A 60,948-nucleotide genomic window follows, 5' to 3' on the forward strand; every position below is an offset into this window, starting at 1 on the left:
TATCAAATAGATGGGCGGTACTTCTCTCACTCGTGCGCTCCGCGCACTCGTGACAGAAGGACCGCCCATCTATTTGATAATGTGAATATTACTCGGATGCTAGAAGTTAACCATTACTTACTGACTAAAAAACGGTCATAGGTATGTGTATATCAGTTACATAACACTCCCTGTCTGCTTCAACACCCCTGAAATCGATCGGCGCACGCTTTACCCATGAAACAGTAAAAGTAACTTCACGAAAACTGATTATCCCGGTCTTGGGAGGAGCTGGCATTATCACATATGCGATAACAAGTCCCTGTTGATTGTTGATGATACATGCAACCAGATACAATTCCTGAACAACAAAAGGAAAGCATTGTTAATATGTGACAATAAGAGCTCCTCCCACCTTGTTATCACATTATCACATGGGCAGTACTAACATCAGAATTACACAATAGAAACAAGACAGGGATAATCAGTTTTCGTGAAGTTACTTTTGCTATTTTCGCCGATCGAATGCGTTGAAGCAGACAGGAAGTGTTATGTAACAGATATACACATACTTGTGACCCTCCCCATCTCTCTCTCTCTCTTAAATTTCATAAAGAGTTTGCCAATGCAAGGCTTTAATCCCTTTCCTACTTTAACATTTGTGTTACACATGTTTTCTTAAAATATTTGTACAAATACTTGTACAAAATTAAATTCCTGAAAAATAATTTATGAAACCACAAATATGTGATTGATACTGACATTTTTGTGAAGTTTACTTTTACTATTTTACGGAAAAAGCGTATTGATATACACATGAAAGGTACAGATAACGAATAGTGATCAATCTCATAACTCCTACAAGCAATACAAAATAGATAGTTGGGCAAACACGGACCCCTGGACACACCAGAGGTAGGATCAGGTGCCGAGGAGGAGTAAGCATCCCCTGTCAACCGGTCACACCCGCCGTGAGCCCTTTATCCTGATCAGGTAGACGGAGTTATCCGGAGTCAAAATCAGTGTGCCAAGAACGGCTTAACAATCGGTATGAAACACACCACGTCAGACAGCATTTGACCCAATGATAGGTTGTATTGACGAACTAGATCGTTATAACGACCATAGAATTTACGAAATGCTGACTTTAATCGAGACTGTTCAAACCACTGTACCATCAACTTGTTTGTCAGTAGCTTACCTCGATTTAAAAACTGACTATACGTATCTTCCGACGATAGTATACTAGTATGTCAATATACCCTTAGATTGAATGTATGGTTCAATAAAGGTAAAATGAGAAGCTTTCGTAATATGTGACAAGTCGGTCATCTTCTAGCATCCTCGTAAAATTCATATTATCAAAGAGATGGGCGGTTCTTCTCTCACTCGTGCGCTCTGCGCACTCGCGACAGATGGACCGCCCATCTCTTTGATGATAGGAATATTACTCGGAGGCTAGAAGATAACCATTACTTGTCCCGGGATATTGACCGGAGATCTTCAAGAATGCGTCATACGGTGTTTCCGTGTATTTCAGACTGGATAAGTTTAGCACCTGGGTCTGTGTTTAAAAGCCACGCGGACCAACATAACTTCAATACACCTGTACAATGGACAAAGTGAAGGAACATATCATTGATAGCATTGAATTCCTTTGCTCTGGAGAAGCTCTTTGGGTATGTTACGAATTGAATTGAATTTTAGACTATGATATTAATGGATGCTTAAAAATGAAATCTGTTGATATTTCACACCCACCCAAATGTTGTATTACTCCCGATTTATAGTTTAAATATCAAATTAACTACTATGGTATATTTAGATAGATTAAAGAATTATATAAATTTGATCAATTTACACCGGGGGTATTTCATTTTTTAATGTTTTGTTTCTCTCTCTTTTTTTTTAACATTTACGTACATCTAACGAGCATTGGAAAACAATTATGGCTATTGAATAATCAATATGCTTTCTTAACAATTTTACATGTTCATTGACACCGTAATTTTTTAAGGACTCCAACCTTACATGGAACACAGCCACTCCAGATCTGACGTCATGCTTCCAGAAAACTATTTTACCCTGGGTCCCGTGCCTCTTCCTGTTGATTTTATCTCCCTTAAGACTGTTTTTGCTGCCGAAGGAACTCTCAAAACAACCCCATTCTGGGCTCAGCTCCGCTAAAAATGTAAGTAATGATTATGAATCTGATCTTTGTTAATTCACGGAATACGTTTGATAGAGAACAGGATATAAAGAAAAGAACATGTAATTGGAATTTCTTTGAGGTATGTTGTACAAAATCAATTAAAAATCAAGAAGTAACACCTGAATTCCATGACAGTGAAAACTGCACTTGACTCTTTGCTTTTCAGATTCTGTGTTATGTACTTATGTTCCTCTCGTTTCTGGAATGCTTGGAAACGGTGTATGTGAATTCTCTGAGCGATGCCTGGGGAACACCCGCCTTCTTCTCCTCACTACTGACTGGAATCACCATGGTAACGTCACAGTGATAAGCTGCTCGGTTCCTGTACATTTGTTACCACGAGTTTATACATATCTATAAAGTTACAGTATTCAAATTGTCTTCTTCATTTGTTTTAGATTATTGCAAACTATATCATGATAACTGAACGTCAACGAAAGATCCGCTCCTCTGGATTTTTACTAGGATACTGGTTTCTGATGTCAGTCAGCCTAATATTGATGCTTCAGTCCCATATCAGACGGCTTTTTAAGCAGGTATGAAAGCACATCATATACAGCACGATGATGAACTTGATAATTTTTCTCATTTGTAACAAATCTGAGTCGTACTGAAAGAAATCCCTAAATGAGAAGACTATTTCAGGAAATAACCAATGTGGATAACAGACTGTGTCTCCTGTCGCTTCAATCTCTCCTGTCTATTGGTCAACTGGTCCTGACAGGGCTATTTGTAGACAAATTTTCTGATGATAACGAAAAGTACCAGGTAATTTCTAAAAGAATTCGAATAACATATTGTCTTTTTAACAGTCGTAAAAATTTTCAGTTGAATAATCCGCAAACATTTTCTTATTTGCAGCAGAAACGATGTGCTGAAAAAAGTACAATTCTTTCAATACTGACGTTTTCGTGGGTCACTGGGTAATTACAGATTTGTATTAAATAGTGACAGCGGAAGGTTTTGTTTGAATATTAAAATGATCTATAAATTTTGTAATAAGCTCTCCCGTTTGTTGTGCAGTTTAATACGGGAAGCCTACAGGAGAACGCTGAAGGCCGAAGATATGGTAGAACTCCCAACAGAGATGAAATCAGAAACTGCTGTTCCGATATTTGAAAAGGCATGGCATGACGAAGTACAGAACCTAAAAAGGTTTGAATAAGAATATCTATTATCTGTATTGAATATTTGACATGATATTCTAGAATCCTGATCCCACCTCTGATATATCCAAGGTTCAGTGTTTGCCTAACTTTTAATTTTGTATTCTTTAAAGGAGCTATGAGTTTGATCACTGTTCGTTATCTCCCCCTTTTCATATTATATATCATCAGCACTGAATATTTTATATAATATATATGTAATATAGAATTGAATCCTTTACTTAATTATCATTGTTTAACTTTACAGCAAACATGAACGCAATAAAAACAAATCAGAGGAAAAAACCGGAGAAGCCAGTTTGGTCAAAGTGCTGTTTAAAGTCCATTCATACGAGATAATCTTTAATTTTCTGCAGCGAATTTTCCGTCACGTTCTGCAGTTTAGCGGACCTCTGCTATTCAAGTGAGTGCAACGTTTCATAAAAAGAAGCTTTTTTTTCGAAAAGGAATTGGCATACATTTAAAACCAATACAGCAGGATAGAGACGATAAATATGCTACTTGCAATATTTGTTTTTTTTTTTGTTTTTTTAGATATATAATTGATTTCGCGGAGGATAGAAATGATTTTCTCTGGCACGGAATCTTGTTCGCTTTTATCAAATTCTCAGTTGATGTCGTACAACTGTTGATGGCTAACTACGACGACAACATTTGTCATATGCTTGGAATCAAAATCAGAACGTCGGTATGTGGCGCCCTCTACAGAAAGGTACGTCACTAACTCTGCATATACATGTAGCAGGAATACTTCATGTCAAAACTCCTTCTTTATCAGTATAAAGATTTGGAAAATATCTGGCTGATGTTTCCTTTTGTAGATGACTAAACTTTCATACGAATCCAAAGAAAACAGCACCGTGGGAGAAATGGTGAATTTGATGGCTGATGACGCTATGAAGATCACTGATGCTCTGTTTGGATTACACTTCCTATGGATTGGGCCGTTTCAGTCATGCGTGGCACTATACTTCCTGTACCAGGAGTTGAAATCAGCTGCTCTTGTTGGATTTAGTCTGTTATTAATTTTCATTCCGATGAATGTGTTCATAGCAAAGAAGCATCACAAAATCAATGTAAGTCGTTATAGATACATTAAACATAATGCAAAATTCGATAGATCTTTAACTAAACCAAATCTTTTTACTATTGCAGAAAGAGGGGAAGGGTATTGAGGATGAAAGGATGAACGTCTTGAATGAAGTCTTCAACGGAATTAAGGTAATTCTCTCTCTCTCTCTCTCTCTCTCTCTCTCTCTCTCTCTCTCTCTCTTAAAATATGATGTACCTTTGTTAATGCTTAATGTCTGTGTTTCGTCATTTACAGGTATTGAAATTGTACGCTTGGGAACTATCATTTGAAGACAAAATTGGATCCATTCGATCCCAAGAACTGCGTGGGAAAATGAAGAGGAAATATTTCGATATATTTTCTTTCTGCCTCTGGGGGATATCGGAATTCCTGGTAAATGTATAATCAGTTTATGTGAAAATATTCTGATAAGCTGAGATTTATTATGTATCTGTACTACATGTAACAAAATGTATTGTTAATAGATACGTTTTCAAGTAGGGGATCTTATATACTCAGAGTTGGGTTTTGACGACAAATGCATACTAGCATCTTAGACGACAATAGTTCTTGATGTACTTTCTTTTGCAGATAACTTTCGTAATGTTTGCTATGTACCTGTGGTCTGATGAGAATAACTCCATGACAACAAAGACAATATTCTACACAATATCATTGCTTGGGATTCTTCAAGGGCCAATTCTACATATGCCAAACGCCATCACATCTCTTGTTGAGGTTTTAGTCTTTTAATTTATGCTCTCTTTCGCTTTGCTTAGCTGAACATAAAATATTTCCTGTTCTATCATCAAAATAAAATAAAACACAAAGATTTATTTAGGTGGCGACAATGTTAAATGCTAATTTCATTCACATATGTACAAAATAGCACGCAATTATTTCAATCCATTGGCAGGCAACCCGGAATGGAAGCTTCAATTTGCAATGCATGTCGTCTGAAGGGAAGCCAGAATTTCAGAACACTTACTTGAAAAATGTATCTGAAAAGAAAACTCATTTACAAAAATGAATACGGTTTCGAAAGAAACTTACTGGTCGTAGTTAAATTGTCGAATGATATTCAAGATTCGAACACGAATTTAAATACTGCGAATAATAAAGTAGTACCCGATAAAATTACAATGTAACAATACGTTCAATGAAGAATAGCAAACTGCTGACAGTACAAAATCATTCAGGTAGAACAATGAAAAAGCTGAATCAACGAATTCAAAACATAATGCAATTTTTATTTTATTTGAAAAACGAAAAGAAATATATCTACATTATCTTACATTGACATTTATGATACTTGATATAATGTATAACAAATATTTGGCACCTGTGTAGATATACTTATTAGACTATTTTGTACAATTTTATAGACATCCGTAGCTCTGAAGAGAATTCAAAAGTTTTTAAATAACGATGAAATTGATGAGATGGCTATTCAACATAATGAAAAGGCAGAGAAGGCGATTGTGATGAATAATGCATCCTTTGCTTGGAATAAATACAAAAATCCTATTTTGAAGAAGTAAGTTAATTAATTAAGGTACTAGTGTTTTGTTATAGAAATAATGAGCCAGTATTTCTAAAACGTATGAAATCACTTGGTATAAAAATGATTCTGTATGATGCAGTATCGACATGGACATTCCTGACGGAGGATTGGTGGCTGTGGTTGGAGCAGTGGGTGCCGGAAAATCGTCACTGTTGGCGGCCGCTGTTGGAGAAATGGAGAAGATCTCTGGGGATGTTTGTGTAAAGGCTTCTATGGCCTATGTAACTCAGCAAGCATGGATTCAAAATAATTCCCTGAAGGAAAATGTTTTGTTTGGAAAGGAAATGTGTGAACAGAATTACAGTAAAGTGTTAGACACATGCGCTCTACGACCTGATCTTGATATTCTTCCTGGAGGAGATGAAACTGAAATCGGCGAAAAGGTATAACTAAATGTTGTTCACTGTACATCATATCATAGGCGGTAGGAGATAGTTGCAGTAAAACATTGTTATATAGAAACTCCATGGACAGCGATAAAAAGTTAGTTTTCTTTGATGAGAGAATAAATAATACTTCACAATAAGTGTGCTTTCGTTACAAGCGTTTTCGTTTTGTGCGTCTTTTACAGTGTCTATGATCAGTATTGCTTGTAGGAGTTATGAGATTGATCACTGTTCCTTATCTTCACCTTGCATCAGTGTAACCGCTGTCTCGATGTAAATATTGATAAAATTCGTTATAGGTAAATGTTAATATTTATGAAAACGCGTGTTTTACAGGGAATCAACCTTAGTGGAGGTCAAAAACAAAGAGTTAGTTTGGCACGTGCAGTTTACCAGAATGCAGACATCTATCTACTAGATGACCCACTCAGCGCTGTGGATGCACATGTCGGAAGATATATATTTGAAAATGTGATTGGCAAAAGTGGACTCCTTCGAAACAAGGTAATACTACACTCTGTACCTGAAATAATTTCTTCAGTGATATGATGAATCACCAGGGTTGAACTCACGACTGCGGAACCAAATCTCCTAGCAGCATGTAACCAGCTCGCTAGACCGCTCGACCATCTAGGCAAGTATATATATATATATATATATATATATATATATATATATATATATATCTTATGGGAGATCAAACACCTTTTATGGACTGCAATGGGTACCAAAGTAGCTCCTAGTTATGCCACTTCCTTTATGGGATATTTAGAGGAAAGGATTTATCATACACTACCGGAAATATTTCATGCAGACTTTGGAAAATACATACGTGATAACTGGAAACGTTACTTAAATGATTGCTTCATTTTCTGGACGAACACCAATGAGGATTTACAAAGATTTCATTCAATTTTAAATAATTTACATGAATCAATCCAATTCACAGTGGAAACGAGCACTAAGAATCTACCATTTCTGGATTTATTGATCATAAAAGTGGGCAATGACATTATACCCGATTTATACAGCGAAGAAACGGACACTCATCAAAATCTAAAATTTAGATCGTGTCACCCGTCACACACTAAACTTAAAATCCACCTATGACGTCATTCTTTTGTTCGAACACTCCATTATTTTTCAGGAATGGAGTTTTCGGAAAGTAGGTCAACCTTTATACAAGTAGATATAAATACATGCAACAAAAGAATGAAAAACGTAAGACATGATTAAAATGCACAAAGTTTAGTTTTTATTAATGGATTTTAAGTGGGTCAATGTACTCGTATCACTCCATTCCTTAAAAGCAGTGGACCTCGGCCCCTTCGGGGCCTCGGTCCATTACTTTTAAGGAATGGAGCGATACTCGTACATTAACCCTTACGTAATATTCCATACAACGTATATGCACCATCATTCCAAATTCAACGTTACGTAAAACCGATTGGATGAATTAAAGATACATTTGATTCAACAGCATTACCCAGAAAACCTTATTCATGCTTCAATAGAACAAGCAGAAAAAATACCTATTTCAGAACTTCTGAAAACCTGCCAAAAGGATACCAATAAAAACAACAATGTGTCTTTCGTCGACACATTCATCTCAAATTATTAACAGCCGACGTCAGGCACCATGTCTAAAAAAGCTCCTAACTAGAGCCAATTTCTCGCTGAATAAGGTCAAATGCGTTAACAAATGTGGTGAACCACGCTGCGGGACGTGCGAATACACAGAAGAGGGTAATTCCGTAACTTTAAAATCCATAAAGATTTGAAAGACAATGCCATCATGAACTGCAAATCTGAGAAGCTTATTTACTGCGCCACTTTCCCAACTTGCCCAGAGAACTACGTAGGACAAATAAACAAATTTAATGCGCGAGTGAGGGTGCATCAACAACAAATTAAAGATCGCCCCATGTAGTGAACATTTTGCGGAATGCGGGGGTGGTTAATTTAAAGTATTTCCGTTCCTTCAAATGTAGACTGAAAATGAAACAACTCGCAAAGCCAAAGAGAATTATTTTATTAAACTTTTCAATCCAAGCCTTAATAGAAAATAATTATTTGAACAAATGAATTACTGTAACAATTTAACATAATATTTATAGAAAATATGTAGGAATTATAGACAATTACCAAACGCTACCGGTTATCGTTATTATGATGTCATAAAGGACTCGTTTATTTGATGTCATAACAAAAACGTTGCTATATTTGAACTGCCTGATGAACCATATAGGCATGGAGAAAGCGCTAGAAGTAAATTATTGTTTTTTATGGAATGTGTCATTCTGATTTTCAATACTTATTTACAAATGTACTGAATCAACTTCTAATATATATATATTATTCAATAAAAAAGGAGGAATATATACAGTTCCAAAATATATTTAAATCATATATTTAAACATATTTTGGAACTGTATATTTTCCTGCTTTTTTATTGAATTATTTTGACTGTGTGATATCAACTCTTTCAATTTGGATTATATATATATATATATATATATATATATATATATATATATATATATATATTCTTTTTTAATGTCACAATCGACCTTGTTTACATTGTTTATAATAATAATAATAATAAAGCCTTTATTTATCCAGGATTACATATTTAGCGATAACGCTAGTTTTCAATATGGTCCTGCATATAACATACATACAGACAGATATTAGTAAAATAAACACAGATTAAAAGAAGTAGAATACATATAAACTTAAGAAATAATTATGAATGTAAGATAAATAGGAACAAAATGAAGCTTAAAAAGTATGGTGATAATCTCTAAGATATTTTCTCTTAAAACACGCAACACTTGTTGAGTTTCTTATATTTTGACTCAAGGCATTCCACACTGTGCTCCCTGAAATGCTGAAAGATCTTCTATAATATTCTGTTTTTGCCCTGGGTATATACAATATATTTGAATAAGAATTTCTAGTTTGCCTCTGACTGACTTCTGATACATATTTAAAAACATTTAAATAATCTGGCATTGAACTATGTAAAACTTTATACACTAAAATGACTTTTCTATAGACAAAGTAATCTGATAGAGGCAACTAGTTAAGTTCTGTAAACATGACATTAGATGGTGTTTCAAAATTTCTGATGTTAAGAATTACCCTTGCAGCTCGTTTTTGCAATATAAAAAGCTTATTCACATTTTCAGCATTTCTTGGATTGCTCCATATAGTACAACAATATGTAAAATGTGGAAAAATCATAGTATAAAAAATCTTCAGCAGCGCATCGTTTGACATAAAATATCTTATTCTTCTTAAAATGCCAATTCTCTTGGAAATCTTGTTCATAAGTGATTCTATATGACTTTTCTAGGACAAAGTTTCATCAATAATAATACCAAGTAATTTTGACTCCTGAACACATTCTATGACATGGTTATTTATCACTAAATTTAATTTTCGATACTTTGATAATTTTTGTGCCGATCCAATAAGCATACATTGAGTTTTAGACAGGTTTAAGCTTAATTTATTTTCCTTATTCCACATTATACTGCGCTGAAGATCTTCACACATCTTTGACTCAATATTTTCCACTGACTTATCTGTTACATCTTGTGAAGTATCATTTGCATACATATTTACATGAGAATGTTTCAGTGCTTGTGGATAGTCATTAATATACAGGATAAAAAACAATGGCCCTAAAATAGAGCCTTGCGGAACTCCAATGGTTACATTTTTTTCATCCGATAAATTGCCTTTCCAAATAACTCTCTGTGTACGATTTGTTAGATATGATTTAAACCATTCAAAAGTATCACTGCATATGGCAAATGACTTGAGTTTGTGTAATAAAACCTTGTGATTGACAGTGTCAAATGCTTTCCGTAAGTCTATAAAAAGTACACCAGTAAGTTTACCTTCATCAATATATTTAAGCCATCTATCTACTAGAGAAATAAGAGTACTTTCACATGAGTGTTTTGGCCTAAAACCAGACTGACAATCTGTAATTAGAGAATTTACTGACAAATACTCATAAAATGAATTAAAAACATGCCTTTCTAAAATTTTGCTAACACAGGGTAAAATGGATACAGGCCGATAATTATTGACTAGACATTCATCCCCTGATTTAAAAAGTGGTACAACTCGTGCCTTTTCCCAGTCATTTGCACAAGTACATGAAGATATAGAATAGTTGAAAATATATGCAAGAATATCACATACACTGTTTCATGAACGTTTTAGAAGTTTGACAGAGATACCATCCAAACCTGTTGCCTTTGATGCAGACATACATTTTATCTCATTTTCAATAATTTCTGCAGTTATACCTGGTATTGTATAAGAATTTTTAGGTATTTGTTCTTCAACTGTAGGTAAAGTGTCATCAAAATGTTTTCCTAGCTCATGACCAATGTTACAAAAGTAATTATTAAAACATTCGACGATATCCTTTATATCTTTAAAAATTACGTTATTATTATAATAACATCATTATTAATGGAACTGGTTTACATTGTTTAACGTCATAATGGAACTTGTTTACATTGTTTAAAAATCTACTTACGAGCCCGTAGGGCGAAAGCGCTATAGATAAAATTTGAGTATTGGATTTTATTTTTTGACTTATATATGAGTTTTTGTAAGTACATGAATATTTTTACTGAATGAATTTTGACATTGTCATTTTGGTTGTTTTTTAATAGACTCGTGTCCTTGTAACACACGCCATAAGCTTTCTTCCAAATATGGACAAGATCATCAGCATGGTTGATGGAGAAATATCGGAAGTTGGGACTTACACCGAATTAATGGAAAATAATGGCGGCTTTGCAAAATTTATACGAAACAATTTGCTAGAGGAGTCAAGCTCAGACGAGGAATCAACCGAGGAAAGACACAAATCTCCAGTCAGACAACTTTCAGCAATCAGTAACTCAAAGGTAGAAGGAAATGCAAAAGCTGAAAATAAATGTAAAGACTCCAAATTTATTGAAGAAGAGGCAGTGGAGACTGGTCATGTAAGCAAAAAAGGAATTGGCTTTAAAGAGTTTCACATTTTGTTTTGTTCTTTCATCTTGAAATGAGTGCGGTATTAATCAGGTATATATCCCATTTATAGGTCAAATGGTCTGTGTACACCACTTATTTGAAGGCCGCTGGACCAATTCTTTTGCTTTCGTGTTTCTTCTGTTTTGCCGAACTGACCATCTCTCATTACAATCAATATCGGCTCAGCGAATGGAACAATGACAACACAGATAACTGTACATCATCAAATGTATCAACAAGTCTACAACACTCGAGAGAAAGACACAGACTAACTGTATATGGCTCAGTAGGTCTAATAAGAAGTAAGTCGAGTCCTTTCTAAGAAAGTCATCATCGAAAAGACTAATGAATATTTTTTCTTTAAATCTGACCGTTCGGTGCTTTCAGTGGTTTTTTCATTATTTTCGTTTACAGCTCTCTTCGACCTAACCATACAATTCTTAACAGCTTATATTGCCATTACATCAGCACGGAAACTTCATCAAAATGCTTTGTCTAGTGTGATGAGAGCGCCATTAAACTTCTTTGATACGACTCCAATTGGCAGGATTATCAATCGTTTTTCAAAAGACATGGGAATGTTAGATGGGCAACTTCCCTGGATAACACAGTCATTCATGCAATGTTTTCCTCATCTGATATTTACAGTCGGCATTATTACTCTGGGAACCCCGAACATTCTATTCTTTGTGATACCATTGTGCATCGTTTACTTTTTCGTACAGGTAATGCATATATACATGTACTCTTGATTCTAGAAATGAAAAATTGAAGAATTAAAAACAGATCTAACACATTGTGATTTATCGTGAAAAGTATAGTACATGTAGTTATATTTACTATTTTTAATGTAACAAACATACGTGGTTTGAGTCAATTCAATATTTACTTGCGAAAGTGTGATAATGAAAAAAGTGTACAGGTGAGATTTTGGTGTGTGATTGAATTTGAATGATGAATTCCACTGTATTTTATATCAAATGTTTAGATATGTATTCTATTAATCATGTATAAGAATCCCCATAAATTATATACATAACACGCACGCACGCACGCACGCACGCACGCACGCACGCACGCACGCACGCACACACACACACACACACACACACACACACACACACACACACACACACACACACACACACACACACACACACACTTTTTTGTTCACAATTTGCATTATAAACCCAGATAAAAAGTAGTAAAACTATGAAGTAGTACCAGAAAAAAAACCTTAACCTGTTTTGTTTCAGAGAATTTTCACCGCCACAGCGACTCAGACAAAGAGGATATTCAGCGCTCTTAGATCACCTCAATACTCACACTTCAGTGAGTCCATACACGGTGTCACCACAATTCGTGCCTTCAACAAAACTTCAGAGTTCGCCATGGAATCTGATCGTAGACGGGAAGCCTATATTAAAGCCGAAGTTACAAACACTATGTGTTACAGGTATAGCAGACTCGATTTCGATACGTTTTATAAAGTTAACAATGAGAATCCTGTAATCCACAAGTTAACAATGAGAATCCTGTAATCTACAAGTTAACAATGAGAATCCTGTAATCCACAAGTTAACAATTAGAATCCTGGAATCCACAAGTTAACAATGAGAATCCTGTAATCCACAAATTCATAATGAGAATCCTGTAATCCACAAGTTAACAATGAGAATCCTGTAATCCACAAGTTAACAATGAGAATCCTGTAATCCACAAGCTAACAATGAGAATCCTGTAATCCATAAGTTCACAATGAGAATCCTGTAATCCACAAATTAACAATGAGAATCCTGTAATCCACAAGTTAACAATGAGAATCCTGTAATCCACAAGTTAACAATGAGAATCCTGTAATCCACAAGCTAACAATGAGAATCCTGTAATCCACAAGTTAACAATGAGAATCCTGTAATCCACAAGTTAACAATGAGAATCCTGTAATCCACAAGTTAACAATGAGAATCCTGTAATCCACAAGCTGACAATGAGAATCCTTTAATCAAAAATCTAACAATGAGAATCCTGTAATCCACAAGTTAACAATAAGATTCCTGTAGTCCACAAGCTAACAATGAGAATCCTCTAATCCACAAGCTAACAATGGGAATCCTATAATCCACAAGTTAATAATGATAATCCTGTAATCCACAAATTAACAATGAGAATCCTGTAATCTACAAGCTAATAATGAGAATCCTATAATCTAAGAGATAACAACGAAAATCCTAACAGTGAGAATCCTGTAATCCTCAACCTAACAATGAGATTTCTAACAATGATATTCCTCTAATCCACAAGTTAACAATGAGAATCCTGTAATCCACAAACTAACAATGAGAACCCTGTAATCCAAAAGTTAACAATCAGATTCCTGTAATCCACAAATTAACAATGAGAATCTTGTAATCCACAAGCTAACAATGAGAATCCTATAATTCACAAGCTAACAATGAGAATCCTGTAATCCACAAGCTAACAATGAGAATCCTGTAATCCACAAGTTAACAATGAGAATCCTGTAATCTACAAGCTAATAATGAGAATCCTATAATCCAAGGGCTAGCAATGAAAATCCTAACAGTCAAAATCCTGTAATCCTCAACCTAACACTGAGATTCCTAACAATGATATTCCTTTAATCCACAAGTTAACAATGAGAATCCTGTAATCCACAAGTTAACAATGAGATTCTTGTAATCCACAAATTAACAATGATAATCCTGTAATCCGCAAACTAACAATGAGAATCCTGTAATAAACAAGTTAACAATGAGAGTCCTGTCATCCACAAGTTAACAATGAGAATCCTGTAATCCACAAGTTAACAATGAGAATCCTGTAATCTATAAGCTAACAATGAGAATCCTGTAATCCACAAGCTAACAATGAAAATCCTGTAATCCACAAGTTAACAATGAGAATCCTGTAATCCACAAGTTAACAATGAGAATCCTGTAACCCACAAGTTAACAATGAGAATCTTGTAATCCACAAGTTAACAATGAGAATCCTGTAATCCACAAGTTAACAATCAGAGTCCTGTAATCCATAAGTTAACAATGAGAATCCTGTAATCTACAAGTTAACAATGAGGATCCTGTAATCCACAAGTTAACAATGAGAATCCTGTAATCCACAAGTTAACAATGAGAATCCTGTAATCCACAAGTTAACAATGACAATTCTGTAATCCGCACGTTAACAATGAGAATCCTGTAATCCACAAGTTAACATTGAGAGTCCTGTCATCCACAAGTTAACAATGAGATTCTTGTAATCCACAAATTAACAATGAGGATCCTGTAATCCACAAACTAACAATAAGAATCCTGTAATCCACAAGTTAAAAATGAGAGTCCTGTCATCCACAAGTTAACAATGAGAATCCTGTAATCCACAAGTTAACAATGAGAATCCTTTAATCCATAAGCTAACAATGAGAATCCTGTAATCCACAAGCTAACAATGAAAATCCTGTAATCCACAAGGTAACAATGAGAATCCCGTAATCTACAAGCTAATAATGAGAATTCTATAACCCACAAGTTAACAATGAAAACCCTAACAGTCAGAATCCTGTAATCCTCAACCTAACAATGAGATTCCTAACAATGATATTCCTGTTATCCACAAGTTAACAATGAGAATCCTGTAATCCACAAGTTAACAATGAGAATTCTGTAATCCACAAGTTAAGAATGAGAATCCTATAACCCACAAGCTAACAATGAAAATCCTAACAATGAGCATCCTGTAATCCTCAAGGTAACAATGAAAATCCTGTAATCCCCACGTTAACAATGAATACCCTAACAATGAGAATCCTGTACTCCACAAGCATTCAATGAGAATTCTGTAATCCACAAATTAACAATGAAAATCCTAACAATGAAAATCATTTGATTTATAAGCTAACAATGAGAATCCTGTAATCCCCAAGCTAACAATGATAATTCTGTCATCCACAATCTAACAATGAGAATCCTGTAATCCACAAGTTAACAATGAGAATCCTGTAATCCAGAAGTTAACATTGAGAATTCTGTAATCCATATTTGATAAATAAATATCTAATTTGCGTTCAATGTATAAACATTGTATTATTGATATATTTTCAGATGGTTGGGGATTCGTTTAGAGTTTCTAGGAAATATTTTGGTGTTTATTGCATGCATTCTGGCTTCTTGTCGCAGAGATGTACTGTCGAGCGGGATTATTGCTCTTGTTATGACTTACTCTGGTCGTGTGAGTAACATGAGTATATTTTAAAGATTAAATCAATGACTTTGCTTAGTTTTAAAATAGTCAAAATAAAATGAAATACTTATCAATTATAATATGCATTGATTAAAGATATTTGTTTCCATACATTAAGATGTGTTTTGTATTATTGCTATACATATTGAATTTGTTTTCAGATAACAGGGATACTTAATTGGATTGTTCACGTATTCACTGAAATGGATACAAGCATTGTATCTGTGGAGCGGATCCAAGAATATATTAATATAAAACCAGAGGCAGCGTGGAGGATCAAAGAAACTAAACCTGCTCCAGAATGGCCTCATGAAGGTCACATAAAATTTTCCAATTTTAGTCTGAGATATCGTGAAGGCCTGGACTTGGTTTTGAAAGGAATTGACTGTGAGATTTTCTCTGGAGAAAAGGTACATGTATATGCAAATAAGACCATTTTCTATTTTTTGTAAATTTTGATTCGCATCCTTGTGAAGGTTTTCATCTCCATTTATACATTTTTACTCAGATCGGAATAGTTGGCCGTACTGGTGCTGGAAAATCATCATTAACTCTTGGTTTATTCCGAATTCTTGAAAAAGCTGAAGGCAGTATAACTATTGATGACATTGACATATCTACCATTGGTTTACACGACCTTCGTTCAAAACTCACAGTCATTCCTCAGGTAAATACTTGAACAATACAAAACTCAGTCATTCCTCAGGTAAATACTTGAACAATACAAAAATCACATTTATACCTCAACAATGTCAAATATCACAATATTCTATTTCAAACACTTTATATCCGTATTCATTTGAACCATAGCAAGCATTTCATTCACCAGTATCCTGATTGATTATTTGGGGTATATTCTAGGATCCCATTCTCTTCTCCGGCACAATACGAATGAATCTGGATCCTTTCAATTCACATACTGATAAAGAATTGTGGGAAGTTTTGGAACTTGCTCATCTAAAGAAATATGTAGATTCCTTAGAATATGGTCTTCAACATGAATGCACAGAAGGTGGTGAAAATTTAAGGTAAGGGGAGGGGGTAGTTTTAGACAAGTTACTGTCCTTAGTTATACTATTCAAATGAATGGGGTTCCTACAGTGCCTTGTTTTCCAAAGATAAATCTTAATCTACATGCACGTATATTTTCAGTGTTGGACAGAGGCAGTTGGTGTGTCTTGCGCGCGCTCTGTTAAGAAAGACTAAGGTGTTGGTGTTGGATGAAGCTACAGCGGCCATTGACCTAGAAACGGACAAATTGATACAGAACACAATCCGACGCGAGTTCGCGGACTGTACCATCTTAACCATAGCACACAGACTCAACACCATCATGGACTACTCCAGGTATCTTATAAATAACATAATGATTCATGATATTCCATAATGAACTGGAAATTAAAACATGATGCAATAGAAGTGGAAACCATATTCATACGATTCTAAATTTTACGGTAGGACACTCAGAACGGGATGCTTTCAAAATTAGGAAAATACTCCCAAAGGAAGACATTATAGTCTAATCCGGATATATCAAAATTCAGAAGACTGAGCAGAATCTTTCATTATTTCCAAAGTTCAATATAACCGACGGTGAACTACAAAAGTATATAAATAACAACACGGATGATTTATTTTAAATTCAAGATAACACATGGTTAAATATAAGCGACTTTAATATAAGTGAAGTAACCTACAAATGTATTGTGATTTAATATTTCTTTGACGTAACTGTTGGGCATTATAAGATGTACTCTTATATATAATGTGCTTTAATTCAATCGAACGCACACATTCGTATTTATTGTAGATTATAATTAGTGAGGTTAATGGATATATTGATATAAGAAAGTGATCTGTTTTCTCCCCTTAGGATTTTGGTACTGGATAAAGGCGAGATAAAAGAATTTGCTACTCCTGATGAGCTACTTAAAGATGAAGAAAGTATATTTTACAAGATGGCCAAAGACGCTAACTTAGTGTAGCCAAACTAAGGACATGGACATCCCTATCGTGGATCTAATAGACATAAACATTTTGACAACTTCTTGGTGCCAGAATACCCTTTTTGTTCATTGTATATCTATATTCCAATGGTTCTTTACTGCTTTATTTCAGTGTTCATTTGTATTGACTCGATCTCGAGAAAGAAAATGTAACTTAATTTGCATATTCATTAGCAGATTAGTTATAATTCTATAGTCGTTATAACAATCTAGTTTGCCAATACTACCTATCATTGGGTCAAATGTTATCTGACGTGTTTCATACCGATTGTTAGACCGTTCTTGGCATACACTGATTTTGATTACGGATAATTCCGTTTACCTGATCAAAAGATAGGGTTCACGGCTGGTGTGACCGGTCGAGTGCAGGGGATTCGTACTCCTCCTATGCACCTGATCCCACCTGTTGTGTACAGGGGTCCGTGTTTGCCTAACTATCTATTTTGTATTGCTTATAGTAGTTTTGAGATTGATCACTGTTCGTTATCTTCACCTTTCATAGAAATAGTCTTATTTTAGTTTCATCCACGTAAAACTACGTGAAGAAAATTCTTGTAAAAGGCACTTCAGCAAATACTTACTGTGAAGAGTCCAACTCGTAGATGCGAGGTTATCGAGTGGCAATCAAAAGGCATTGGACAGTGTTGTTGGTTTTCTTCAACAAAAACAATTCCATTTGTGTAATTTTTGAACACCCGTTTGTGGCGGTATGTGTAGCATTATAAATCACAGCACTAATATTTGGAATTTTCGTGAATCCAACTCCCTGCATCATTATACCCCGGAGTAAATACAACTTGATAAAACCTTAGTTACATGTACATGTACATTATAGTGGGATTATATTACAGATTCTAACTAATATTGTACCCAACATGAATTTCTAGATGCTTGAAAACTAGCTTCTAATTCCTTGATAGAGGAAAACTTGAATCACGTAATATACACGTAAAAATCAACATTATCCAATGAAATGTTAGACCTACGTGTAATTAGTAACATTTGAAAACAGAATTATGACGTCAGACGTACAGAGAAAGTTTTGTACTCTCTTTATACACTTTCTCCAGTGTCATTTAGAGGTCAAACGCATTAATGGGAAGAATGGATATGGGTTACCGTACCTATACTGGATTACTAAACTTACAAATGCATGTATATATATGTTGCTACCAATGTGTTCTACAAAGCCCCTACCTTTGCTTCTCATGAAAATATTAGCAGCTGTGATGGAGAAATTTCCAATGTATTGTGCCACAACGTATGACAGAAGTGTGTAAATCAAGCGATCTAGTTTTTCAATACAACCTGCCATTAGGTCAAACTGACGCGTTTCATGTCAATCGTTATATTCAGGCCGTTCTTTACACAATGGTTTTGACTACAGACTGTTCCGTTTATCTGATCAAGATATTGGGCTTACGGCGTGTGTGACCGGTCGACAGAGGGTGCTTACTCCTCCTTGACATGACTCCATGTCTTATATATCTAGGGGTCCTTGTTTACCCTGCTTTTGATTTTGTATTCCTTAGAGGAATTGCAATATTGATTACTGTTCGCTATCTTCACTTTTTTATATACGGGAGTGGTTTTCGGGTCACATCAGATCAGTATTTTTAAAAGAGTTACCTGTGGGGACAAACCGAATGGTTATACTATATAGCATGACCGGCCCTACATAAAATCAAGTTCATGCTGAAACTCCCACAAATATTCAAAATTACAGTAAGTTATATCTTAAAAGTACCATGAATCTCCACCACGATCAACGAAAGCATGACCAATCTAAGTTTATTATGTGCCTAAAATTTACACGCGTTTAGAAAACCAAAAGCAGGGACCGACTATTTGTTTTAGACAGACTCTCTCCCTCTGTGTGAATATCACACGAGAAGTAATTCCTGTTCAGAAAAATAACACTGTATTTAACTATACTTTATATTTTCAATTGTACCTCAATCCATATCGATTCTGGTGTAAAGAAATATTGTATCGTCTCGCTCGAGAATTTTTCACTCATATGGAGACGTCACCAAGACCGGTGAAGGGCTTCAAAATTTAGGCCTATGTTCGGCGCTTACGGCCATTGAGCAGTGAGGATTCTTTAGCGTGCCACACCTACTGTGACACGGGATATCCGTTTTTAAGGTCATCTCCGAGGACCCTTGACATTCACACCTCATGCCGAGCGGTTAGTGACATCATAAGTAAAGCACAATACATCAACAATATTCATGAACGAAGTTAAATGCAAAAAATTTGCCATCAAACGGAATAACTTGAACAGTTTTGAAAATACAATGCATTGTGAATATAAGTGAGTGCAATTCTTTGCGTTTAAACGCAATGTATTTTACGATTTCACACTTTGTTAACAGACGCAGAACTTTGCGATTAAAGAATAAACAGAAAACACAGGAAATCAAACGTTATAAATATATGTATTGCGATTAAACACAATGCTGTTTTGCAATTATATACATTATTGACGTTTGATAATTATACTTCGCTTTATCAACGCAAGTGAAGTATATTCTCCGATATAAAATTCAATATGGCAAATAGATGATTTGAAAAACGTCACAATAATGAATTAAAGATTATACACACGACGTCACAACGGTTAATAAACGCAATATCGGATAACGCTGTGAGGATTTCGTTTTGTTCTACGGAGGCGGTATTTGGTATAGAGTGCAGATCCTAGAGAGAACAAATGAGCCTCCCTCAGGAGAACTGCATATAGTCAGTTTTTAAATCGAGGCAAGTGACTGACAAACAAGTTGATGGTATAGGGGTTTCAACAGTCTTGATTGAAGTCAGCATTTCGCAAAGTATATGGTCGTTATAACGATCTAGTACGTCAATACAACCTACCATTTGGCTAAATGCTGCCTGACGTTTTCGTACCGATTGTTAGGCCCTTCTTGAAACTTGGCAGACTAATTTTGACTACGGATAACTCCGTTTACCTGATCAGGATATAGGGCTCACGGTGGGTGTGACCGGTTGACAGGGGATGCTTACTCCTCCTCGGCACCTGATCCCGCCTCTGGTATGTCCAGGGGTCCATGTTTGCCCAACTGTCTATTTTGTACCTTTCATATAGGACAAAGACGGTCGTATAGTTAACAATCCTTGCAAGAAAAACTCATATTCTACACATGTTTTGTCAGAGTGGTGTTTAGAAATTAATAAATAAAACAAAAATAATTGTTGTCATCAAACGCGGATATTTAATATCCGAAAGTTAACAGTAAATAGTGCAGATATCGAATGAGTTCTTTCAGAGAGGCAAAATTAATGTAAATCGCAAGGGTTAGAAATGTTGTAAAGTATTTATTTCCTGAGTTACGTGGATAGAGGATATCTATATTGCGTGTTTTGAGATTTGGTTTATCCAACGAGTTGATATGGTGTATTTATTCGCGAGTAAATGCATCATATCAACGAGTTGGATAATCTAAAATATCAAAATACGCAATTATAGATGTTCTATTTATCTCATACGTCTTCTTTTCACTTAATTTTGAGATGATCCCCAGTATTGTAGAAACAACTGATTGAATTTGTTTTGAATCCGTGGCTCAGACGTCGTGCTTATCAGTCTTCCTTACGAGGGAAAAATAGTGCGCTTATTATCCATTCATATACAGTACAAAAGGACATTTCTATAAAAGAAACCATGGATGAAAATTGTTTTAGAAGGGATTATAGTTTATAATAAAAAATGGTTTTGCCATTCCAACAAAGTAACAACTATTGACCGAGAATTTATTTTTTGACGTAGGCCTGTCCTTCTGATGAAAGTTTGATGTCGTCTTTTTGAAATAAACATGTGTAAGAACGATCAATGAAAGTGATATTTTAATGCAACGTTATTAGAATGTTCAACAGTTTACAATGAAAAGTAGAAGTGTTTGTGCATTTGGATTTTATTCACGTGCACGTGGTTTCTTTGGATCTGAGGACGAGAGGAAAGCATGAGGCACTTTAGCCCTAATAAGTAAAGCTGTTGAGATTTATTAGGCCTACATTCAATATGGCTCCAGAGAAAAGAGACTGTGCTTCTGAATACTTGGTACCGCAGCATGTAGAGGTACTTTCGATTATGCTTGTCCAGTAGGCGGTTGATTCCTTGTCGATAATAGTGTGGACACATTTTTGTTTTCTGATCGTAATTTTTGAGTAGTTACTGATCGAGTTGGCATTTTTAAGGCCGGTAACTTCCATTATATGTCAGTGGGGAAACATCAATTAAAGTTTGCTATAAAAGAAATTCTAAATGAATACAGAATAACAAGTTGTATTTATTTCATGCGTCGATATGCATAAACACAGAAAATATGTCATCCAAGCGGGGACAGTGTCAAAAGTAGTTCGGACCGGAAGTGCTTTATCAAACGGGCGTGTGATAAATCTAATGTTTTATCTCACTTTCAATATTATTGTTATTGTAAGAATAAACTTGTTTTTTGTACAGAATTTTAGTGCACACCTGGATTAATTTATGGATATATTTGCATATGAGTAAAGCAGTAAAATAAAATGCATTTACTGTTATGGAGCATAATATTGTCAACATAACAGGCTACAACAGTAGGATAAATATTTTAAAAAGAATTTGAGGAAATAGGAAAATATATGCAGGCAACAAATATTTAAAACAAAATATCTCACCTCTGGTCGGCGCGGGTTCAAATCTCGCTCGCGCCGGTAAGTGAGAAAGTTTCCCATTATACTTTCAGTAGGTCGGTGATCTCTTCCCAGGAACATTGTATCTGGGTTCTCTCTTCCACCAATAAAGACTGGGCGCCACCAGATAACTGAAAAATTATCGGGTGTGGCGGAAAACAGCAAAACAAACAAAACAAAATAGAGCACATTTGACAGACATACAGGTAGCTTACACGGAATACATGTACAGTGTATGTATATTTTAAAAATCCAATTATTGATGATGAATTGGTGATAATCATTCGTGTACTGAGTATTATCTCTCTCTCTCCATCCCTCCCTCCCTCTCTCTCTCTCCATATTCTTGCGAAATGAAGGCTTCAATCGCTAACACTACATGAACTAGTATTTTCACACAGATAGAGGACATCCGGGAACGAGTCTTCCGACATTTGGAGTGTATATTCAAATATCAATAGACAATCCTGTACACTGTACCTACACTAAGTACCAATGGAGGACACTTCCACCCACCCACCCACCCCGCAAACTCTACGGTTTACACAGATTCACATGTTTTGATGAAAAGAGAATAAACTGATGGATGAAAAAAACAACGATATCATTCTAAGTGAATATAATTGTAACTTTTAAACTGAACATGCAAGTTTTATAAATGTGAGGTGTTCACTACATTTGTTAATATTTTGATAACAAGATATATATCATGGCAATTAATCTCTCTCTCTCTCTCTCTCTCTCTCTCTCTCTCTCTCTCTCTCTCTCTCTGTACATGTACAATAAACGTTTACTTGAAATACACGACATTATAAAATCACCTTAACTTACCTTAAGCTCTGTAATGTTCAAGTTACACTTTAAAAGTACAGACACCGTCAGGCGTGTTAAACAGAATTTATTCCAGACATTTAGACATGGCGGTAAACTACAGAGGTGCAGGAGCGATAACTCTAGTTCCATTATTAGATAAGTTGTACGACAAACATATCAGTACATTACATCCCCCTCACTAAAATTAAAGACAGATTTTGTTATCTAACACACAGATATTAGATGTAAGATTTTATGAAAGTCTATCAACAGTTTGTGGCAAAAGTCTGAAGTTTGTTTTAAACACTTGAAATAAACAGAGAATAATAACAATAACTAATCTCTCAGAACTTGTGTTCTGGCAGCTGCACGGGGATTATTATACCCCAAAGCACAGTGCAAACTGCTGACTAGACATGCAACTAATATCAAAAGTCACTAACAGAATTATTATGTACAACCACTTCACAAGTTAAGTTTCACTGGAGGTTTTACGATTCGTCCAGATCTGGTTTGGAGTGCATTACTGTGATTGGCGGGTATGTCTCTGACGAGAGGTGTAGCAGCATTTTCTATGGCAGACTCATTGAAACAGCTGTCTTCAATAGGGTCGTCTTCTTCATCCTGTGGGTTTTCACCTGATTTGTGAAGATGAACACGATTTCTGCGGTAAACTTTACCAAATACGATCTCGGTTTATCTGTTTTCTGTACCACTATACCTGAAGATAAGGATTTCGAGCCAGGTGTTTCTATTCTGACTGTTGTACCATTTTCTAGGGGTGACAACTCCTTGACATTTCTTCTGTCATAGTAAAATTTCTGCTTAGCTTTCTGTGCGTTAAGGTGTTGCTTTACTTTTCTGAGATCATGCGTTATCGGCTTCAGAAGATCTTGTGATGCTGGCAACGTGTTTCTAGGTCTGCGTCCCATTAGGATTTGAGCTGGTGACAGTTGGATATTTTCCAGCGGTGTTGTCCTATAGTCTAAGAGTGCGAGCTGCTTGTCTTCACACTTCATCCATAAATGTTTTACGGTTTGTACTGCTCTCTCAGCCTCACCATTTGCGCTTTGAAAATGGGGACTACTTCTTTCATGTTCAATTCCGTGTTCTGCGCAGAAGTTTTTGAAGGTAGCTGAACTGAACTGTGGTCCATTGTCCGACCGAAGTATCCCTGGAAGTCCATGGCATGCAAAGACTGTTTTCATGGCCTCTATTATCGCTGCTGTTGTCTCTGATCTGAGTTGTACAGCATCAATGTACTTAGAATAATAGTCCACAAGAATAAGGTATTTCTTGCCCTCAAATTCAAATAAATCAGTTCCAACACGACTGTATGGAAGGTCTGGGGTTGGTGTTGGCATGAGAGGTTCTCTGTTTTGCTGTTTCTGATACTCTGCACATGACGAGCAATTATTTACAGCTTGTTCTATGTCAGCATTCATGGCTGGCCAGTACATGATTTCCCTGGCACGGCTCTTTGATTTGACTATTCCCAGATGAGACTTGTGTAAGAGGTTAAGCATGTCTTTATGCATACTGGGTGGGATGACTATTCGACTGCCTTTGTACACAATGCTGTCAAGGACGGATAGCTGATCCCTTGAGTCAAAGTACTGTCTGACTTCGTATGGACATTCATTCTTTGTGTCTGGCCATTCTGTTTGTATGGTAGTTTCAAGTTCACTTCTTGTTGATCTCTGGATTTCTGAGTATTTTTCAGGTGTTATGGATAACATACAGATCATATCTGCTTTCTCACTCTCATCTTCACTACTTTCCTATAGGCAAGCCCTTGATAAAGTGTCTGAAATATACATTGTGGTTCCCTTCCTGTATTTGACTGTGATGTCGTACCATTGTAGTTTTATCATCATCTTTTGTATCCTCATAGGAGCTGACAGTAAGGGTTTTTAAACAAGGTCTCTAGGGGCTTATGATCACTGTGCACTGTGACCTCCTTGCCGAAAATGTAGTTGTGAAATTTCTGGCAACTATATACAATAGCTTGCATTTCCTTCTCAATTTGTGCATATCTTTTTTCTGTTTCGGTAAGCGCTCTGGAACCATAAGCTACTGTGCGACCTTCCTGTATCAAAACAGCTCCTAATCCATCTTTACTCGAATCACATTCGATCTCAACTGGCTTGTTGACATCAAATAGAGCTAATACTGGCGGCTTGGTACACACTTCTTTCAGTCTCTAAAAGCTTTTATCCTGTTCGTGGTTCCATTGAAATTCAACGTCAGATTTGAGAAGGATCCTAAGAGAAGCATCCAAATCACTCAGGTTTGGAATAAACTTCGACAAGTACTGGATAAGTCCAAGGAATCTGCAAACACCTTCCTTGTCATGTGGTGCTGGCATGTTAAGTTTAGCCTTGACTTTGTCAGGGTCTGGTTTGAGTCCCTGGTCCGACACTATATGGCCCATATATGGCACACTGAATTTGCGGATTTTACATTTTTCAAAGTTCAGTTTTAAATTGTAGCTGGTTGCTCGTTCCACTACTTTTCTGAGTATGGCATCATGTTCCTCTAGTGTCTCTCCTGCTATGAGAATGTCATCTATGATGGCAGATGCACCTTTGATTCCGGATATCATGTTGTCCATGATCTTTTGATAGATTTCTGGTGCTGATTTTATGCCGAAGGGGAGGCGAAGCCACCGATATCTTCCTATAGGCGTGTTGAATGTTGTTAAATACGAGGACTTCTCATCAAGCTGAATCTGCAAAAATCATGATTTGGCATCTAATACCGAAAATATCTTGGCTTTAGGTATGTCTGATACGACATCTTCAATAGTCTTCATTGGGTGATGCTCACGTTTTATGGCACGGTTCAAATCTCTTGGATCTATACAAATGCGTATGTTTTCTCCCTTCACACTGACTACCATCGAGCTGACCCACTCTGTTGGCCTGTCCACCTTGGTAATGTAACCATTACTTTCCATCTCTCTTAGCTTCTCAACTGCCCTGGGCTTAATTGCTGCTGAGAGTTTCCTTACTGGATGAATAACTGCTGGTACAGATTCATCAATGCTGAGATGGTATTCTCCAGGTAATGTTCCTGTAGTTTTTACTAGTTCTGGATAGTCTCTAGAAAGTTCACTTTGTGCACTTTCTGTAGTTTCAGTCACAGCTGATACTTGAGTCTGTGAATCTGAGTCGACTTTGTATATCAATCCTAGAGCAACTGCGGTATCACCACTGATGATATTCTCTTGGTCTAAGTCAACCACTTCAAAGTGAAAATTGATTCTGCGATCACAGTGGACAACGGGTAGAGATACTGATCCTATTGGTTTGATCTTGTGGTTGGTGAATGACTTCAGGGTCTTGTTCGAATTCTCTAGTTTGCATCTTCCCAAGTTTCTAATTTGAGCTGATGTGAGTATGTTAGTCCGGGCTCCAGTGTCTATCCTGCAGTGGACTTGCTGATCCTTGATACCAAGGTGAACATCCCATTTGTCATCCTGAGCAGATCTGACAGAAGTACACATGCTAATGGTAAGTAGTTCTTCTCCCTAGGAATCTGGGTCTCCTTGTACTGTGCTGACTTTAACATGTTTCAACCTCCGACGACACACTTTCTTCCAGTGATTTCGTTGTTTGCAATAACTGCAAGTGGTTCCTTCTGCTGGGCACTTTCCATATTCATGTTCCAGACCACAACTTGAACAGTTCCGATTGTCATTTTGTTTAGAGCTTTTTGGTTTGTCAGTTTTTGCACTTTTGTTGCGCGACACATTGTTCTTTGTAGGTTGCTTCTTGTGTGAACGAGTGTCTATTTTTAGCACTTCTTCTCCTCTCATGAATTTGACTTGTGCCTGTGACAGTTCAAACTGCTGTCCAATTTCTATGGCTCTCTTAAGTGTGATGTCCTGGCCTTGTTCTAACAGCCTCTCTTGCACTTTCTTATGTCTGACGCCACTAATGATTAAGTCAATCAAAACATCATCGTTATCCGCGTAATCACAGTCCATAGCTAAGATCTTAAGATCCTTGACAAAGTTATCAAAAGTTTCTGCTTCCTTTTGTGTTCTTTGATGGAGTCTGAATCTTGCCATTCGCTTGTTTTTCTTGGGACGAACGTAGCTTTCTAATTTCTCCAGAATTTTCTCTGGATTGTCCTCATCATCATTTTCAAACACAAAGGTTTTGTAAACTTCCCTACCTTCTTGTCCAATCCACATACCAATCCATCCTGCCTTATGCTTGGCATCGGATTTAGCGAGTGGCCCTTTAAAGATGAAGCCCACGTGTTGCCTGAACCGGCAAAATTCCTGGTACAAGTCTCCGGCTTGCCAGTCGAATCTAGGCTGATCGAACGGAAGAGCTGTCATTCTGAGTTCCTTAATTCTGACACCATGTAATGTTCAAGTTACACTTTAAACGTACAGACACCGTCAGGCGTGTTAAACAGAATTTATTCCAGACATTTAGACATGGCGGTAAACTACAGAGGTGCAGGAGCGATAACTCTAGTTCCATTATTAGATAAGTTGTACGACAAACATATCAGTACATTACAAGCTCCTTTCTTGAACGGTCGCGGTAGCTCAGTGATAGAACGCTCGCTTCGTAACTTAGAGGCCATATGTTCGAGCCCTGTTGATGCCATGGCCTCGTCAAACATAAGAGTGTAAACTTTTAATAGTTCTATCTATTACTCCTTCACCAAATACTCGGCATTTAGAAGTGTGGGTCACGGGTCTTCAAGATATAACCTTAAAAACGGGGGTCCCGTGTCACGGCATGGTAACGAAACTTAGCACTAGGCCTATGGTACTTCACGTTTTCCCTGCGCTTCTAACGGTATCGCTTTGTTAATAAACAAGTTATTCTCCGTCAGATAAGAACTCAACTAAATTTACCTTCATGAAAAGAAGAGTTCTGTTTGTGGGTTCCTAAGCTATTTATTACACGAGTAAATCAGTTGGTTTTTTTACCGGAAGACAATGGAGTTTCATCGTAATTACCGACATTATGACGATGGTTCGTTCCCCCTAACTCGCATATGTTCAACCGCGCACAAAATGTTAACAATAGTGCGACATTTAACTCTGGACACTACAAAATACCGGAGTTTCACCAACCCTTTTATTAAGGATACAAATAAACCCTTTACCAAAAAAAAAAAAAAAAGATGGGATTTTATATTCACAAGACATACACCAACATTTACACTTGTAACTATTGTAGTTTTTTTTAAATATTTCATCTGAAATTAAAAAAAATCCCATGGGAGTTTGGTGGGATTTTCACTCTTACCAAAGATCCCATGAAAAAAAAAATTCTCCCATAGGATTTTAAATACCATATTTAAACTTAATATGGGATACAATGTCCCATTGGAGGAAATGTGCCATAATGAACATGAAATGGCAGTAAATATCCTATTTGAGTATGAATGGGAATAATATCCCAAACAGAACACATGATGGAAACTTTTATCCCATGAATATAGTAATAAAACAAAAGTGTGTTGTTTGTCATGATTCTTAAAGGTCAAGTGTAATAAAAATAGATTTGAAAATAAAGTTTATAATTTATTAAAACCCGTTTTGAAAAGTTTATTGATGTGTTTATTATTTTTTTTTAAATCCAGGTAAATGCGCAAAATACCTATTCCAAAATCGTTGTTTATAGAAACGAATGAAGGAATTATCGCCCTTTGTTATGACGTCATCTGAGACAATTGTAGTTGTTTACGCCTGTATATCATCGTTTTAATTTCTGTGAGAAATTGCCAGATTTAGCAACACCGTGGATAGTGACGGTGAAATACCGTAGATACACTTGAGTTTAGGGATTCAACCTTTTATATTTGTACCTGCACCCGTTTCGAAACCATCCGATAGTCTATGTTCGACAAATGTCTCATAGGAATCTCAGTTAGAAATTATTTACCGAGCCCGTCCATAGAAAAGTGGGAATAATATTGGAAAAAATGTTCTATCAAAAGATAACCTTTGTATTTTACACAATCTAGGCTAATCAAAATCAGACTTCATAGATACTCGCCGTATTCTCTATTGTAGCGATTGTGAGCGTATTTAACTAGATTGACTCTCACGTTTGTATTTTTTTAATGGAATTTACTGGTATGAGATTGATCAGATTCAGATTATAATGTGTTTAGCTAGATATATATTTAATTGAAAAATGCCTTTTTGAAAAAAGAACAACAAAAGACAAAAGAAAAAAAAAACTTATTGTGCACAACTTTATTTGTACCCCCCCCCCCCCACCCTTTTAAAAAAAGAAAAACATCTACATGTAGATACAATATCATAAAATGTAAATTAGGCCTATTAGTACATGTAATTTCTTCACAACACACGTCAAATGCGAAATTGAAATATTACGGCACAAAGTTAACGAATTGTAGCATTTTGAGGTGTGAAATTTTGCCTTAATGATTCATGATATATTAATGGCAAATAAAATTACATATTACTCGCCCTTGATGACAGGTGGCGCAAGCCTCGTTGACGTTCAACACTCTTCTTTCCTCCTTAGCGAAAGAGCGTCGTTACCGATTATATTACTTTGCCAAGATAGAATTTCACCAGCATAATGACAGATTACGGTTCCTGGAACCTTACCGCCTTGAGAAGCGAACTCAAGAAAAGAAATGCGCGAGTATTGGGGCGAAAAAGAGAACTCGTTGAAAGGTCTGAACGGTTTTTTATTCTAGTTCGAATTTTCTCATCATAAATATTGAAATCATGTCTCGAGAGAATAAAGACTATATTGTAAAACCATTCGATGTATTTCATTAAAAACGTAAGCTTGTTGCATCAGAATGAAATTTCCTTACGTTAATCTGGTTTCACCATTTACTTTAGATATTTAAAACATCATCGATGTGATGCAATACTATCAATCAACAATGTCAGTATACACAATCGCTCACGAGTGCCATTTCTGGTACAATGTCCTGGTCTATTTTTATTAGGATATTATCAACATTTCAAATTACAATATTTTCAATCATATAACATACAATCATCACTATTTTCTGAAGTTCAAGGATTGATAAACGTTTTATATTTTCTTTTTATGGTGACCTGGCCAAGCCCCCCCCCCCTTTATTTTTTAAAACTATAACGATTTTTTCTGGGTTGATTTTTCTGAAACGCAAAAATATGATTTTGGCTGAATCCTCCTCAGGACTGAAAATGATAGCTCTATGTGCCTGCATGCAGTTACATGTACATTGCCCGCCCTGTCAAATGACAGGTCTAAAACTATTACCTTGTCTGTTAAATAAAATTTAATGATATGAGACTTTTTTGGCCCTGACTGTAATATTAAATACAGACTTTACTACCCCATTTTATAGGCCATTAATGCTACATATATGACATTATGTACAATATGAACCTTGAAATATTCTCTTTCAGACTTGATGCATACGACAGAAACTATAACTTTGGTGGTAGTGAAAGAGTTGAAAGGGAGTACTGCATGGAAGTCCCGAGTTATGAGAAATATAAAGACATTAATAAAGATACTGTGATTACAAGAATTAAAGAAGAAGCTGTATGTGCATACTTGGGGAAAATGAACAGAGAAATTGATGCAAATGTTAGATACCTTTATGAAAGCAAATTTTTAAAGTATGCAAGATTGGTATGTGAAGATGGGCTATTCTTTGTGAAAGCTGAATGCAAGGCACATATGAAGAAAACAATATCGTATGCTGTCGATGCAAGTTTTGATGTTGATGGATGTGTTGTTGAATGTCAATGTGAGTGTGCAGCAGGAATGGGTCCAGTTGCAGCATGTAAGCATGCATGTGTTATTTTGTATGCTCTACAGAAATTCTGTGAGAATGGTGACTTGACTACTGAGGAAACTTGCACCCAAAATTTGCAAACATTTCACCAAACAAAACCCTACAAGGGGAGTCCGATTAAAGCTAAAGACCTCCCTCTTGCAAATAATGCTGATGTCATTTATGACCCACGTCCACTTCAATTTAGGAACATGTCTGGATATCACGACACCTTTAGGAACATTTGGTTGAATCACCCATCAGTAAATACATTACCAATTTCACATTTATTTTCAATCGAAAACACAACTGCAATGGATTCTGACCATGATTATTTTCAGGAGAAACTTTCTGAAATGTGGCTGAAAAATTCCAATATTACAAACATTACTAGTATGAAATTTAAAAATTTAAAAATCAAACTCGTGGCCAAAGCATCAATCCTCTATGACAGTCAGAAAGGTGCAAGAGAATTCACTCCTCAAATTTTGGAAAAATCTGCAAATGTACAGAAAAAACTAATATGCATAATCTTGCCAATCGTTTAACTAAATATACTCCACAAATCAATGTTGCACCCATAATCCATGGTAGATGTTACGAGTCAGTAGCCATAAAAAGCTTTGAAGAAAAATGCAAAGTAAAAACTCAAAAATGTGGCACATTTGTATCCAAATCCCACCCATTTCTTGCAGCATCTCCAGATGCTGTAATTGATGAACCCTCCATTTTAGAGGTAAAATGCCCATTCACTGCAAAATATGAACATATTTCTAATGAAACTGTTCCCTTTTTGAAGAATGTAAATGCTTCCTTAGAACTTGATATGTCACATGATTACTTCTATCAAATACAAGGGCAGTTATTCTGTACAAACAGAACTGAATGTACTTTAGTAGTGTACACATTTAAAGACCTCAAAGTTATACCAGTGCCAAGAGATGAGGAATTTATTGAAAACATGATTCACAAATTAGAATCATTTTTTGAAAAATATTTCAGAAGTGCAGTGTTGAACAAATTTTATCATCACATCTAAGTGTCATATTTGGACACTGAGTCATGGTATTAATTGTAGCAAGACATTGTTTATAATATATCACCAAACCCATTTAGTGATCGTCAATTTCTTATGTTGTGGTTTCATATATTTTTTTATAAAAAAAAAAAATTCATATCATTTGATGTTTTAATATTTTAGTATTGTTAGAGACTTGGAATACAAAAAATAAAGTTATTGGAGCCTGGAGAGTACAAATCATATGAAAATACATAAGTATGTTTATACTTCACAGACCACAACAATCTTAACTCTTAAGCATGTTTGGGTACAATACATTTTCTGAAGTTGCACATAGTGAAGCATACAAAGATAATTTCACTTGCTAACTTTGTCTCAGTGCTGTTCAAGGGGCCCTTCAAAATTTTAAATGTTTTTGCTAATCCAATTATCCGTTCAATATGCACCCTTTTACTAGATATTTTGCGATCATGCAACACAGTGTTTCCCGACATACGGTTTTTCTTCTTAAAAATGTTGGAATATTAATTTTAACATCCCTGAAAGCAAACATGTCTTGCACGTTAAAGCCCTTGTCAGACATCACTGAATCGCCTGGCTCGCACTGATTCAACAAGGAACTGCGTTCCACAAGTTGACGATCATTTGCAGAACCTCCAAAAGCTGATGAGATGAAAGATACAAGACCACCAGGTGTTGAGCCAACGAGTACCTTCACAGTATTCCGATTCTTGTATGTTGAGAAAGTAGACTGCTGGGCTATTGGTGGCTTTGGTTTCTTGACAGCAATCTATGTACCATCAATGATTAACCGTGTTGTTGGGAACTTCGAATAAAAATCTCTTGGAGCAAAGAAATTCACCAACTCTCTGTCGGGCCAAAAGTTAACCTCTTGCCACTGCCTGTACATGAAGTTGACCCATGTCAGCCATATATTTTCAACAGTTGTTGTGGACACTGAAAAAAGCCTACTAAGTTCAAAATTAGTTTTATATTGTCTTAGTTTGATCAAGGTCAGAAACAACTGGTTCTCAATTGTCAGATTCTGCACCTGGTTGTATATGTAGTTCAAATGAAATGCAGCCTCACCTAAACTATACATCACGTGTAAAAAAATCTGTGTATGTTGCTAGTCCAGTATAGAACATAAAACCTTCACTATCGTTAATGAAATTTTCCACTGACATTATTGGCAATGACATGGTTTGGCATGAACTTTCTGAATAAACTGGTGCAGCATCAGAGGATTCATAACTACATGACGGCATTGGTTCATTACTTTCGCAACTACTTGTTTCTACAAAATTACTAATGTTGGAAAAAATGGCTACTTGAGACTCGTCATCGGAAATCGGACTAGTACAGGCTTGCTCCACTTTTCTCTTGCGTGCAATGCGTCGTTGGTTTCTGTCATCTTCGTATATCCTTGAGCTGCTCCAAGGGAATATTGAAGGAACGGCATGAGGCTTCCTTTGCCTTCTGAGAGGATCAGCACCTAAACAATATCAATATGACAAATAATGATAATGCACAAACATGCTTAACTTATACATAAACAATAAATATGATTAATGATGTACCATATTCAAACATGCTTGCTATAAATGGCCTAATGAAATCTATTTATCAAGAAGGTTTTCTAATATTGATCAAAATAATTCTTGTTAAGAATTTTATAGATACAAATTTAAAACATCTTATCCTGTCATTCCTATGAGACACGCCATCCTCACACTAGTACAGCCTTCGTGGACAGTCCTTGTATCCACGATATGGTACATGTATGTGTCTTCGGTGTTTTTGTCTGCAGTCTCCTGAGTTTCAGTTGCTGATTATGACATATCAAAATAGACATGACAATGCCAATTTCATTGTGTAAAGAAACAAAAACTGGCAGTTTCATTTCATACTTTGAATGATGTCAAATACACATTCAATATGGGTGGCTTTTTCTGAAGTTGAGAATACAACAGAATGTAACATAAAATATTTCAAACAACAAAACAAAACAATAAATAATTTGAAACACTGTCATCATTATGACCCATGCACTATACCTTTGTAACATATTTGTTTACATGATAGAAAAGTATAATTTGAAGAAAAAACCCCAAAAATCCATTATTTCTGGCTCTGACATAGACATCAGATCGTATTTACATAAGTAATATCGGGCTACATGACGACAATATTACCAGACACATAGCAACGGTGGGATTTCTTGACAATGTACTAAGGCTGGCTGCCCCCCCCCCCCTTCCCCTTTCTTTTAGTGAATAGTAGTGGAAATGTAGACTTGAACTGATAAAATTGAATCCATGTGCTGAAGGACCAACCCTGTACCTTTCCCTTAATAAGGAAAACCCCTTTTTACTTTTAATATTACATGTAGGAAAAACGATGCTATGTGTCTAAATCTGTAAATCACTCATTAATTGCAAGTATTACAACAAATTATAATACCATCAACTAAAATCAACATTAAGTAATTTATGAATCATATCAGATTAAAACCCTGTCAAGTGAATCAACCCACCGTATCTAGTTTCCGTTTCAAAGTCATCATCCTTGAAATGTTGATGACATACTACACTCCGTGGATGTGGTGACCAAAACTTGGGCTTATCTGTAGCGCTATTTCGCCTAATAGCGACAATCCACTGTCGTTTGATGGTCTCATCCGTTGGAAATCTGAGGCGCCCGCGATTTGAGCACCCCGGCACGCAGCAACAAGACGGCATTTTGCATCAAAAACTCGATGTGACACTTCGATTACTCGTACACTGCACTGTACACTATTGACACCGGAAGTAAGATTGAACGTTAACGAGTAGTGCGCCACCTGTGTTATATATAGGGGGAATAACCGACAATTATTGACCATTAATGTACAGTCTGTAGCACTTAAAACCATATTAGGAAAAGGAAAAACTTGTACTTGTTTTCATAATGAACTTGAAGAAAAAACTTTGGAAATTGGACTGGCCTAATAAATAAAGTTTTATCAAAATGGGTTTTTTAAATTGAATTCATTTCCATTTTTACTATATTTAATTTTTTTCAAAATATATATAGTGACGAAATGAAATGATGAGTCCCTTATAAATATAGTATGAGTACGACAATATTCGAAAGATATTTCATTTAATAAAAGAAATAAAATCAATTTGAACTAGGTAATGGGTGACATTAATTTTTATGTGCAATCGCAAACCCATTGAATACAATGTCATATTAAAGCATTCAGTGGTGGATGTAGAGAGGGGTGGATTGCATCCCCCCTTAATTTGGGTTGAACTTTTTATATAATTAAAATACATCCCTCCACTTCTTTTGTAGGATGTCCAGTTAATCATCACTTTGCATTTTGTTTATAGTCAAACAGGATGATGCGTCGGGGTTGATGGAAACCTGATCCTCGTTAATTAAAGTGTCACTCACTGATCCTCGTGGTTTGTCACAAATCTCAGTGTCTCTTTTCAGTTTCAGTGTCCATATTCTTCGAAATTTAGGGTCTTTTGGGAAAAGAAACATACTTAATCCCTGTCCCGATTTGACATTGCAGTTCAAAGCAGCGCATTGTACCATAAATACAGGACTTTTCTATGTAAACACTATAAAACCCTATCAATGCAATCGAAAGTTGTCTCAGATGACGTCATAAGCTACGAGCGATAACTCACGTCACGACACATTTATCGATCGCTCAGGTAAAAGTTTGATAGCGCCGTGTACTTCACGCCAAGTGATTTTTATCAAAATTGCCATGGAAATTAATCCATAAGTGTACGACAGACATTTTTCTGTGTAAAAGTCGTTTTAGGACAATCACCGTAATTGACCTTTAAAAATGCACTTACAAGCTAAGGAATGACATTAATTTTATATCTAGTAATTACGCTACTAAATGTAGACCTATGTGTTAATGGATCAATGTTTTTAAATTGAGAATGTAAATGACATTAGAGCTCTGCATTACTAAACTCTTTCACATTCGATTTTAATTATATACATTTAACCCTATCACAAAAATATCAGTAAAAAATTGGACGGGGCTAAATTATGCAGCTATAACACTATCTCATTCACATGCAGCTGCTCACTTTCACTATTTACAACCCTTCAAAGGTCGTCAGATGTGAATATTCACAGGAACCGGTTTTTTGTCTGTAATAATAATAGTTGGCTCCATGGTACCATCCCCCAATGAAAAAAAAAACCCACAAGGAATGACACAATCTTGTACTCAAAACTTGAAATTGATTTTACTATGAAAAAGTGTTTTTGTCAAATTGATTTATAAAATGGTTTTATATCAAAATAGTAAAGCCTTACTGCTGTGATTATAAGCAATAATGTGGCGTCGGGACGGATGCGCGATATCAAAGTTCTGAACTCACAAATCCAGAAAAAAATCCCAGTTTTACACATCCCTACTCTCCCGGGCATTCCAATAATAACCAATATCAAAGGGAATTAACTCTCATACATTATGTAATAGAGGGCGAAGCCCTCTCACGGCCCAAAGGGCCGTGAGAGCGGAGCTCTCCCTATAGGTAACACGTATATACATGTTTAAAAGGAAAATATAGGAAAATAATGAAAAATTAAACCATACCTATGGAACTTGAAAAGTTTGGTACTAATGGCGTCGATTCGAATATTAGCGCGTGGACATGTATTCCTCCATTTTGAATCTCGTCTACCCTAGTTCACGTCGTTCTGAGATGTTACATAAAATCCGTAAAAGCATGTAAATCTTATTTTCTTAATTATATATAATCACTCCACGATTAACGCCATGTTTTTTGTTGTGGTTCAAACGCTATGTTTGTAAATTTGCTAAATAACGACGCTGAATATGACGTCACTATGTACTGTTTACATCGATTGCGTTATATTTCCTGCGTTCAATATATAGGCGGATCAAATGTCCAAAATTAGGATGCTTTGATACAGCTCCGTCCGCGTGCTAACTTCGGGTTGTTTTTTGTCCTGTTTTGGATATAGATACTAATGCCAAAACTGTTTTGCTTCGCCCTCAAACACGGTCACGCCGTAAAACATATTATTAAATAATATGTATACGGTGTCACCGTTGGACCGAGCGAAGTATGTACGTAACTCCGTGTCCCGAGTGGTAATCATAATTCCGTTAAGTACGGTAGATTATGATTCATTTAAAAAAATATATTTTGAATGAAATTTCCTTGCCCTAAACACCCAGTAACATCTCAATATTAAAGGAGTTTATATGGGGACAACAGTTTTACATGATCCGCCTATTCATTGAACGCGGGAAATAAAACGCAAGGCGACGTAAACTGTGCATTGTGACGTCACATTTATCCTCGACTTTTTTCTCTTTTTCAAAGCAAACAATTATAAACAACAATAATACATTCCGTATGCAATGAAAAAAGCCGTTAAAACTAAACAAAATTAACCAATAAATTCAAAATGGTAAAAATGTAACCGTAATTTGATCGTGTACTCTTATTCAAAGAAACTCATGAACTCGTTCATCTATTTAGTCGTATTACGGTTTTATATGTATTTATCTGCTAAAACCTGTTACAATGATAATTATACTATTCACTTTGAACAAAATGAGTGTTTAAATTACGAATTGCACGGTAGAGTCTTCTATTATTGGCATTCAAAATAAAACACGAATAACTGTTGAAGCAAGTAATGAAAAAATAAAGGGCGGCGTCCATATGGATCACGAAAATTTCAGTGAACGTATATAGAGATTATCTCTTTTTCTTTTGCTGATTTTGACTTTTTTCTTTTACATACGTGTTACCTTTAGAGCCTTGCTTTCGCTCGGTATAATTAATTACAATGGAAATACAAATGTACTATATTCCGTGAAATGAATAAAACAAAAATAATCATTCTCAACAAAAGCGGAAATTGATGACTAAATGTTGGAGACATCGAATGTGTTCAACAGGTGGGAAACATCATGGAGCGCGAAATTAACACAAATTGGAATAATTGAAGATATCTTTGATTATTTGAAGAAATCCACGCAAGACTTCATTGTGTAGTGTAAGTGCTCCATTATTTACAGGGAATAAAGAGATTCAGACAACTGCTTACTAATGTTCTACCGAGTTCAATTTCATTTTTTATGTACAAATTGCTTTATAAAGCTTTTGAATTTTAACAAAATGTCTTAATAATTTCAAAATAAAACCCTTTTATAGATGGGATACGAACCTAAGACCATTCGCACGGAAGTCAGAAGCTTGATCCGCTGAGGCTGAGGAAAACCCTTGGAAAACTTAAAGATATCATAAAAATCTATACTAGTATAGTGGTATCTATTTGTATTTTTTATAATCTATGAAAAAAGTCTTTATCTAAGTGAATTATAGTTAAATTTAAACTGGGGTGAATTTTAACTCTTCATTCGTTAAAAGCAGTTGACCTCGGACATTTGGAGGCTTCAGTTCCATTACTTTTAAGGAATGGAGGGGTTACCCAGGCACTGGTACCTATACGTATAAGACTGAATGACGACCGACCGATGGCACCGTGCTGCACGCGTCAACTTACCTTTAAATACTACGGAGTGTTTAAATGGCAACGAGCAAAACACACACACTGTCAAGGCTGAATGTAGATCAAACTAAATACCCGTGAACACAGGCACAAGTGACCTTTAATTCGGAATTTCCCTCTGACTCAAGAATATACATTATCGATCTTTGAAAAGTGTATGTATATTTTGATTATGAAATTTTCATACATGTAATGCAGATAGATGATTAATTCGAAATTTCCCTTTGACTAAAGTATGGATAATGTCCAAATGTTTAAAGAACATACATGTAACTACATGTTCAGAAATTATGAATAATTTGTTCATTAATTTCTAAAACTTGGAGCTTATTGAAATAATTTATATTATCATTCTATGATAGTTCTATATTTATAAAATAAATCATTCATTGAGCCAATGACTGAGAGTAAAAGAGAGAAAGAGGGGTTGGTGTAGACTGTGTGTCATCTAGCCATAGGGATACAACCATTATACAAACACTATGACCACAGAAACACTGCAGACGGTCCTCAGACCCTTCCTGTATACATCAAAAGTATACACAGCACCTTGATCTCTTGGCCAGGTAAATAACAATGATCATAGATGAGCTCCGCCCAATTCCAGTGATCCGTGAAGAAACCGTACGGTATTTTATTTGGGTCTTTAATGCAGATAGATGATTAATTCGAAATTTCCCTTTGACTCAAGTATGGATAATGTCCAAATGTTTAAAGGACATAACTACATGTACAGGAATTATAATAGACGTTATTTGATCGATCACTCAACGGTACAGCGATTGTCACCTTTTAATTAAGGGTGGATTCTTTTACATCATTCAGACAGATGCAATTAGAAGATATACATCATACATGTGCACGTATTTTCTTAAGTTATAAAACATGAGGGCCACAAAGCCTCATTTTACATTTGTAACATTTTACACTAAAATGGGACCCGGGGAACTTGAAGTAGGGGGACCATAATCTTCGGTGGAATAAACAGCAGAGTAAAATATCCATTTATTCCCTGAATTAAAATTTATTAACGATATTTTTTGAAACTATGGGAACAAGACTTCATTGGCCAAAATAACAAGTAAAATAAATTTGCTTGATGTTTTGAACTTGCTAATGCTGGTGAGGTCATTGTCCTACTTCTGACCGTTTTTAAAGAAAAGAATTAGAAAATCATTTCTTATTTCTTAGATGTTGAGATCTCCCTACTTTATTTTATTACCCATTATGTAGGTAGCCACGCTATAGTTAAATATATATTATACATATATCTGCGTGTGTGTCCATTGTCATTTTTGAAAATGGAGTGCCATATACAACCTTTATCCTTCCTTCTCTTTCAGTGTGCCGTATTATCGAATTCAATTTATCACAGTTTATTCCGTGCAAGACTAAGTACTATAAAAAATCTCAGACAGATCTTCATGCACAATGTTAATGCTACAAATAGGACGTTCATACAGTGTTTATGCTGCAAACAGTGATGTTCATACACAGTTTAATGGTGTAAATAGAGAAGTTCATACACAGTGTTAATGTTGTAAATAGTGATGTTCATACACAGTGTTAATGGTGTAAATAGAGAAGTTCATACACAGTGTTAATGTTGTAAATAGAGAAGTTCATACACAGTGTTAATGTTGTAAATAGAGAAGTTCATACACAGTGTTAATGTTGTAAATAGAGAAGTTCATACACAGTGTTAATGTTGTAAATAGAGATGTTCATACTGATTGTTAATGTTGTAAATAGAGATGTTCATACACAGTGTTAATGTTGTAAATAGAGATGTTCATACACAGTGTTAATGTTGTAAATAGAGATGTTCATACAGAGTGTTAATGTTGTAAATAGAGATGTTCATACACAGTGTTAATGTTGTAAATAGAGATGTTCATACACAGTGTTAATGGTGTAAATAGAGAAGTTCATACACAGTGTTAATGTTGTAAATAGAGATGTTCATACTGATTGTTAATGTTGTAAATAGAGATGTTCATACACAGTGTTAATGTTGTAAATAGAGATGTTCATACACAGTGTTAATGTTGTAAATAGAGATGTTCATACAGAGTGTTAATGTTGTAAATAGAGATGTTCATACACAGTGTTAATGTTGTAAATAGAGATGTTCATACACAGTGTTAATGGTGTAAATAGAGAAGTTCATACACAGTGTTAATGTTGTAAATAGAGATGTTCATACACAGTGGGCCTCCGTGTTCAATAACTTGTCTATATTCAAAATGTAATTTCGATAATCAATACACGTTATCTTTGTCAAAAATCAATAGTTTTCAAAAATATTAAGTTATTGGTCATTTCAGAAAACCCACTTTACAGAATGAGTAGTTAGGGAATTTCGACAACGAGTTGGTCCCATGTACGTAATGGAGATTGGGCCGGGATATTAACCGAAGTTCATCAAGAATGTGTCATACGGTGTTTCCGTGTATTACAGACTGGCTAATTTTAGCACCTGGGTCTGTTTAAAAGCCACGCTGATCAACAGAACCTCAATACACCTGTACAATGGACAAAGTGAAGGAACATATCATTGATAGGATTGAATTCTATTGCTCTGGAGAAGCTCTTTGGGTATGATTGCTTTAAGATAATCTATTTCTTATTCATTAATTTCGCGAAATTTCACAAGAAGATAGACTTGATATTAAACTGATATTTCACACACAACCAACATTTTTTGTTTTACTCCCGATTTATGGTTTAATTTCAATTATTCACAATGACATATTGAGAAAAATTAAAGAATTATATAAAGTTGATCAACCCACTCGAGGTTATTTCTTTATTTACGTTCACATATTACTAATTAGTGATGAAAAATCATGGCTATTTTAAAAGTAATCAATATCATTTCTATGTTATTAACAAGTTAACATGTTTATTGATATCGTGTTGCTTTTAGGACTCCAACCTAACATGGAACACGGCCACCCCAGATCTGACGTCATGCTTCCAGAAAACTATTCTACCCTGGATCCCGTGCCTCTTTCTGTTGATTCTATCTCCATTAAGACTGTTTTTGCTGCCGAAGGAACTCTCAAAACAACCCCATTCTGGACTTAGCTCCGCTAAAAATGTAAGTTGTGATTATGAATCTAATCTTTTTTAATTCACGGAATACATTTGGTAGAAATAAGGAAAAGAACATATAATTGGAATTTCTTTGAGGTATGTTGTACAAAATCAATAAAAAAAAATCAACAAGTAACACCTGACGTCCATGACAGTGAAACTTAACTCTTTGCATTTCAGATTCTGTGTTATGTACTTATGTTCCTCTCGTTTCTGGAATGCTTGGAAACGGTGTATGTGAATTCTCTGAGCGATGCCTGGGGAACACCCGCCTTCTTCTCCTCACTACTGACTGGAATCACCATGGTAACGTCACAGTGATAAGCTGCTCTGTTCCTGTACATTTGTTACCACGATTTTATGCACATTTATAAAGTTACAGTATTCAAATTGTCTTGATTTGTTCTAGATTATAGCAAACCATATGATTATAACTGAACGCCAACGAAAGATCCGCTCCTCTGGATTTTTATTAAGCTACTGGTTTTTGATGTCAGTCAGCCTTGCATTGATGCTTCAGTCGCATATCAGACGGATTTTTAAGCAGGTATGAAAGCACATCATACACAGCACGATAATAAAGTTGATTATTTTTCTCATTTGTAACAAATGTGAGTCGTACTGAAAGAAATCACTAAATGAGAAGACTATTTCAGGAAATAACCAATGTGGATAACAGACTGTGTCTCCTGTCGCTTCAATCTCTCCTGTCTATTGGTCAGCTAGTCCTGACAGGGCTATTTGTAGACAGATTTCCTGATGATAACGAAAAGTACCAGGTAATTTCTAAACGAATTCGAATAGCATATTGTCTTTTTAACAGTCGTAAAAATTTTCAGTTGAATAATCCGCAAACATTTTCTTATTTACAGCAGAAACGATGCGCTGAAAAAAGTACAATTCTTTCAATACTGACATTTTCTTGGTTTACTGGGTAAGTACAGCTTTGTGTCGGTGATATCTTTCGTTTAAAAACCAAAATGATCTTTAGATGTCTTAATACGTTTTCCCCATTTCTTGTGCAGTCTAGTACGCGAAGCCTACAGGAGACCACTGAAGGCCGAAGATATGGTAGAACTCCAAACAGAGTTGAAATCAGAATCTGCTGTTCCGATATTTGAAAACGCATGGCGTGACGAAGTAAAGAAACTAAAAAGGTTTGAATAGAAATAAATGTACACGTATCTATCATCAGCACTTAATATTTCGTATAATATAAATGTAATATACAATTATATCTTATCCATACAGAAAACCTGAAATCAATAACAACAAATCAGATGGAATAACAGGAGAAGCCAGTTTGGTCAAAGTGCTGTTTAAGGTCCATTCATACGAGATAATCCTTAATTTTCTGCAGCGAATTTTCCGTCACGTTCTGCAGTTTGGAGGACCTCTGCTATTCAAGTGAGTACAGCTTTTCAAAAAACGAGCTTTTCTCAACAACAAAAAATTAGCATACTTTAAAAATCAATAGAGCAGGATATAAACTATATTTATGCTACTTGCAATACACGTATATTTCAGATATATAATTGATTTCGCGGAGGATAGAAATGATTTTCTCTGGCATGGAGTCTTGTTCGCCTGTGTCAAATTCTCAGTTGATGTCGTACAACTGTTGATGGGTAACTACGACGACAACATTTGTCATATGCTTGGAATCAAAATTAGAACGTCTGTATGTGGTGCCCTCTACAGAAAGGTACGTCACTAACTCTGTATATAGTAGGAATACTTCATGTCAAAACTATCGTCCTTTATGAATACGAATCTAAATCAAAACAACTTTGAAAAATTACGACTGATGTGTCCCTTTGTAGATGACTAAACTTTCACACGGATCCAAACAAGACAGCACCGTGGGAGAGATGGTGAATTTGATGGCTGATGACGCCATGAAGATCACTCGTGCTCTCTTTGAATTACATTTCCTATGGATTGGGCCGTTTCAGGCATGCGTGGCACTTTATTTCCTGTACCAGGAGTTGGAATCAGCTGCTCTTGTTGGATTTAGTCTGTTATTAGTTTTCATTCCGATGAATGTGTCTATAGCAAAGAAGCATCACAAAATCAATGTAAGTCGTTATAGATACATTAAACATAATGCAAAATTCGATATATCTGATCTAAATTCTTTAACTTAAACAAATATGGTTACTATTACAGAAAGAGGGGAAAGATATTGAAGATAAAAGAATGAAGGTCTTGAATGAAGTCTTCAATGGAATTAAGGTAATTCTCTCTCTTTCTCTCTCTCATCCTTAAAATATGATATACCTCCCGGATTGCTTAATGTCTTTGTTTTTTCATTTACAGGTATTGAAATTGTACGCTTGGGAACCCTCTTTTGAAGACAAAATTGGATCCATTCGATCCCAAGAACTGCGTGGGAAAATGAAGAGGAAATATTTTGATATATTTTCTTTCTTTATATGGGGGATATCAGAATTCCTGGTAAATGTTATAACCAGTTCATATAAACAAATATTTTGATCATTTTAGAGTTATTATGCATATCCATTACATATAACAAAATATATTGTGGTTAGATACATGTACATACAGAATCTCAGACGACAATAGCTCTTGATGTACTTTATTTTGCAGATAACATTCGTAATGTTTGCTATGTACCTGTGGTCTGATGAGAATAACTCTATGACAACAAAGACAATATTCTACACAATATCATTGCTTGGGATTCTTCAAGGACCAATTCTCCACATGCCACACGTCATCACATCTCTTGTTGAGGTTTTAGTCTTTTAATCTACATTATCTTACATTGGCATTTATGATAATTGAAATAATGTCTAACAAATATTTGGCACCTGTGTAGATATACTTATTAGACTATTTTCTACAATTTTATAGACATCAGTAGCTCTGAAGAGAATTCAAAAGTTTTTGAATAACGAAGAAATTGATGAGATGGCTATTCAGCATAATGAAAAGGCAGAGAAGGCGATTCAAATGAACCGTGCATCCTTTGCTTGGAATAAATACAAAAATCCTATTTTGAAGAAGTAAGTCAATTAATCAAGGTACCAGTGTTTTGTTATCATAGAGAAAATGAGCCAGTATTTCTATTACGGAATTTTAACACGTATGAAATCGCCTTGTATAAAAATGATTCTGTATGATGCAGTATCGACATGGACATTTCTGACGGAGGATTGGTGGCTGTGGTTGGAGCTGTGGGTGCCGGGAAATCGTCACTGTTGGCCGCCGCTGTTGGAGAAATGGAGAAGGTCTCTGGGGATGTTTGTGTAAAGGGTTCTATGGCCTACGTAACTCAGCAAGCATGGATTCAAAATAATTCTCTGAAGGAAAATGTTTTATTTGGAAAGGAAATGTGTGAAAAGAATTACAGTAAAGTGTTAGACACATGCGCTCTACGACCTGATCTTGATATTCTTCCTGGAGGAGATGAAACTGAAATCGGCGAAAAGGTATAACTAAATGTTGTTCACCGTACATCATAATGTATACAGTAAAATATATTGTAGATACCGTACAACGTGCTTATATCGAACCTACATGGCCAGCAAAAAAGAGTTAACTTTCTCTGATGTGGGAATAAATATCAGTTTACAATAAGTGTGAATTCATGATAAGCGTGTCCGTTATAAGCGTCTTGTACGGTATCTATGATCAGTACAATATCTGTCTCAATATCAATATTGATAAATTTTGTGAAAGGTAGATGTTGATATCAATGGAGACCTCGTGTTTTACAGGGAATCAACCTTAGTGGAGGTCAAAAACAAAGAGTTAGTTTGGCACGTGCTGTTTACCAGGATGCAGACATTTATCTACTGGATGACCCACTCAGCGCTGTGGATGCGCATGTCGGAAGACATATATTTGAAAATGTGATTGGCAAACGTGGACTCCTTCGAAATAAGGTAATACTAAACTTCATTGGTATGGTGAATGACCGTATATGCATGTATATATATATATATATATATATATATGTATGTGTGTGTGTGTGTGTGTGTGTGTGTGTGTGTGTGTGTGTGTGTGTGTGTGTGTGTATTTTTATAAGTAGATGAATATTTTTTCTGAATCAAATTTTATATTGCCATTTTGGTTGTTTATTAACAGACTCGCGTCCTTGTAACGCACGCCATAAGCTTTCTTCCGAGTGTGGACAAGATCATCAGCATGGTTGATGGAGAAATATCGGAAGTCGGGACTTACGGCGAATTAATGGAAAGTAATGGCGCTTTTGCAGAATTTATACGAAATAATCTGCTAGAGGAGTCCAGCTCAGACGAGGAAACAACCGAGGAAATACCCAAATCTCTAGACAGACAACTTTCAGCATTCAGTAACTCAAAGGTAGAAGGAAATGCAAAAGCTGAGAATAAATGTAAAGACTCCAAATTTATTGAAGAAGAGGCAGTGGAAACTGGTCAGGTAAGCAAAAAAGGAATTGGCTTCAAAGAGTTTCACAATTTGTTTTGTTCCTTCACCTAGATATGAGTGCGGTATTAATCAGGTATATATGCCATTTGTAGGTCAAATGGTCTGTCTACACCACCTATTTGAAGGCCGCTGGACCGATTCTTTTGCTTTCGTGTTTCTTCTGCTTTGCCGAAATCACCACCTCTCATTACAATCAATATTGGCTCAGCGAATGGAACAATGACAACACAGATAACTGTACATCATTAAATGTATCAACAAGTGTACAACAATCGAGCGAAAGACACAGACTAATTGTATATGGCTCAGTAGGTCTAATAAGAAGTACGTACAGTCCTTTCTGAGAAAGTCATCATCGAGAATAATATATATGAATATGTTTTCGTTAAATCTGACCGTTCGGCGCTTTCAATATTTTTTCATTTAATTTTTTTACAGCTATCTTCGACGTAATCATACAATTCTTGACAGCTTATATTGCCATTACATCAGCACGAAAACTTCATCAAAATGCTTTGTCTAGTGTGATGAGAGCACCATTAAACTTCTTTGATACGACTCCGATTGGCAGGATTATCAATCGTTTTTCAAAAGACATGGGAACGTTAGATGGACCACTTCCCTGGATAACACAGTCATTCATGCAATGTTTTCCTCATCTGATATTCACAATCGGCATCATTACTCTGGGAACCCCGAACATTCTATTCTTTGTGATACCATTGTGCATCGTTTACTTTTTCGTACAGGTAATGCATATATACTTTTGATTATATAAAATTAAAACTCTCACACGTGTGATTCACCGTGACACGTATTGTAAATATAGATATATTTAGTCATCATTTATTACGTAACAAAAATACATGGTTTGAGTCAATACAAGACTTACATGTACTTGGGGAAAGTTGATGATGAAATAGTGGACAGGTGACATGGCGGTGCGTGATCGAATATGAATTATGAATTCTATTGTATTCTATATCAAAGGCTTAGATACGTATTCTATTAATCACGCGCGATAATGCCCATATTTCTTATATGAACTTGTTTATGCTTTTTGGGACGTGTAAGGGTATAATTTTAAGCCGAGGGAAGTGGGTTGTCTTTGGTTATTATTTGGTCGCATTTTCCATATTTGAGCCAAGTAAAAAGTAATAACACTGTGAAATAGTAATAGAAGTAAAAAACACTTAACATGTTTCGTTTCAGAGACTCTTCACTGCCACAGCGACTCAGACAAGGAGGATTTGCAGCGCCCTTAGATCACCCCAATATTCGCACTTCAGTGAGTCCATACACGGTGTCACCACAATCCGTGCCTTCAACAAAACTTCAGAGTTCGCCATGGAATGTGATCGTCGACGGGATGCTTATAATAAAGCCGAAGTTACAAACACCATGTGTTACAGGTATAGCAGACTCGATTTCGATACGTTTTATAAAGTTAACAATGAGAATCCTGTAATCCACAAGTTAACAATGAGAATCCTGTAATCCACAAGTTAACAATGAGAATCCTGTAATCCACAAGTTAACAATGAGAATCCTGTAATCCACAAGTTAACAATGAGAATCCTGTAATCCACAAATTAACAATGAGAATCCTGTACTCCACAAGTTAACAATGAGAATCCTGTAATCCACAAGCTAACAATGAGAATCCTGCAATCTACAAGTTAACAATGAGCATCCTGTAATCCACAAGTTAACAATGAGAATCCTGTAATCCACAAGTTAACAATGAGTATCCTGTAATCCACAGGCTAACAATGAGAATCCTAACAATGAATATCCCTTAATCCACAAGCTAACAATGAGAATCCTAAGAATGAAAATCCCTTAATCCACAAGCTAGCAATGAGAATTGTGTAATCGAGAAGCTAACATTGAGAATCCTGTAATCGACAAGTGAACAATGGGAATCCTGTAATCCACAAGTTAACAATGATAATCTCGTATTCCACAAGTTAACAATGATAATCTTGTAATCCACAAGTTAACAATGAGAATCCTGTAATCGACAAGCTAACAATGAGTATCCTTTAATCCACAAGCTAACAATGAGAATCCTGTTATCCACAAGTTAACAATGAGAATCCCGTAATCCACAAGCTAACAATGAGAATCTTGTTATCCACAAGTTAACAATGAGAATGCTGTAATCCAAAAGCTAACAATGAGAATCCTGTTATCCACAAGTTAACAATGAGAATCCCGTAATCCACAAGTTAACAATGAAAATCCTAACAATGAGAATCCTGTAATCTAGAAGTTAACAATGAAAATCATGTAATCCACAAGTTAATAATGAGAATCCTGTAATCCACAAGTTAACAATGAAAATTCTGTAATCCACAAGCTAACAATGAGAATCCTGTTATCCACAAGTTAACAATGAGAATCCCGTAATCCACAAGCTATCAATGAGAGTCTTGTAATCCACAAGTTAACAATGAGAATCCCGTAATCCAAGTGCTAACAATGCGAATCTTAACAATGAGAATCCTCTAATCCACAAACTAACAATGAGAATCCTGTTATCCACAAGCTAACAATGAGAATACTGTAATCCAAGAACTAACCATGAGAATCCTGTAATTGACAAGTTAACATTGAGAGTCCTGCTATCCACAAGTTAACAATGAGAGTCCTGTTACCCACAAGTTAACAATGAGAATCATGTAATCCACAAGTTAACAATGAGAATCCTGTTATCCACAAGCTAACAATGAGAATCCTGTAATCCACAAGCTAACAATGATAATCCTGCAATCCACAAGCTAACAATGAGAATCCTGTAATCCATATTTGATAAATAGATATTTAATTTGTGTTCAATGTATAAACAATATATTATTAATATATTTTCAGATGGTTGGGGATTCGTTTACAGTTTCTAGGAAATATTTTGGTGTTTATTGCCTGCATCCTGGCTTCTTGTCGCAGAGATGTACTGTCAAGCGGGATCATTGCTCTTGTTATGACTTACTCTGGTCGTGTGAGTAATATTAGTATATTTTAAAAAGTAAATTAATGATTTTACATAGTTTTAAGATATTCTACATATAATGAAATATTCATAATAATAGAATGCATTGATAAAAGTTATTTGCTTCCATAAATTGTGGTGTGTTTTGTGTTGTTGATATACATATTAATTATGTTTTCAGGTGACAGGAATACTTAACTGGATTGTTCACGTATTCACTGAAATGGATACAAACATCGTATCTGTTGAACGGATTCAGGAATATATTGATAAAAAACCAGAGGCAGAATGGAGGATCAAAGAGACTAAACCTGCTCCAGAATGGCCTCATGAAGGTCACATAACATTTTCCAATTTTAGTTTGAGATATCGCGAAGGCCAGGACTTGGTTTTGAAAGGAATTGACTGCGAGATTTTCTCTGGAGAAAAGGTACATGCAAATAAGACCTCTTTGTATTTTTTGTAAATTTTGATTCACATCATTGTGAAGGTTTTCATCTTTATCTGTACATTTTCCTCAGATCGGAATAGTTGGCCGTACTGGTGCTGGAAAATCATCATTGACTCTTGGTTTATTCCGAATTCTTGAAAAAGCTGAAGGCAGTATAACTATTGATGACATCAACATATCTACCATTGGTTTACACGACCTTCGTTCAAAACTCACAGTCATTCCTCAGGTAAATACTTGAACAATACAAAACTCAAATTCATTGTTCGTTAACTTCACCTTTTATTAATTCTGAAAGTAAATACTTGAACAATACAAAACTCGCATTTATTCCTCAGGTATATATTTGAACAATGGCAAATCTCACATTACACTATTTCAAACACTTCATATTCGTATTCATTTGAACCATACCAATCATTTTATTCACCAGTATCCTGATTGATTATTTGGGGTATATTCTAGGATCCCATTCTCTTCTCCGGCACAATACGAATGAATCTGGATCCATTCAATTCCTACTCTGATAAAGAATTGTGGGAAGTTTTGGAACATGCTCATCTAAAGAAATATGTTGAATCCTTAGAAGATGGTCTTCAACATGAATGCACAGAAGGTGGTGAAAATTTAAGGTAAGGGAAGATGGTAGTTCTATGCAAGTTAACGTCCTTAGTGATACTATTGAAATGGATGAGGTTCCTACAGTTACTTGTTTTCCAAAGATAAATTTTAATATACATACACGTATATTTTCAGTGTTGGACAGAGGCAGTTGGTGTGTCTTGCACGCGCTCTGTTAAGAAAGACTAAGGTATTGGTGTTGGACGAAGCTACAGCGGCCGTTGACCTTGAAACGGACAAATTGATACAGAACACGATCCGACGCGAGTTCGCGGACTGTACCATCTTAACCATAGCACACAGACTCAACACCATCATGGACTACTCCAGGTATCTTATAAATAACATAATGATTCATGATATTCCATAATGAACTGGAAATTAAAACATGATGCAATAGAAATGGAAACCATATTCATATAATTTTAAATCTTACCGTGGAAATCATATTCAAACGATTCTAAATCTTACGGTAGAACACGAAGAAAATACCCCCAAAGGAAGACAACTCTGAATTATTATAGTCTACTCCGGAGATACTGACATTAAGGAGACTGATGAGAACATTTCATTATTTCCAAAGTTCAATATAATTGATGTTGAGCTATAAAATATAATTTAAATTCAATATAAGAAATAATTCAATATAAAGGGGCGGATCTAGGAATTGCTGTTACGGGGGGGGGAGGGGTCGCCATTTTATGACGCAGGAGGTCTGGGTGCCCAGGGCGAAGCCCCCGGAAAGCTCCTAGATTTTGCAGATTTTATAGCCCTTGAAATATGTCTCCTAGTTAAGTCATTTGTACTATTTTCTATCATTTTTGATAAGGTGAAATTAGCAAAATAATGCAAATTTTAAGGGGTTTTGGGAAAAATGAAGTTCTCAAAGTAAAGTTATTCAAGAAATCAAACGATTTTGTCATTTATTGCTCCGGGAGTGAAAGAAATGATTGCTTCTTTTATTGTTTAGTACATTTTTCTAAACAAGATACCACAATTTACTTTAAATTTTAAAATTTTACGGGGGGGGGGGGGGGGGGCGCCGGCTGCGCCCCCTTTTATCCGCCACTGATATAAGCCAATTTAATATAACTGGAGTAGACTGTAAATGTATTTAGATTTGATACGTCTTTGACATAACTGTTGGATAATTCAGAAAAGTAACCTTATTACATGCACATTCAATAAATCGAGCACGCACGTTCATATTTGTTTAAGATTATAATTAGTGAGGTTAGTGAAAATACTGATATTAGAATTTCATCTGTTTTCTCCTTTCAGGATTATGGTACTGGATAAAGGGGAAATAAAAGAATTTGCTACTCCTGACGAGCTACTGAAAGATGAAGAAAGTACATTCTACAAGATGGCCAAAGATGCTAACTTAGTGTAGACAGAATAAAGACATGGACGTAATTGTCCCTATCGTGGATCTAATAGACAAAAATATTTGATAACTTCTTGGTGCCAAAATACCTTTTTGTTCATTATATATCCATTCCAATGGTGCTTTACTGCTTTATTTCAGTGTTCATGTTGTATTGAGTTGATCTCGAGAAAGAAAAACTTATATAATATGTGTATTCATTAACACATTAATTTGAATTGTCCACTGTAGCATGAGAAATACTATGGTATGTGTTTCTGAATGTTTTGTTTTTATCTGATTTGCGCCTACATGTATTTTGTACTTATTGTTATCTTCCTGTTTACAAGTACTTGTATATGAACAAATTTGTTTTTATCCATGTATGTTGTGAATTATTTTCAAATCATTGGGAATGTAAAAATGTTTCATCTATTTTTATGATGATTTGTTCATTAAATCTAGTCGTTTTACCATATATGTTCTTCTCTAAATTTATTTTCAAAGATACCTTTCCCGAAATTTCAGTCTTTTACCATGTTTTATATTCTTACCCTAATCATACCTTTTAAAAAATATTGGACTAATTTTTTTTGTCGGATAGTCATTCTCAAGGAAGCATGCATGCTCTATAATATTAATACCGTTTGCAAGCAATACTCGGAGACATGGTTATGTAAATCCTTGAGTTTTAATATACAGATATATACACATTTTATATTCAAGCGAGTACAGAGTTATACAACTCATATATAGACGACGTATTTTCATTTTAAAATCATTCTTCAATTTGGATTAAAATTCTACTGTATTTATTTTTAACTTTTATATTACACATTGGAAAGTCCTATACTTCATTTGCAAGTACGACTACTTCATAGGCAACTTTTGACCCCCTCTCCCTCCCCCGCTGAAAATTAAATACGATTTTCATTTGTTTGGTTGTTTAGTTTTGGGTGGGTTTTTTTCCATTGATTTTAACTCATTAATGCATGCTTTACCTAATATCTACATTTGAATAAAATCTCTATTAAAGAAACAAATTACGTCCGTCACCCTTAAAATTAATGCACATTTTAATTTACTGTCTATCTCGCAGCGCGAATGTCACGGAAATTTTTTGCTTTCAATTAAATTTTGACATCATCACTACGTCACGCTTTGAAGAAACTGGAAATTATTTTCACTTCATAAAAGAACAAAATCCTGTTGCAATCTTGGTGACAAAACAAAGTCTTTTACCGTCAATGTTAACAATTTCAAAGCATGACATGTTTTGTTTATGTGGCACATGAATGATGGACCTACCTAATTTGCATAATTATGAACCTGCGGTACGAGTTCATATCGTTTTCCCGAACCCATGTTATAAACCTGGGAAAAGTACTGTTGTGTGATAAAACTGTATTTCAAACGAATTTAGTATTGATTACACAATTAAGTTTGGTAATCCTACTTATACAACTGCCCTTTCAAAGGATGATTTTTTTTTCAAAACGATGCTTCAGTTTTAAACACATTTAATATCCCTGTGAATTAGAAGAATGGATATGAGTTACCGTACCTACATTGGATTCCTAACCCTACAAACATAGATACGTTGATGTCAATGTGTTCTACAAAGCCCCTACCTTTGCTTCTCATGAAAATATTAGCAGCTGTAATGGAGAAACTTCCAATGTGTTGTGTCACAACGTATGCCAGAAGTGTGTAAATCAAGCGATCTAGTTTGTCAATACAACCTGCCATTAGGTCAAACTGACGCGTTTCATGTCAGTTATTATATTCAGGCTGTTCTTTACACAATGGTTTTGACTGCAGACTGCTCCGTTTATCTGATCAAGATATTGGGCTCACGGCGGATGTCACCATTTGAAAGGGGATGTTTAATTCTCCCAGAGGTGGGATCAGGTGCCTAGGGGGAGTAACCATCCCCTGTCGGCCGGTCACACCCGCTGTGAGCCCTATATCTTGATAAGGTAAAGGGAGTTATCCGCAGTAAAAATCAGTGTGCCAAGAACGGTCTAACAATCTGTTTGAAACACTATATCACCTCCACCAACATAATCCATTGCCACAGGGTGTCATCAGTTAATATTCTTCATGTAACCTTCCATTCCATTTTAGATAATTTAATGTGTCCTATTTGGGGTGCATTCGTCATTATTCCACCTGGTTCCACCCCCACCCCTTCCCGTCTTCTATGAATCTGACTTTTCTACACCCTGTTTGCATATACATGTAATGACATAATTAATAATGTCAAAATATTTCTATTAATCCAAGGTATCATTGTAATTATTATAAATGTACTTTTAAATTGTTACTCTGATTAGTCAGCTGGATCAAATAAATAAAAGGATCTGAATCTGTGCTGTTTGTTTCTATTAAGAGGGTGTCCATTATGATATCAGGCAGAGGTCGGCACATGCTATCTCTCAGATTTTCATGAAACTTTGTGCACAGGTTCCTACTGACCCCAATATGAAATTTGACAAATAAAAAGTTTCTATCATGTTTAGTATGGGTTTGACATGGAAAAACAACTTTGAGATAATTTTCGGTGCAAAAAGGTCACGAAATATTGGAAAAAAGTGCTATGTTTGAACAGCTCTAAAATGTCATATAACTAAGAAATAGAGAAAAGCAATATTTTATATGTTAGATATACACTATATGCAATAACTACGAGGGTTTTTGTGTGTATATTCATCCAATGAATGAATTTATTGATTGTTAAAATTGCACATATTTCACACCAATATATTTTACAAAATTATGATCAAAATTTAAGATCTCATAAAACCCAATAGAATGTCTCAAAAGAAATAAATTATGTATAACCAGAAACTTTAAGAGGTGTATTTCAAGTTACAAAAATAAATTCAGTGGGAAAAGCAAGGTTTGATGGTGAAAAGTTGAACTGAAATCTCAAAATTTTCAATAAGTGCAAAAAGGTCAACTACTTAAATGAAGATTGTTGAACTACATAAATAGAAATAAATATGAAGTAGATATAACCAATCAATGATTAAATGATTAAAATTCATGAAAAATTACTAGAACATATGAACATTCAAAAATAAATGTCATGTCTTTGTATACATTCTATATAATAAAGGCAAAAAATATATAATTTTACAATGTTGATTTTTAGAGGTCATTTCTGACACAGGATTTGAGATAATAGTCAATTAATTAACACACATATATGAAGTTAAAATTATCAGTAAATCAATTGCCTATCATGAAGAATCTTAATTCATTCACTCACATTACAAACTTGACATTGGCAGATCCCGAGGGGGTGGGGGTGGGGGTGGGGGGTAGAAAACACCCTCTCCTTTTCTCTGGGACATCTAGATAGTTATTTAGCATTAACCAGAAATTTTTTGACTCTCTTGTAAAGCATTTCCCTTTGCATTCATGAAATAACATGTCATATTCCATTTTCTGCCTAAATCAGATTGGCAGACTTGCTTTAATGCATGTTTACTCTGATGTTGAAATATATATTGACCACTTCCAGATACACAAAATGTTTGTTGAATTTTACCCAGTGACGGAAAATGTTCATAAAGTATCTTCAACTGATGCATAAAGGGTTACATGTAACTAGCAATCAATAATAAACATATTTACTTTATCAATTCATCGGATATGACCTAGTGCAGATTTTAGATAATTTTTCTGGGACCCCCCCACCTTTCAAATCACTGGATCTGTCTCTGTTTAACAAATGACAATAAACAAATCATGTCTTAATGCCTGGTACTTAGTAGCATGGTTTGTAAAGAAAGAGCTAGTGCATATTTCTGACATTTGTTACAAACAAACTTTTCCCCTAGAAATTATGAAAATTGGCACTGAATTTATATTGATACATGTATATTAACAATTGATACATTTCACAGTATGGAATCTTATTTTACCACCCCACCACTCTCTTCTAATTTATGTCTAATGCCATAGCAGTGTTTCTTTTGAATATTGGTTCACAAACAGGAATGAAATTTGTGACTTCAAAAATTGAAATATGCTGCAACCATAGAGTTAAAGTAGTGGTCATCATTTGATTATCTTTGTCAGCTGCAAAGTTTTTCTGTGAAATAACTGTCAACATATCTAGATTGAAGTGGAGCTATGAGTTCTGCAATTCCCCTTATAACTTCACAAGTCCTTTGTTTGTAGTAATTCTGTGTTCTCTCCAAAGCCTCTTCCTATCATGGACTCAGCTGAGATCTAAATAACAACAGTTGTGTAAATTAATGGAAATAGAATGATGAACATGTTTAAATAGCACTGTAAGCAATGCCCTAAGAAAGTCAAGATCATATGTTTGATACAGTCACAAGGTCAAAGGTCATGATATAAAATAAATTCTGGTCATTAGGCTTTTCATGTGAAACAAACTAACCCAATACCTTATCACTCAAGATATAACAGATCTGGTAATAATGAATGCTTTTCAAAAGTAGGTCAACATGGTCAAAGTCAGAAGTTCAAAAGTAAAGCTCTTTTCATTAGTAATCTATAATATGTGAAATCTATATCAAAGTCCAATCCAAAGTGGCTGAGAAACTATATACCAATTTAAAGTTTTTGAAAATCATGCTATTTTAAAGACTAAGGTAATGTACTAAATTAAAAGTCTGGTAATAAAGTATATACACGTTTTGTATATCTTTATGTAAAATATCAATATAATAAAATCTGGGTTAAACTTCAAAACCAAGGTCACAATATCAAACAGCATGGTATCAAATGAAAGTTCTTGCCATAAGATATCTAAATACTAAACATAAAAAGCTAGACTACCTTATATATAGTTCAGGAGAATTGCCTACTGTAGGTTATATTTTGTTAAAAGTAGGCCAAACATAAAAGTAATAAAAAAAATGATATCAAAAGAAATGTCTTATTATAAGGAATAAAAATATGAAATATGAGAGCCTTATTACTAACATGAGCAAGTTCCAGACAGACATTGGTTCTGGAGAAGATGAAAATGGGAAAAATTATTACCACAATGATGACAACAGAATCCAGACAAATTTTTTATGAGAAAAGCTCTCTTGAGCCTTCAGCTCAGGTGAGCTAAAAAAAAAATAAAACTATATATTCATTGATTCAAAAATTAAACCACATTCTGATTTCAAAACATCACCTCTGACTTATATATATATAAATATATATACGAGCTATTATTTGAAATTATCTAAACAAGAATTGTCTGAAGAGAGTTTAAAACTTGTCGAGTGGGTTAAAATCTTTGATAACAGTCATGAATTAAAAATGCATGTATGTGTTGTGTGTGGCATGGTGACATCACATAAAACTTCAATATGAAGGGTCAAGGTCGTAAGGTAAAAATGTTACTATCATATGACATAAGGAACACATATTTCTGAAATAGCCAACCCCCATCTCTAACCATTCTTATGTTATTGTCAAAGTTAAAGTTTTTATATTCTACATGTATGTCTGTCAAGTGAGTTAAAACAAAAGGATTGTGACATCATAACATTGGATGCCTTTGGTCAGGATTTGTCTCAAGAAATATACATGTCAAATGTGGAATTAAGCTCTTATCTGTAATAGTTCTAAACTTACATAATTTATGAATTATGACAATATGACAAGGTCAGATGTACATGTTCTGAATTTAAAACCTTTTGATTGAAATAAATAAATATACTCACTGATACAGTCTGATAATTGGCTTGCAGTAGGGGTGATTTGACTATAATTATTTTCCAAATCTGTAATGAAATGGGCGTCGTATTCATTATCAAGCTTTGGTAATTGGTATATACATGTATGTCACAATAATACACTTTAGTACATGTACCTGTGTGCATGCAAATAAATCATCAGATTTTGTGTCATGTTAAACCATCTGAATTTCAGCTTAAATTTAGAGAAATTAATGATATACATCAACCTTTAACACACACCCCCACCCCCATAATGGTTCTTATAGTTGCATAATTACATGAATAAATATATATCATTATTTTTTTTAATATTTATTATTCAGTTTTTGTCACATACATACATGTACATATACTACCCTCTCACACTGATTCATTCATCCTTTAAAAGTTATTAAATCTAGGAATCCAAAAAACAAACACATGTGAAAAGTAGCTAGTAAAAAAAAAAAATCAGTCAAAAATAATCTGATATAATTTTAATATATATTATTTTTTATGCATGCATGCTGCTTGCAGGACAATAAACATTTTTATAAACACTTATTGAACTTTTCACCACTTTCATCTTGTTTTTGTGTGATTCTATTGTTTCTTAAGTCAATGATTTGTGGATAAATATTGTGTTGTAGTACAGATTTTAAAAATCCCTACATTAACCCCCCAACCCCCAGATTGATTTAATGTTTTTTTTTTACTGTGGGGATTTATCATTTTAATCATTATTATTTTAAAAATAATCATTTCATCAAATGAATTGTTTGCATTGACACATCATGAGAACTTGCATCAAAATTGTCTAGCAATCAAAGACAGTTTTCAAAGAAAAATAACAGAGAAAATTTGACATTTATACTTACCACTTCCAAGGGGAACAAATATTTCCCTTGAAACATTGAAGTGTACTGCTCTGTCTGCTTTACACTTTCATTTGTGTAGTAGATAACTACATTTGGTAGTGGTTGCCTCCAGTAAATCCCCAAAGAATCGCAATGACCTTGGCATACTAGTAAGCATCTGCACCGTGCACGATAGTTTTTTAAAAACAGTTAAACTTTTACGTCGAATTCGAAGTACCCCGATCTGTACAGCAGGGGGTCAATCTCGGTTGAATATTACACGCAGTTCCAACTTTAAAATATCTTGAATATCCACTTATGTCTTTTGAACAATTATTAAGGGTTGACAGGTCCCTAAAATAAGGACCACTCCTAAAAAACTTCATGTTTCTATCACTTGTCAGCCGTATCTGTTTACCCACGAAACTTTGATAAGGTCCGGGCTGAATATTTATTTTTCACCATCAAATTAAAAAAAAAATTAATTCCACGTTTACACTTGATAAAAAAAATCGAGATAAGTGAAAAATGTTCTAAATAATACTGTTTTCTTCGAGAATTACAATTTATACAAGTTTCGGATCATTTTACATTTTTTACGCCAAGGGAGGTAACTCAAATTACTGGCTTTTGGCTACTTCTGTCAGTAAATGCTCAACAACAGCATTGTTTCCCAGCAATTTTATTGTTTCATCTTAATTATTAAGGAATTTCCTTCAAATATTGTTTATAATTTCTGGACAAATTTTATTGTATTGGGTATTATTTAACTTTACAAAATGATCATTTTTTATAGATTATATAGTGTCCTCGAATTTATGAAATAGGCCAAATTTTGGCATCTAACAATGTTTTTTGTGAAATTCACTTTACATACGATAAAATTGGCGTATGAACTTAACTTTTATTGGGTATGAATAAAAATTTGGGGAATTGCATGTGCCAGCCGTATTATAGCTACTGCCTGATATCTCCGTGGACAGCCTCTTAAATCGTAACAGAAAGCATGACTGTTAAGGTGTAAAAATTTGTCATCTATTTAAATTGACGAAAAAATAGGAGTCCTGTAGATAAATATAGAAAAAAATTGGCTAGGGAATATACCGCATCTTGACAAGAGATTAAAACATTCAACCAGCCACAATATCTTTACAAAACATGAATTACGATGAAATGCAAATATGAATCTCTAATGGAAACAAAAGTGGTGCATAAAAATTATGATGACAAATAAGTGGGTTTTTTTTTTTTTGGTTTTTGTTTTGTTATCTATTTGTATGTTTTTTGGTTTGGTAAAAATATTAGGGACAGGTCAATATTTATTGGGGGAGGGGGTGTGTTCCATGTTTCCATATGTCCTATCTTTTAAAAATACAAAAAAAGTTGCTGTCCTATATCAGATGTGTAATTCAAAAGTGTGTGTCCTTCGGATGAGACCACAAAAACAGAGGTCCCGTGTCACAGCAGGTGTGGCACGATAAATGCTCAATGGCCATAAGCGCCGAGCATAGACCTAAATTTTGCAGCCCTTCACTGGCAACGGTGACGTCTCCATATTCAGTGAAATATTCTCGAGAAGAAAGTAAAATAATATTTAATCAATCAATCCTATCTAATAAATGGATATATATGTATGATTAAACAACTTTTTTACTGTACTAGTTCTTTAAAATCATCACTTAAAAGCATCTTCGCTAGACTCTTTCGAAAGAGGAACACCGTGTATCGTCACCCTTGGCTAGCGAAGATGCACTTAAAAGTTTTATCTCCAGTTATATCAGCTGAGGGATTCAAGCTCTTGAGAAACTTTCAGGGACGGATCCAGGAATTGCAGTTACGGGAGGCGCCACTTTATGAGGCAGGGGGTCCAGGGCGAATGTCTCCTATTTAATCATTTGTACTATTTTCTAATAAGGTGAAATTAATAATATGACGCAAATTTTAAGGGTTTTTGGAAACAAATTAAGTTCTCCCAATGAAGTTATTCAAGATGTCAAAAGATTTTATCATTTATTTCTCCAGGAGTAGAAGAAATAATTGCTTCTTTTATCGTTTAGTACATTTTTCTAAACAAGATACCACGATTTACCTTAAATTGGAAAATTTTAGGGGGCGCGCGACGTCTGCCCCCTCCCCCTAAATCCGCCACTGACTTTTGTTTACTTTGTCATGTTTGACCGGTAATTTGTCTAGTGAAGTTACAAATCTCATAATTTTCATCTTATTTTTTTCTTTTTGTTAAATTGTTGTTTAAAATGCTACATTTTGCATATTTTTCAATTACTGGTTTAATGAATTGCTGTCTCATGTACTTGCAAGTATTTTTCATATCTCAGTATTCTCTATGAAAGGTGAAGATAGAAGATAAGGAACACTGATCAATCTCATAACTCTTATAAGGAATACAAACAAATATCGACCGGTCAAACCCTCCATGAGCCCTATATATCTTGATCAGGTAAACAGAATTATCCGTTGTCAAAATCAGTGTGCCAAGAACGGTCAAACACTCGGTATGAAACAATTCAAACAGCATTTGACCTAATGATATGTTGTAATGGCAAACTATCAACTTATCAAAAATGTGTTTAGGCCTTAGTTTTAACTTTGTTACTTTTAATTACATGTTTTAATATTTAAAATTTCCAAAGGTCCAGTATTTTATTGCAAATTGGACATGCAATAAAGTATGCACACAATTCAGTATTATTGTTTAAAAGATAGTTGAATTAAGAAATATTGCTCATTGATACATATGCAAAACAATATAGCTGTCCTATCAGTATGTAAGTCAAAATGTGTGTCCTATTGCATTTTGCACTGCCCCCCCCCCCCCCCCAAC

At 35.1% G+C, this 60,948-nt stretch overlaps 4 protein-coding genes across 4 annotated transcripts; 2 read left to right on the top strand and 2 right to left on the bottom strand.

Annotated features, from left to right (window-relative positions):
• The first annotated feature begins 1,409 nt into the window (after nucleotides 1-1,409).
• Nucleotides 1,410-17,747, top strand: LOC125650789 (multidrug resistance-associated protein 1-like). Its single transcript, XM_048879310.2, has 26 exons — nucleotides 1,410-1,658; nucleotides 1,997-2,170; nucleotides 2,358-2,483; nucleotides 2,590-2,727; nucleotides 2,837-2,959; nucleotides 3,053-3,114; nucleotides 3,215-3,346; nucleotides 3,605-3,760; nucleotides 3,892-4,069; nucleotides 4,179-4,433; nucleotides 4,513-4,578; nucleotides 4,685-4,822; nucleotides 5,021-5,167; nucleotides 5,815-5,966; nucleotides 6,073-6,376; nucleotides 6,716-6,883; nucleotides 11,080-11,394; nucleotides 11,496-11,727; nucleotides 11,840-12,150; nucleotides 12,682-12,881; nucleotides 15,550-15,676; nucleotides 15,850-16,098; nucleotides 16,197-16,355; nucleotides 16,550-16,716; nucleotides 16,841-17,035; nucleotides 17,562-17,747. Exons 1-26 carry the CDS (start codon nucleotides 1,593-1,595, stop codon nucleotides 17,671-17,673), a joined length of 4,452 nt encoding a protein of 1,483 aa, XP_048735267.2. The 5' UTR covers nucleotides 1,410-1,592; the 3' UTR covers nucleotides 17,674-17,747.
• A 5,920-nt stretch (nucleotides 17,748-23,667) lies between these two features.
• LOC130055034 (uncharacterized protein K02A2.6-like) lies at nucleotides 23,668-24,950 on the bottom strand. The gene is made up of 2 exons (XM_056166200.1): nucleotides 23,924-24,950; nucleotides 23,668-23,840 (listed from the first exon to the last, which is right to left on the bottom strand). The coding sequence occupies exons 1-2, from the start codon at nucleotides 24,948-24,950 to the stop codon at nucleotides 23,668-23,670; spliced, it is 1,200 nt and encodes a 399-aa protein (XP_056022175.1).
• Nucleotides 24,951-26,734: 1,784 nt separating this feature from the next.
• LOC125663331 (uncharacterized) lies at nucleotides 26,735-27,553 on the bottom strand. The gene has a single exon (XM_048895624.2). The coding sequence runs from the start codon at nucleotides 27,551-27,553 to the stop codon at nucleotides 26,735-26,737; it is 819 nt and encodes a 272-aa protein (XP_048751581.2).
• Nucleotides 27,554-41,033: 13,480 nt separating this feature from the next.
• On the top strand, nucleotides 41,034-52,031 carry LOC125650788 (multidrug resistance-associated protein 1-like). Its single transcript, XM_056166622.1, has 26 exons — nucleotides 41,034-41,185; nucleotides 41,517-41,690; nucleotides 41,867-41,992; nucleotides 42,096-42,233; nucleotides 42,343-42,465; nucleotides 42,559-42,620; nucleotides 42,712-42,843; nucleotides 42,938-43,093; nucleotides 43,214-43,391; nucleotides 43,510-43,764; nucleotides 43,856-43,921; nucleotides 44,006-44,143; nucleotides 44,297-44,443; nucleotides 44,564-44,715; nucleotides 44,838-45,141; nucleotides 45,430-45,597; nucleotides 45,800-46,114; nucleotides 46,216-46,447; nucleotides 46,562-46,872; nucleotides 47,336-47,535; nucleotides 48,998-49,124; nucleotides 49,297-49,545; nucleotides 49,637-49,795; nucleotides 50,032-50,198; nucleotides 50,323-50,517; nucleotides 51,469-52,031. The coding sequence occupies exons 1-26, from the start codon at nucleotides 41,120-41,122 to the stop codon at nucleotides 51,578-51,580; spliced, it is 4,452 nt and encodes a 1,483-aa protein (XP_056022597.1). The 5' UTR covers nucleotides 41,034-41,119; the 3' UTR covers nucleotides 51,581-52,031.
• Nucleotides 52,032-60,948: the final 8,917 nt, after the last annotated feature.

This window comes from Ostrea edulis, chromosome 5, assembly GCF_947568905.1.
Source record: "Ostrea edulis chromosome 5, xbOstEdul1.1, whole genome shotgun sequence".
Lineage (NCBI taxonomy): Eukaryota > Metazoa > Mollusca > Bivalvia > Ostreida > Ostreidae > Ostrea > Ostrea edulis.

Coding starts and splice junctions, on each gene's coding strand:
- LOC125650789 (XM_048879310.2), top strand. CDS start 1,593: ATGGACAAAGTGAAGGAACATATCATTGATAGCATTGAATTCCTTTGC. Junction 4,823..5,020: donor GGGGGATATCGGAATTCCTG/GTAAATGTATAA, acceptor TTTCTTTTGCAG/ATAACTTTCGTAATGTTTGC. Junction 6,884..11,079: donor GTGGACTCCTTCGAAACAAG/GTAATACTACAC, acceptor GTTTTTTAATAG/ACTCGTGTCCTTGTAACACA.
- LOC130055034 (XM_056166200.1), bottom strand. CDS start 24,950: ATGATCTGTATGTTATCCATAACACCTGAAAAATACTCAGAAATCCAG. Junction 23,841..23,923: donor CTCGAAATCCTTATCTTCAG/GTATAGTGGTAC, acceptor TTCACAAATCAG/GTGAAAACCCACAGGATGAA.
- LOC125663331 (XM_048895624.2), bottom strand. CDS start 27,553: ATGACAGCTCTTCCGTTCGATCAGCCTAGATTCGACTGGCAAGCCGGA.
- LOC125650788 (XM_056166622.1), top strand. CDS start 41,120: ATGGACAAAGTGAAGGAACATATCATTGATAGGATTGAATTCTATTGC. Junction 41,993..42,095: donor TACTGACTGGAATCACCATG/GTAACGTCACAG, acceptor GATTTGTTCTAG/ATTATAGCAAACCATATGAT. Junction 46,115..46,215: donor AGGCAGTGGAAACTGGTCAG/GTAAGCAAAAAA, acceptor TGCCATTTGTAG/GTCAAATGGTCTGTCTACAC.